Genomic DNA, 72,089 nt, shown 5'->3' on the forward strand with positions numbered 1-72,089 from the left:
ATAAAATCAAAAAGCTTATATTTACCATAACTTTGTATAATTTTAATTCTCTCCATAGATTTTAGATGGAACTAGTATTTACGACAAATGTGCGATCGTATTTTATTAACTATAATATATACATTTGTTTAATTATAATTTAATTTACAAAATTAGATTACATTATGAAAGATCAAATGTTCGGGACAGATTTTGTTAATTATTATCAAAATTTACATTGAAAATGTTAATTTTAATTAACATCTATTAAAAATAGAATCAATAAATAAACAATAAACTTTGAACGTGTCGTATTTATATCTAATATAATCTTTTTTTATATATAAAATTAAAAAAGAACGTTAAAATAAAAAAAGTTTATATATATATATAAATCAACACGTACGATTTGAAAGTAAAATCATTTCCCATAAATTATATTCGTATTTGTTTAATTAACTTGTCGTATACTTTCATGTTAAACTCATTACAAAAATATAATATAATAATATTTATTTATTTCCAGAATCGTATAATAATCTTATAACAATATTATTATTTTTAATATTAATTATTAATTTTATATATTATTAATCATATAAATGATTATTTTTAAAAAGAATATATCTATCATAGTTAAGCGCATAAGTAAGTGGTGTAAGATTTGAAAAAGGTACATTTTCATCGTATTTTATATTGAAACGATTTATTACAAGGATCTATCACAACCTCTTTCGCTTTCATAGTGTAAGCATAATTTTGCAGATCCTTTGAGCAATATGGAGGTGTCCTTATCTCGAGGACCTGGAAGTGCTTCCATTTATAAAGATATAACGTAGGTAGAGAGAGAGAGAGAGAGAGAGAGGGCACTCCATCGGTGAGGAAATCCGCTTATTTCTCACGACGCAGATTTTGCCGTTTGGAAAAGGTTCGGGGGCAGGGGTGGGAGGGGGAGGGGGAGGGGGGAAAGCTTTCTTAAGTGGTTATGGCCCTTTGGCTTTGTAGACCTTCGACTTTTGAAGATTCTAAGGAAAATCCTTGAGAAAATAAAGAGATGTATAACTATGTTTCATTTTATTATTATTGTTATTATTATTATTGTAATTATTATTATTTTTATTATTATTATTTCTCGAAAACGAATCTATAAATTTTTAGAAACAAAAAAAAGAAAAAAGAAAGAAAGTAAAATAATAAAAATTAATTTTATTCATTAATCGTGTCATTAATTCTGACGACGAGCAAATGTGCTAGAAATTAATCAACAAAATTTAATTTCTACCATTCAATTTTATTTTACATTTGTCTGTCATAAAAATCAGACATTACGAAAATTGTATTAATAATTTTGCAAATTTTTGTCGACTAATTTATGACGGTTTGGGTTTGAAAAGTGTTTGAGCTTTAACACAGGTTCAAAACTTTTCAACCCTTCTCGCGTTAGGTTCAAAACTTTTCAACCCTTCTCGCGTTAGGTTCAAAACTTTTCAAACCATCGTCGTTTATTACCGATACGACGCAACATTGCACGCGAATCTTATTTCTTTTTTTTTCTTTTCGTAAATGAATATAAATATTTAGTTTTTTTTTCATCAACACCTGAATTAATTTTTTATAAATAATGACACATCTCGTTCTTAATTTTTTTTCAAATGAAACGAATGAAAAATTAATCATAGTAACAGTAATTATACTATTCGTTTAGCCTCGAGGAATAATAATTTTGTTGAAAGAATTAGTGTTTCTTTGTACTTTTCTTGGAAAGATAAAAAATTAATGTAGAAAGAAAATTCAAGTCTAGGATACGATTAGGTAACACAGAGAGAGAGAGAGAGAGAGAGAGTGAGAATGGGGAGGGGAGGGGAGGGGTGGGTCTATTAGTTACTCTCTGTCTCGGAACGCAAAAGACCCTCCTCCTCCTCCTTTCCCCCTTCCCCCGCAACAACAACAACAACATTAAAATTACCACCGAAATTCAATTCCCAGTTGGAAACGTATCGCGATGAGCTTATGTGTTAGTCGTACCAGTACAATCATCACCGACAAAGACTTTCACGTAGAATCGCGTGGGCGGGCAGGCAGGGGCGGATATTTCGTGGTCGAAGAATATTTTTGTTTTTTTTTTTAATCATTCGATCTCGTATGAGAATAAATGTTAAATCAAATAGAAGAAAAAAAAAGAAAAGAAAAAAAAACAAACAACAGGAGTAAGATGTATAAAATAAATCATATAAATTTCGTCAAAAATTATTACAGGTTTCAATTTGATCAAGCAGAAGAAGAAGAAGAAGAAGAAGAAGAAGAAGAATGAACGAATCGGAAAAGGGTTTGAGAAATTGAATAACAAAAGTGAATAAGTAATAAATTAATATTGAATAATTATACCAGGAGGAATAAATAAAACGAACGGATGTTAGGATGATCTTTTTAAGAGGGGGATGAATGATGACACGTCCCTGGCTAAGACGCGGGTATACGTCGCGAGAAAGTGCATATATATACACATGCACGTGAACATAGAAAGGTAGAGAGTAACACGTACATTTCCTCTTTCATATACACACATATATACATACACATGTATACATATACACGTATACATATACGTGTATATATGTATATGTATAGTCGTATAGACGGTGGGAGCAACGAATAGCTTAGGTTGGTGGTTAGTTAGCGTGCAAGTACACGTATCAAAGGCACTCAGAATCCGAGCTTAACAAAGCCAGCTTTGGGTTTACCAACCGTGTCACGTAGTACGTGTATACCTTACCTGCTCACGCTTCGCAAAACCTAGAACCCAACCCCCTGCCCCTGTTCCTGCCCCTGTCCCAGCCCCCTTTCTCTCTTGTACCCCCCCCCCCGTGCCTATCCTTTAGGTAAAGGAACGCGAATACACACAGAGCAACCCGCGATCCCTCTAACTTTGCCCTTAATACGTCAACGGGGGAGGGATAAGTTTCGGTTGAGGCAATTAAAACTAATTATTCTCGTCCGTGTCGCGACCGTAATCGGACCTCTACCGATCACGCTTAATTATCTACGAGCCGTTTGAAATTTCATTGTTACTTCGACCGATAATAGAAAGCGATACGACGACAACTTCTCTTCTATTCTATTCTATTCTCTTCTCTTCTCTTCTGTTCTCTTCTCTTTACTTCTCTTCTCTTTCCTTTTTCGGTTGTCTCGAATAATATCAATTAAGTCTGAGAAAAGCAATTTACTTTCTCTTTCTCATACTCTTTCTTTCTTTCTTTCTTACTTTCTTACTTTCTTTCTTTTTCTGTTTCTCACTCTTTTTATTATATATTTGTTTTATATTATCTTGTATTATTTAATAGTATATATTTGTTTTATATTATTTTATATTAATTTTTGTTTATTTTAGATTACACGCGCGTGATTTTGTTTATTTTATATTATTATTATTTTACATTTATATATTTGTTTTATATTATCTTATATTATTTAATATTATATATTTGTTTTATATTATTTTATATTAATTTTTGTTTATTTATTTTAGATTACACGCACGTGATTTTGTTTATTTTATATTATTATTATTTTACATTTATATATTTGTTTTATATTATCTTATATTATTTAATATTATATTTGTTTTATATTATTTTATATTATTTTTTATTTAATTTAGATTACACACGTGATTTCATTTATTTTATATTATTATTATTTTACATTTATATATTTGTTTTATATTATTTTATATTAATTTTTGTTTATTTATTTTAGATTACACGCGCGTGATTTTATTTTATTTATTTATTATTTTACATTTATATATTTGTTTTATATTATTTTATATTAATTTTTGTTTATTTATTTTAGATTACACACGCGTGATTTTGTTTATTTTATATTATTATTATTTTACATTTATATATTTGTCTTATATTATCTTTATTATTTAATACTGTATTTGTTTTATATTATTTTATTTATTTATTTTAGATTATACACGTGATTTTATTTATTTTATATTATTTTTGTTTATTTATTTTAGATTACACGCACGTGATTTCATTTATTTTATATTATTATTATTTTACATTTATATATTTGTTTTATACTATCTTATATTATTTAATATTATATATTGTTTTATATTATTTTATATAATTTTTGTTTATTTATTTTAGATTGCACGCACGTGATTTTGTTTATTTTATATTATTATTATTTTACTTTATTTTATATTTTGTTTGTTTTATTTATATTGTTAATATTGTATTTTGTTTTATATTATTTTATTTAATTTTTGTTATTTTTAGATTACCACACGTGATTTTGTTTATTTTATCTATTTTATTTATATTATATATATTATTTTATACTATCTTATATTACACATTTTTTTTATTTTTATATTATATTATCCTTTAAATCCATCACAGGGTGATTAATAAAGACAAATATCATATTATATATATTTAAATATTATTATTTTATATATTACATTTATTTTATATTATTTTGTATTATATTATTACTATCTCTATTATATTATATTATATTTGATAAATTTGCTAACCTACAAAATGAGAACGGGTTCCATAATATCAGGAATTGTTTAACTCCTTTTATATAGAATTCCTTTATAAATTCAAATCCTCTCTCTCTCTCTCTCTCTCTCCCTACTTCTCCTAAAGTTCTGATATATCTCTATTAAGATCTAATCTGTCGTACAAAAATGACTGAATAACGGGTGTGCTTAAAAATAATATTTTTTCACGGACATTTATATAACTTTCGTGGTATGATAAACGAAAAAAAAGAAAAAAAAAACAAAAAGAAAAGGGAAAAAATAGAATTAAAAAAAAACAAAACAAAAAAGATAAACTAATACACGTCGTTCGTAGGCCGTTGAAAAGAACAACATAATAGCCAGACCGTTGAAGGGTGAACAAATTCGGTTCGAGTGGTAGTAGTAGTAGTAATACTAGTAATAGTAGTAATAGTGATGGTGATGGCTAGTGGTGTTGGTTGGTGCTATTGCTACTTAGCGATAGATAAGATCTTGAATTGCGTGTCGCAAGTTTTCGATGGATCAGGGATCACGCTTTCGAAAAGTTCGGAGCCAAATGTGCAACTAAGTATCCTATTTAGCTACCGTTCGATGCATCTAATGTAAAAAGTAGAAGTAGGGTGGGCTAAGATGAGAGGGGGGATGGGGGTAGGGGGTAGGGGGGGAAGGATCGAACGAACGATCGCATTTGAATGAAAGATTTAGCCGGACGGATTTTCATCATTCCCAAATCGTGCCATTGTGTCGTTTAAACTCGACCACCTGACCCGTCATTTTTATCTGAGGGTTAAAATTACCCCCCCCCTCCTTTAGTTATTCATTCATCCATCCTACTCGTCCTATCAAAAATTGTTTCATTCTTTTAGGAAAATTATTTGAATTTATCTTTGTTTTGTATTTTATATTTTATTTCTTTTTTGCGTTTATTATAATTAAAAGTATATAATAATATATATAATTAATATATAATAAATATATAATAGTATATAATTGATAAGTATTTTTTATTTTTTTTTTTATTTTTTTTGTTTTCGTTTGAAATTGTTTCATAATTTTCGCGATATTTATTAAAGACGGAAATTTTTGGACGCACAGTAACGCAAAGATTTATGCAACGCAACGCAACGCAAAGTAACGTAAAAGTAAATTGAACAGCTGCGAGGGTTGCTTTTTCCAAGCCACGGCGCCAATCTGCCCTTAGAGGATTTCAACGAGGATCTAAATGGACGCGGGACCACGCCCAAAAAATTAGCTCAAACGAATAAACGCGTCGTCGCGACTCCTTATTTTTTTTTTTTTTTTTTTATATATAACCGAAATAGTTTTGTCCAATTTTTCTCATCGAATCGGAATCGAACGAAATTGATTTTACGATCTAACATATGATTTTACGATCTAACGTATGATTTTTCATCGACAATTTTAATCTTACGATATCGATCGATCGATCGATGTGTACTAAAAATAAAAAAGGAATAAAAAAAAAACTAAGTATAATAGAGGGAAACGAAAGGAACATCCTAATCACCGTGACAATACTTTATCTGACCATCTCGAATGATGTTTTTGCACCCCAACGTACAGGAACGTTTCCTCCCTTCTCGTAATACGCGTCACCCCATTTATCGAATTATTTTGATTCTGCGATAATTCATCCCTAATACCATTTCGTGTCCCCGTGTGTCTTCTTCATCATCATCATCCTCGTCTCGGGTTAGACGAGAAACGAGAAGGAAGAATAAAAAGAATAAAAATATAATATAAAATACATCGATTTAAAGACCCTTATTTTATTTTCATGGAAATGTTGGAAAAAAGAAGAAAAGATCTTTCGTTGAATTTATGATCGAAGATTAGTAGGATTAGACGAGAACCACGACGAATGTTTAAGTCGATCAAATAATTTGTCAGAAATTTTCTTCAATTCGTTAATTAAATTCATAGGGAAGGAAGATATGTTTTTTTTGACGCCTTCCAACCCCATTGTACTCAACACCATATTAGAAAAAATATTCGTATTTTCTTTCGCAAGAAAAAATACATATATATATGTAATTGTTTTATTTAAATTATTATTATATATATATTTTAATTAATTTTATTATTAATAATTATTATAATTTATTTTTATTATTTTATTTAATTTATTATTATTATTATTTTTGTTTTATATTTTATTTTATTTTAATTATATATTTATTATTATTAATTTTATTTTTTTATTTAATTTATTATTTATAATATTATTATTATAATTTAATTTTAATTATGAATAATATATTTAATATTCGTATTTTATATACGATATAATATTTTTTAATATTCGTAAAAATACGTATATATAAATAATTGTTTTTATTTTAATTATTATTTTATTTTAATTAATTTTATTATTAATAATTATTATTATTATATTTTAATTTTAATTACGAATAATCTATTTTAATCAGAAATCAAACGATAATAACATTTGACAAAATAATACGAATTAGATAACCCAATCAATCAATCTTGAATAATAATTTACAAATATAATTAATAAATGTATAAACAATTGATAACAAAAACAAAAAAATCGATCAATTTTAATATAATAAAATATAAACGATGATAAAATCTGGTGAATGAGAAAAATAAATGGATTATTGGCATGCCAACCCCATAGCTCATTAGAAATGAAATGACTGTAACGATAAAGCTGTAGAAAAATGATTAAATTGATAATTCGTCGAAGGGCTTAAACGTGTTGTCCTCGCATTCATCGTTACAATGTTGAAATCCCCAGAAGCGTGAAGTAAAAGGATCGTTAATTCGAGGATCGCAGATTCGAATCCTTTGACCGTTACGAATTCTTCACACCCATGGTGTGCGTATTCACCGTTCGGACGATTTCGTTGTTGTAATTTTTGGAAACGCAGGAACGTGTCAAACTTGTTCAGGCAAACACCCTACACTCTGAGCGATAATCCGCGTACGAGGAGGATGAGGAGGTGGATGAGGAGGAAGGGAAGGAGGGAAGGGAGGGGATGGAGGCTCGTATTGTCAACGTGAAATTGAATTTTCGTCGATTAGATTTTCGGCGTTTACGGTTGGTTAAAGCGAACAGGAGAAGAACTCGGCAAATGTTAACACGGCCTGCTAGCTAGCCAGCTAGCTAGCTTGCTTGGACAGCTGTGTGGAAGAAAGAGAAATAACGAAACAAAATAATAATAATAATAATAATAACGTAGAGAGAGAGAGAGAGGAAGAAACAGACTGGCACCACCTCCAACTATACTTTTATACGATAAAACCAACCCCCCGATTCCGACATTATTATAATCTGGCCTCGGGCCTAATTTTAGCGGATCACGGAACCGTGTTTAATTCATTGTCCTTCGTATCTTTGAAAGCTCATTGCTCATAGGACTAACAAACCCTAATACTTATACGACTGGAATCGATAATTATATCTCGAATCAATCGATGTTAGCAAAATTTAATCGTATTGTATTATATATTATAAAGAAAATGATGTTAAATAACTCGGGATAAGATACGTTAAGAATCATTTTGATTTTATTAAAGATAATTAGAATAAAAAAAAAAGTAATATAATGGTAATCATTGTAGAGATACCAACGTACCTATTCCTCTTTCGAAGTGATTGAAATGCTTCCAAGAGATCTGTTCAAGCAGCTCGACGATTTGAATATTCCACAAGCTAATTTGAATCTGACAAAAGATATTATTCTGTTCTTACGACCCTTACGTTTCCCCTCTCTCTCTCTCTCTTTCTTCAACTTGTTCATTCGATCGTTCTCTCTCTCTCTCTTTCTATCCCTGTGTAGTCTTCTTTACGAGACCAAGTTCCTATCCCTCTTCCTATCCTTTTCAACGGGTTCCCAAGGGAGAGACAAAGTTTGTGCTCGTGCCAGGCGTCTTGGTTAATCACTATAATTGATATTCCGTTGATATCACCGCGGCGAGTAACGGAGTAACACGGTAACGAAGTAACACGATTAAAGGTAGTCTCTTATTGGTTCGCTCGCTCGTTCTCTTCAATCGAATTATATTATTATCGCGTACGAGCGTGAGATAAAGAGAGAGAGGGAAAGAGAGAAAGCTAGATAGATAGATAGATAGATGGATAGGTAGGTAGAATGAGTGGGAGGAAGGGTAAAGGTAGTTAGGTACATTTTACAAAATTTTGCTGAGTTTAAACCTTCCTAAATCTTTCAACGAACAACACAGAACGAAACGAATACATTGTAATCTCAGTGGGGAGGGGGGAGTGAAGTAGGGGGAGGTTAAATACATTTTAAAAAATTTCTTCCAAAATCTTTTAACGAACAAAAAAGAACGCAACGAGTACATTGCAATCTTGGTAGGGGGTTGAAGTAGGGGAGGTTAGATACATTTTAAAAGATTTTGATGAGTTCAAATCTTCCAAAATCTTTCAAGGAATACAACAGAACGAAAGGAGTACATTGAAATCTTGGTGGGGGGTGAATAGGGGGAGGTTAAATACATTTAAAAAAATTTTGACGAGTTCAAACCTTTCAAAATCTTTCAACGAATAAAACAGAACATTCATACAGTAGATACATTTTAGGAACCTTCCAAAATCTGAACAAAAAGTGTATATTGTAGTAACCTATTTCATAAATGTGAAAGACCGAAATTAGATAATGTCAAGATTCCTCCACATGATTGTTTGGTGTATGTCCTAATTATTATAATGTACAAGACTTAAATACAAACCTAAAATAAACCTAAAACAAACCTAAATACTCAATCTTTCATGCTACATAAAAGAACCGAGACGTGATCAAATGTTATTTATCAAAATACTTACGAATATAATGATTAAAAAATATTCAATTAAAATAATCAATTATAGAAATAACACCTGATTGTGTATTACAATGTTTCTAAAAACATCTTGTATGATATATACAATAATATATGACATATCCCATGTTATAATGAACGAACGAACCGTTGGCATTCGCGAGTCTTCTGGTTGGCAGCAACTCGTTTAGCAGGAACAATGACGTATGGGTAACTTCCTGTGAGCCTCCACCGACCGGAGAAATCAACGTTTGTGAGAGAGAGACAGATAGAGACAGAAACAAATAGAGAAAGAGAGAAAGAGAAGAGACTTTTGCCGAGGTAAAGTAAAATCTGGAAAACCGCATCACGCAAAGGCGGTTACAATACGCGCCGCTGATTTCCGACATTAATGACATATTTGCGACAATAATGTTCTGTGTAAACGAGTATATTATATAATGACGAAATGCTCGGTTGCAGAGAAACGGGGTGCGCAGGACGCTCACGCACACGTTCACCAACATATTTTTCTTTCTTTCTCTAACTTTTAGGTCTTCCAATCATTCCATCTCTGTTTCTCTTAGTTGACTATCAGCGTTTGCGCACAAGTAACGCGTGCAGAGTTACTTGTATATATCAGTGTATATATGTGTTTTATATATATATATGTGTGTGTATGTGTATGTGTGTTATTTGGTGTGTTTGTGTATGTGCGTGTCGGCGCGTACGTGGAAGGTATTCACGGTCGCAGGAAACAGCGCATCATGGTAATAACCGTCATCATACGTCGACCACTTAGAACCAGGGCTGCGCTCCTCGTGGAAAATTCGTCGTTTTGTCGCTGCTCGCAAATCTTTCGCAAATTTTTTTATTCTTTTTTTATTGTTGTTATCGTTATTATTATTATTAGTATTATTGGTATTATTATTATTATAATATTATTTTCAATAGAGTTTGGTTAAGAGTAGAGAAAAGTAAACAGGTCTATGGTTTGCAATATACAATCTTTTTTTTGTTCTAATTTTATCGTATATATAATATAATATAAATGAATGAATTTAATTAATGAGAAAGTAAGGAGAATACAATTAAAACGAATGATTTTAAATTCGTGATAAGGGTTGATCATTTTTTATCTGTTTTAATTTTGAAGTATCTTACATGGAAAGTTTGTGAAAAATCTTTTGAAATAATGAAAATAATGATAAGATATATTAATAATCATCGTAATTAAAAAGAACGGATTAAATATTTCTTCTTTATCAATTAAATAATCTAACATTAATTTACGTTACACTTTGAATTAATACTCGACATATATTTTGAATTTTTTTGTTTCTGTTACATTTGATCATTTACAATAGGTCGTAGATATTAGATCGCAATTAAAGTATCAAGTTTGTTAACGAACATCACATTCGTGACAGCGGCACGATATTAAACTGTCCACGACATCCTCAATTTTAAAATGACTTTCTAAAAAAAAAAAAAAAAAAAATCAAGAAAAATGTAAGAAAGGAAAAGGGTAAGGGTAAGGTGGGTGGATGTATGTGTGAGTGTATGTGTGTATGTGTGTGTGGTATTACTTACAAAGGTATATACAAGCATATTATGGTAAAGTTAGGAGAGTGTGTATGTGTGAATGAGAGAAAGAGAGAAAGAAGATACGGACGGATAGACAGAGGAATTACAGCTGCACGTTGAGTTCAGGAAACGGTGCATTCTATTGTGCTTTTGTCATAGCTAAACTGTCAGGCCAATTTTGTTCGCGGTCCGATTTGTACTATTGCGTGTACACGTACTACCTATATGCATAAATGCATATGTGTGTTAATATAAAAAAGCGTTTCAGGATAATTGACTGTTCGAAATATTCTCTTTTCTTCCTTTTCTTTTAGTTTTTTTTTTTAAATATATTTATTATTCGAATAAGTAAGTCAACAAAAGCAACATGTTACGAAGTAATTTGAAATCATAACACGAAGTATATAATATAAACTAATCTATAATATTATTTATAATAATAATTATTATAATATATGTATGTATAAGTTTGTTTTATAATATAACAAAGAACGAAGAAAGGGGTAAATATTTTCTATGAAATATTAATCATTCGATATACGATGAAAAGATGATCGTATGATACAAATTAAATGAATTATTCAATTCTTCAGATATCAAATATATATTCATTTTTATTCCTATTGTTTTCGTTAATTAATACATACTTTTATTTTAGTATTAAGTGAGTGTATTATAATATGTATAACTTTGTTTTATAATATAACAAAGAACGAAGAAAGGGGTAAATATTTTCTATGAAATATTTATCATTCGATATACGATGAAAAGATGATCGTATGATACAAATTAAATGAATTATTCAATTCTTCAGATATCAAATATATATTCATTTATTTATTCCTATTGTTCTCGTTAATTAATACATACTTTTATTTTAGTATTAAGTGAGTATTTATTATAATATGTATAACTTTGTTTTATAATATAACAAAGAACGAAGAAAGGGGTAAATATTTTCTATGAAATATTTATCATTCGATATACGATGAAAAGATGATCGTATGATACAAATTAAATGAATTGTTCAATTCTTCAGATATCAAATATATATTCATTTATTTATTCCTATTATTTTCGTTAATTAATACATACTTTTATTTTAGTATTAAGTGAGAGTGTTTTATTAGAGATTTTTGTTCTTGTTATTATTGATAGGTGTGGTTTTGTATGATATGTCGGTAAACAAAAAAAAATAAATAACAACTTTTGAACGGTCGTGAAAATTACGACTGAATCGTAGCCAAACATGCAACATAAATATATATATATATATATATAAAACGAGAGAAAGAGAGAACAAAAAGGTAGAGTAGGGAGGACCGAAGAGCAATTAAGTAATGATCCTCGGTAGAGAGCAATTGGTCGAGACTGAATGGTAAAACCACGCCCCGAATATCCGTCCTATGTCCGTTGATCGCATGATATCATCACACCGATTCTCATGCACTTTCGTTATCATTATCCTACTCGAATTCAATAATATATATTATAATAATAATAATAATTATTAATACAAAATAATATCTTGATAATATTTTAATCGAAATAGTCAAACATTTTTAATATCAATTATAATTCGTGATACTAATCATATATTATTTTATTGTGGTTAGGGTGGGTGTAAAGTTATACGCGCGTTCTTCTCACTTGTCTCGATGACTGCCAAAGAGGATAGGAATATAGAAAGAGGGAGGTGGTGGGTGGGTTGTTTGACTGGTAGATTCCAGCGTGCGGATGTCTTTCACCAGCCAGCCGGACCTTCCATGAAATCGCAGTCGCCGTGCATATACTTGGCGCAGACGCAGTAGAGAATTGATGAGAGAGGAAGAAGAAGAAGAGAGAGAGAGGAGAGAGAGGGAAGAGGAGAGGAAGGTGGGTTAGGTATTTCCACCCTCGTCGACTTGGGGTGGTAATGCCTCGACCGGGGTGTGAAAATCAGGAACGAGCTGCGGCGGCGGCAGATGAAGAGTAGGAGGAAGAGGTAGGGGGTTGGGGGAGGGGGCTGGTTCGGGAATAGGAGGATGAGAAGTTGAAACACCCCTGGGTCCAGCAGCAGCAAAGCGGGTAGGAACGAAGATAGAAAACGAGGGAGAGGAATCCATGGGTACGAGCGAGAGGGAAACATTGCCGCCATTTTACAGTGCCGCGGATCTGCATAACGATCAGAGACTGTCGTGTTTATCAAAGCTTTTCTCCGCCATCTGCATAATTTTCTGCCGCGCCAAGAGGGCGGCGGCGGCGGCGGTGGTGGCAGAGGTGGCAAAGAGGGTGGAGTGGGAGGCGAGTGGGTGGGTGGTTGATAGGGGGAGGAAGGGGGGTATCGAAGGGTGGCACAGACGTCGCCAACGACTACTACTACTATTACTACTACTACTACAACTATGAGGACTATGACGACGACGACGGACACCCTCCACTCGCGACTGCATTTTATGTGCACGACTTATGAAACTTTAACGCCCTTACGAATAAATTACGCGAGTAAGCGCCGAGCGCTGCAGCTTTCCGGACGCGTGATTGGACGATTTGCATTCGAAGTGAAACGAGTTTAATCGAATACCCACCACCTCTCTCTCTCTCTATCTATCTCTGTCTTTCTCTTTCTTACAACTACTATTTCACAACTAGGATCAACACCGACACCACCACCAACACCAACACCTTCTCTTATTCTTTCTTTGTAGGTTGGTTTTAATCGCGTTTGCCATTTATGAGTGCCTTCCGAGTTTCTCTATCCAAGAACAAACAGAGCTCGTTGATAATGTTATCTTTATTATTTACATCATCCCCTTTTTTCGTTCTTTTATTTTTTTTCTATTCAAGAATCAAATTTCTTCTTTAGATTAAATTCATATATTCTCATTAATACATATATATATAGATATCAATCCATTTATGACATATGTAGTTATATACTTATATATATAAATTGAGTTGGTACCACGCACGAATTCCCAGGCCAACCGTCGAGGAAGAAAAATATTTAGTGACAGCTTTCTGTACGTAGGGGAAGGGTGGTAGCCGTTATTAGTGCTCTTATTAGCTCAGCATATGGACCAGAAGGGCGAGTTCCGATAAAGATCACGACTCTCTTCTTTCCAAGTCCTATTCGTTGATCGTGTAGATATACTTTTACTCTACGACCGGTGAATGCAGTTTATAGTAACAGGTCTTATTTCAAGGGATTACAGATCTTTTTAATCTCCTTCAACGATCTTCCATACCATTTTACGATTCCACCGATATGAAACAAGATGCAAATATCCGTTCTGTTGCTCTTCGACCGCAATAGAATAATTCTCGTTTAATAAAAAAAGAAGAAGTGAAAGAAAGAGGTAGAGAAAGAGAGAGAGAGAGAGAGGAAAAAATATGGAACGCGAGGTCCATCGCATGTAACGCTATACCGCATCCCTTTGGTGTACACTTTCATGCAGATATCCCACTCGTGCGCGTATACATCCTAGGTACTTTTTATTCCGCTCGATGAAATATCACTCGGCGCAGATGTATGTATGTATATCGTTGCATCTCCATGCATTTGTATATTTTCTCTCTCGTTGGTTACTATAATGTTATGTAATATATCTAATATTACATATAATATATATTTTATATTTATTATATATATATATTTATCTTTTTTTAATTATTATATACAATTACATTATATTTATCGATTAATTTCTATACTATTATTCGATTGAAACACACAGATAATTCGATTATATCTATACTCGTTTCTAAGATCAAATTTAATTCCGTGACACGCGAAGTAATTCCACGTATGATTTGTCATTTAACTCGTACAATCGATGAACATTATTTTTTACCCTCTTCTTTTTTTTTCTCTCTTCGTTTCGATCATACATACATACATACGTATATGCACTATTTCCTATTATTTCCAATTCCTCATTTGTTCATTTCGATGAACGACAAACGACAACAACGGCTTGCGTAGGATGATAATCGGAGGACTGCTTTATAGATGTAATCGAAACGCATAAATCTTTCGTAACAGTTGATTAAACATTCCAAGATGATGACGAGCGATGACAAGTACATAGTAGTCGTGTACATATACATATACATATACACATATATACATGTATACCCCCAGGTAGTTCGATTAATTCGCGGTGTTTATCGGCGAGCGCACGGTCGATCGCTTTACCAAGCGTTGCCTCACCTGATTTGGAGACTTAATGAGCCCGTTGACACTTTGATGCAGAGTCGTAGCCGCGTGTCGGCGCGGAATTGCCAGCTCAATAATTCAGAACGCGGACCGTAATGGAACTTGTCCAGGGTAGGTAGAGTCGATCTATCATAGGAAATTGCAAGGGGTAAGGTGGGACGAGAATGGGGGTGGGGTGGGGTGGGGTGGGAATAGATAGGTGGGGGTGGCCCGGTAGAGCCCTTTTACCAACGCTCATAAGAAACATACATATTAGAAGAATAACATCAGGCTAACCCGTGTGTACGGGTTAGTAACGGGCATTTTCTCTTTCATCGTTTCGTTCCGAGAATTGATTAGTTTCCGGAAATAAATAAATGGCCTAAGAGAGTAGTAGATTGTATACGCATCGAAGTATAGTTACCTACCACCACCACCACCACTAAGAAGGGATGATCGTTCTCCTAACGATCGATATAACCAGCTAATATATAAATCGAAAATCGAACCATAAACCGTTCCAGATATATACTACTCTCTCTCTCTCTCCTCCCCCTGTTTCTTAGCTAGCTAGCTAGCTAGCTATGGTATCCTATTTATATTTACTTGAAATTTTCCGAGGTAGTTTGAGGATCGGCCGACGATGAAAGACGGCAGGCATTCCGTTTGTATAAATTTTTTCCCATCCCCCTTTCTTTCCATCCTCTTACTCTCTCTCTCTCTCACTCTCTCTCTCACTCTCATATCTCGCGAGCCTCCTCCGTTCGGGTAGGAACGAAGTCTCGAAATACTCTCCCCGTCAAAAGCAAAGCTCAGAGGCAATCATGAGCTTTCGAATGCAAAACAGCAGCTTTCGCCTAGCAGCACTCGGCACTTTTACATTTAAATGTAAACTCGCTGAGTGCGCGCCGCAGAGCATCGCCTCTCGCCATATCTTCTCTCTCTTTCTCTCTTTCTCTCTCACACACACACACATACACATATTCATACACATCCACGTACACACTCTCCTTCCAACCTTCGTTTCACCCTGGTAGCACCCCACCATCAACGACACCATCTCCCTTTCACCTATCTACCCGTTCCTCCTCCCCTTCCTTCCCACCCACCCTCCTCGCAACCGGCACCACTACCACCACCCTCTTCGTCTCTTTTCCGAGGACGTGGGCGATATGGCGGAGGCGCTTGGATTTAATATTTTACACCTCAAATGTTGGACGCGCGCGAGAAATGCAAAGCAGACAGGGAGAGTACAAGAGAGAGAGTGAGAGAAAGAGAGAGAGAGAGAGAAAGACAGAGAATGACACGGACACACAGAAGAGACACGCGTTAGAATCGAGCTGGTGCGAACGTTACTCTGCTATTTCTTTCTCTCTCTCTTCCTCTCCCTCTCCCTCTCTCTCTCTCTCTTTCTTTCTTCCTTTCTCTCTTTCTCCGGACAACTCGGATTGGATTTAAAACGCGCTAATTTGTCGAGCACGACGGCACGACCCACGCGAATCCGTCTACGCACCACCTTTATGCGTATATTTCCTTTTTCTCCTCTTCCAAAGAGAAACAGAAAGAGAGAGAGAGAGAGAGGGAGAGAAAAGGAAGGGGGGACGCGTGGACACGGTGGGCCACATCTAAATTTAAAATCTGCTTTGCATAATGCCCGACCCCATCCGTTGCTCGTCGACCCCGGGGACCGCCTAATTGCGGCCTCGTTCGAGTCTCATTCTCTCTCTTTATATCTCTCTCTCTCTATTTTCTCTTTCTCTCAACTCTTCGACACCTACGGCAGCCATTCTCTATCTCTATCTCTCTCACTCTCTTTTTGTGTCTTTTTTTTTCCTTTTTTCTCTTCGTTCATACACTTCCGGCCACTTTGACCGAACCGACCACGACGTAAAACGAACGAACTCTTGTTAGGTTGAAATTATTTCACTATTCCTAATGTAACCTATACTTTTTGTACGTACTCTTAACGTTGATAAAAATCAAACAAAAAGAAAAGGTCAAAATCAAAATCAAAATCCAAAAAAAAGAAGAAGAAGAAGGACAACAACAATAACAAAATGATAACGATCGTATTTTCTTCTTTCGATAGATCACCAGGGGTGGAGGGGGAAAGGGGGATTCTTAGTGAATTTTTCTTTTTGTTATCCCCTCCCAGTCCCTATTTTTCTCCTCTTTTTTTTTGCCCGATCGACAGGATCATTTTGTCGAATGGCAATGTTTGTCATGGTCCTTGTAACGTGCCCTTCTTTCTCTTCCTCTCTCTCTCACTCTCATTCAATCGTTCTCAATACCGTGTTTAATGTACTATTAAACGCAACCATTGTGTCGCATTGGGTCCATCGCGTTCACAAATTTACTTCCTTGCGTTGTTCTCATCCCTTGTCCTTGTAAAGGGCTATCATCCATCGTCCGTCCGTTTGCTCGATATTTTCCCTTTCATCGAACTACGATGGTGGAGAAGTAGGAGAAGGAGGAGGAGGAGGAGGAAGAGACATAGAATTTTCTCGGCACGTGCCGTTACCTATTTTACCAAGCAAAAAGAAATTCGAAAGTAAATGCTATTTCTTTCCCGTTTATTTGTATCCGTTCTCTTTCCTTCGTGTTTTTTTTTTTCTTTTTTCTTTTTTCTTTTTTTGCATTCCTTTTCCTTTTTTTTCCTTCTTTTCTTCTTTTCTTTCCCTAAGCTCCCCCTACCCCCTAGCCCCCCGTATCAGTCCCTGCTTTTTTTCTTCTTCTTCTTCTTCGATCATCGAATATCGCGTGGCTGACTTTTATTAGTCGATAGGGTGTGCCAAAAGAAAGAAAAAAATAAATCCCTACGCATCCTTGTATCGAAGGAAAGAAAGAAAGAGATAGGTATATCGTATTTTTGCGTTTGTCGCATTCATATGCTAACAACAATAAGAAGACGTTTTTCCATTCGTATAAGATTTTTTTGATCAAAATTTATCTCGACATGTCCTCGAGGATATAGTGGGATATACTTTTTCTAACATCGAGAAGAGAAGTTACGGTTAAATCTTTATTCAACGTATTATATTTATTCGATCGTATTTGTAAATTTCTTGGCTTTCTACGTTCGTTGAATAATAATCATCATCGAGAGAAAGAAAACCCTTCTAAGAGTATATTTGCGTTGTTACATAATACAATACATTCTTCTCCACTTCTACTTATCATTCGAAGAAATAAAATGATAAATGTAACGTAAAAGATAAAGAAGAAATTATAATAAATATTATATTTTTTTATTCGCGTATACCTATTTATAGTTTATTAACCGTTTTGGAAGTTATACTTCTTTTGGCGCGTTTCTATTTTTACGATGCGCGCGCACCGATCCAAAAATTGACAGCATGAAGTTTGTCGGTATTTACATTGCGCGGGAAAAACGATTTGAAATGAATTGCATGAAGTAAGTCGATATATCTCCCTTACATTTAGTGTGGATACTTTACAGTGGTGTGATTGATATTAAATAACTGTAAATATCTTCAAAAGTATCTTCAAAAACATTGATTATTTGTGAATATAAGTAGTAAATCTTTTTTGAGGTTAATTGAGATATGTATTATCATTTATTAGTTTTTTGAGGTTAAATGAAGTATGTATTATTATTTATTAGTTTTTATTAACTTACGATCTTACGTTTATGAAATATAAAAAGAAAAAAAAAAGGTAATTTACGGAAGTTCAAACGACTTTTTACGTTTCGTCACGCCTCAGGATTTTAGACACGCGCACAAAATTTAGAATAATAGAATTGCATGTATAAGCTTTACTATGACGATTTTGGAAGAGTACAGCACTCTTAACGTAGAGATCGTTACTGCCCAGTTTCCTGCGATATCCCCAACATTATATGACTCCGTTCCTGCGGGCAGGATTTGATATAGGGAATTCACAATGGTTCCACAATGACTGGGCCAACGTTACGAATTAGGCTCGGTTACGCGTTTATTGCCGATTCCGGTCCAGGCCAAGGCAGAGGCGTCCTATCGAAATTTACGCGATAGTTTGTCCCCCTTCATCCTGAATTAACGTGAATTACGTATACTATAGTTAGAATGACGACGCCAATGCGGAGATGCGAAGTATTAGCATTGGTTAGCTTTATGGGGCGTTCAGTTCCGCAGTTTCATCTCTCTTTCTCTCATCTATCCTTCCTCGTTTATCCGTTCTTCAATCTATCTATCTATATATGTATCTTCTATCTACCTATTTAATCTATTTATCTACCTACTTATACATATATATATATATCTTTATCTTCGTCTTCATCTTCGTCCCTTTTCCATCTCTTTTACTCTTTGATATATAGCAACCAAGAGAGATCAATAAAGTCTGCCTGTCGGGAAAAATAATGCCAAATTGACTGTCCGTTTTTCTTTAGGTAACAAATAAATGTTCGGAAAAAGGAGTAAAACGGAACGATCGACTATCGTTTCTGATTCTAGAGAGACCAGGAAGTTGAACGTTTGAATTTCGCGATACTTTCCACGAGAATATATATTACCTCGTTTAAAAAGTATCTATCGGGAAAAGGAGTTTTCGTCTTTTCGTAATCTAGATTATCTTTTCTCAAACTGATAAAGTTTTCTTCTTCTTCCAACGATATTTCTTATGTATTATACAATACATATATGTATCTCTATCTATTATTTTCATTTACTTTATTTTCTTTGATGGTCATCAGGCATCTGATGACTGACGCGTCTCTTTAATCGTACGACAACATGAGAGGGTTGAAATTAGGACACTATAATTATTAATCAATTTCACATTAATTGTTTTCTAGGCGTCTCGGGTTAAGTGGGATGTTGTGTTCTGGCTTCTGGCAAGCTCCTGGCAAGCGTAACCAGCTAAAGTGTCATACAAGAAGATTAATTACGTCGCAGTACCTTTTATGTATGTCACACCACCGACAGCCATTTTCTTTGATCGTTGCACGTATGTTCATACGTGTGATGACGAAGACGACGAAATCGTCAAGGAAAAACACAATGACGAGAAACGAACGTGTTAGGAATATGAAAAAGGTGTAGTTTCGAACGTAATTTTCGTTGTTATCTCCAATCTTCTTCTCCTTTTTTCTTTTTTTTTTTTTCTTTTCTTACAATTTATACGATACAATTAATAGAAAAGCAAATTGATTTCAACTCGAGTATAGGTAGATATTGTGAAAATAATAAATCAAAGAATTTGTTTTTTCTTTTTCTTTTTTCTTATACTTGAAATCATATATTTCTATTGAATATTTTAATTCTATTCGAATAATTAATTATTTTATGGTGTATAATAAAATTATTTTGATACATTTTTCTTAGTAAATTTCGTGAAATATTTAATTAATCTACGCAATAACGTAATTTTGTTGAAATACTTAATTAATAATGACATATATAAAACACTAAGTAAAATGATAGATCGAGTAAAAATCATAAAATGAGTATTTTATTTTTTTATCGATGTAACAAAAGTTCGATTCAAATAAACATATACCAGAAAGAGTCTTATGCGAATTATAAAATCATTTCTGTTCTCTCAGATCACATTCTCTTCGTTATATTGTTGGTTTTAATCGGTAAATGTATGAAAATATTTATTCGCTCATGATTTTATTCACACACACAGAGTCATACAATCTTATTCAACCGTTAATCATAATATTTGTTAACCACAAATCAACGATCAACGACAACGTTGATCTATGAATCACATGATTCGTTTTTTTTTAACATTATATCGAACATTTTCATTTTTAAACGCTCGTAACATCGAATACACACGCATACTACGAAACAATCGCATTTCATCCAAATTCCCATGCAATTTATATGCAATTGCAGAAAGTATTGACTAAAATATTAAATTTGAAAGTAATCATAATAACGTATTTATTAATTACATATTACGCATATATAGTCATTATTATATATATATAAAGTAAAAAAAGAAAATAATATATATCCATTAAAATATAAATATATATTTAATAATTAATAATAATAATGTAATATTAATAACATATTTATTAATTACAAATATACATTTTATATTTTAATTATTAATAAATACGTTCGAAAAAAATGATTACATTATAAATCATTAAAAAAGACTATATTTTGTTTCAAAACTTACTATAGTATAATATAACGTTAATATTGTAATCGTGTAAGACACTTTCTGCTCTCGTGCCCGAAAAGGTTAGACGGAAATAAAAAAAAGAGTCACGCGAGAATGAGATTTTGCTGAGTATGTATTCCGGCTTTCGATCCACGAAAAAGCCAAGTTAGTTTTATTTTACAATCCATCGATCCCTGGGACACGATGGGGGTTGGAGTATCGTAGCTTTTCGAGACCGAACTAAGAAGGAGAAGAGTCTACGGATGGTGGTGGTGGTGGTGATGGTGGTGGTGATGGTGATGGTTATGGTGGTGGTAGAATCCTTCAGGAGTCTCTTATAGAAAGGGGAAGTAGTACATAAGGGTCCTGAACCGTCGCCTGTCAACTAGTGTTTTAAAACTTTGTGACAGTCTACAAATTGACTCGCTCAGTTCTTTTTAAAAGCAGGACTAAGCTCGACCAATCAGAATGCATACCTTCACCCTTCCCATATATATATATATATATATATATATATAGATAGATACTCCATTGACTTTTTTCTTACGATAAATTTGAAAATCACTTTTATCCAATTCTTATACACATCAATAATAATAATAATCATAATATCTATGCATAATCAAAATAACAAAGCAAACGAAAGTACACGTGTTGGACATTAATCGAAATAAAAATCTTTTTCCCGTTGACTATTACTATTCTTATTATTTACAAATATATAAGAAAAGTTAACAAAATTTTGGCCCTTTTATTTTTTCTTATACGAGATACACACCCTAATACTTATATTCCTAAGTATTATATATGTGTATGTATACTGCGAAAGGTTGACAAAATTTTTGCCCTTTTTTTTTCTACGAGATACACGCGTATTCCCATCAGTTCCCTCACTTACTATGACTTCGAATATGCTTGCGTGAGATTTCAATCGGCTAAGTTTAAAAGTATTTCGACGTAAAGCGAGATCCATTTTTCATATTTCTCTATGCACAGCAATGTTCACTCACTCTCTCTCTCTCTCTCTTTTTCTTTCTTTCCCTCTTTCCCTTAAGGTCGAGGGACTGCTCCGTTTGATACACTCTATTAGTCACATCTTTCAACTGATTTATAGTTTTTCTCGTATTATTATACATTTTTTTTTGTGCTTTTCTACTCTTAAGAAGGATATCTATTTTGTGTAGGAGAAAACGAAATATAGATATAAAAAGAGAGAGAGAGAAATACGATAGTTCCATTGAACGAAAAGAAAAATATCATCGATGATTATTACGCGTTCTTAACTTTTAAAAAATTCTACAAGAAGTATCGTAAATTGCTAGGGAAAATAGAGAAATGGTAGTACGTTAGTTGTTTGCTAATAAAAATGTCTTGCTTATTGACCAAATATATTTCATTTCGAAATGTATTTTTATGTAAACGAAAGTAATATATATATATATATATGTATATATTACTCAAAGTATATTCATTAATATTATTAAACGAGTAATAAAGAAATATAATAAAATGATTAACGCGAGAAAAAATACAAATAAATTATATTAAATCGCTTGATTTTTGAAAATTTTAAGGGGGGGCACGTGTGTCCGGTGCTTTAAATAAAACCAATGGAAAAAAGAATTGATTTTTCAAATAAAAATAAAAGATAAAGTAACTTGTTTTCCTAATCGTTTCTAACAACGTAAAAAAGTGATTCTAATAATGTAAAAAAAGAAAAAGAAAAAACCAAACGCAGTCCGTTCCTTATTTTTCTCCAGGCATATCTCACGAGGTAACAAAAGTATTTGAATAGTTCGTTGTTGATGGAACAATGATTAATAATAAATAATTAGATTAGTTTCATGTCACGTTGGTCAAAGAATCGTAAGATGGTAAATCGTTAGATTGTTGAAACGTCGATGGTTGTTGGTTAACCATAAGACTCGTCGATACGTAGGACGGTGATTTAACTGGAACTTCGTTGGTAATAAGATTTTCGGATGTTTGTGGAACTTGATTTTCAATTTGTTTTGACCACTCTTTACGAGCACCTTCCACGATCATCCAGAAGTATATATTGAGTACTAACAATTAATGAATTTATTTATATACACGAATTTAAAATCGTATTAATTATATAATACAATGTGTGTATTATTTATTATAATTACTTACTCAGATAAGTGCAACACAATATTGCGTATAGTGTTGATTTTTTAAAAATTTCGTAACCTTCTTGCAACAATTGGATAGTCAGAGACGCGGTCTGATCTATTATGCTAATCATTTGCATATACAACCATGGTACGGCATACTTAGATTCTCTCTGTAAATATATACGCGGAAGAGTTTAGCAAGATCGTTAGCGGAGTTTAGACGAGGTCGTGAAGGTCGATACGTGCCAAAAATACTTTATCGAGTTATAAAGAAGTTACACTATGTATTTGATCGATCCTATACACGCGTCGTCATCCAAGGTTTCTCTTTATTGTTATTTTATTTTTTTTTTCCTAACACTACTACTCACCACGGTAGATCCGTAAGCAAGATACGCGCTTGTTATAAAAAACAACGAGCTGTATACGATTATAGTGGAACAAGCAATGGCGATTATTTCACCTGTGAACATTTATTTTTAATAATATATATATATAATAGTTATATAATCGTTCTGTGATCATATTTAATAATTATCACTCACATGGATCATCCAATTGAATATGTTTGAAAATAAATGTCCAACCTAAGCCAACGGGAGCCCAGGATTCGAGAGTTCTGAAGAAATCACCTTCGGGAACTTTTATTAATAGTTGACTCGTAAAAACATTTATTAGAAGTATCGAGAATGCCTAAAAAAGCAGAACAAAATGTTGCAATCTATTTATCTTTGTGTTGAATAACGTTCATTAACCGGTTGTGTAGATAAGGAATAAAACAACTGTATCACACGATTTTATAAATGTATCTAACATTTATTTTATTTCCATTGAAAAATTGATGATTTTTATAAAACATGAAGTATAATATTAACTTACCAATGTATAGGTGCTGATCATTCTCGACGCTATGGTTAATCCCATACAACACAACGAATTCCTCATGATAGAAATTATTTTTAGTTGTGATCGACGAAACGAACAATTAAATATCAAGCAACTCTTTTCATTAAACGCGTTTCACAGTTGATTTATCCTTTCGTTGTGTCGATCAGAAACGACACTTGCTCGATTGTTGGTGAAAAAAGAAAAAATGTAAACACACATGGTCTGAGGTAAACATATGTTATTAACTACAATACAACGATCGTTTACTGTCTATGTATGTCTATCGTATGCTCGCAAAACACTTGCATATGTCTCTCTTTCTTTCTCTCTTTTTTTTTTTTCACTGTCGTGACAATTACTTTTTTTTTGTTGAATATTTATATCTTCACGTCACTTCACTCATTTCTTTTTCCATGCACTTATTATAATTTTATTATTTATCTGAAGATTTAAAAAAAAATAAACTACTTGTTGATTTTCAAATATACCGATGAAAGACCAATAGAAGTGTTCCGCTAATATTTAAAGGCGCGAATGATCGAACGTGTCATTTTCTATTATTGTCTTATACTCTTAACTATTGAATTTACACTGATCGATCGTAATGTATTATATTAGCACAAACAACGTCGAAGGAGTTTGTTCCATTAGGCGATAACACCGCTACGCAATTGCGTAATTAATCGTGAATATACATAATTATGTTACGACGTTGCAAAGATCAAAATCGTGATAAAGGAAAAATTTGATTGGAGAAAATAAAATGCGATATGTTACGTTCGATAGTATCGAACTCGTAAATTTTCTCGCGCATGCGCAGTACCGTATCGTCGTTCCGATCGCAGTGTATTTGTCGGTAACACGTGACTACCAAACGCGTTAGACAGAAGAGGTTATGTAGCCTCGTGTTGTTTTTAACGTGCATTCTTATCTGTGTTTTAAGTGTAATTTAATGTGCGTTTATTCAATTGTCTACTTTTTTATTTTATAATATCGAACAATGACCGTACAAGAAATGGATATTTGTTTAAATATTTCGACAGAACCTGGAGTTGGTTTACCTTACAAAGTAAGTAATTTTTAATTAGATTAAAGTTATGCTCTTGCGTTGAGGTTTATTAAAGAAACAAAAATATCTATGTATTTAGAAAAAGAAGAAACCTAAAAACTTTGTTAAAAGATTGACGAAAGAATCGATAGGTAAAAAAGAAAGTAAAACGAGCAGTGAGTCGAAAAATATTTCGTCTAATCAAAGTGGAGGAATCAAAAGAGTTAAACAAAAAGCATTGGCAACTATAGTTGCCAAGAAATTACAACAAAGTAATAGTGTCAATAATTCTCAGAATACACCGAAATTATCTAATTCTCAGATTAAATTGAAAAATAAAAGCAATGCGCCTACAATTGCAACGAATAAATTAGATAAAGTACCTTCCGATACAAATACACAGAGTACAGATTCCGCTAAGATTGTAACGGAGACAAGTAATGCTTCTAACGAAGTCATATCGTTTGTTAAAGTTCCTAAAAAATCACTTAATAAAGCAGTCATCGTAAAGAAAAGAAATGTAAGCGATGCTAGTTCAAAAAAGTCTTTATCTGAAATATTTTCCAATCAGGTAACAAAAAAGAATATAGAATCAGATTTGTCAGATGTAACTTTAAATGTTAAAACAGATGACAATGATATTACTCAGACAACGCATGAGAAATCTACGATAGAACAGTTTCCTAAAAAATTTGATCGGATAAAGCAATCGAGAAAGTTAGACACAAATTTAAACAATAGGAAAAAGAAACAATTTAAAAGTATTACAGATCATAAAGGAGAGAAAAATGAATCATCTGATAAAACTTATCAGAGTTATAAGAAACAAACTGGGAAAAGCTCTTCTTTATTTAAAAATAATCCAGAAGTTCCAAATATTGGACAGAGACTTGTAAAACCGATTAGTGAAACAGTTTTCACAAAAATTAATTTTTCTGATCTCGACGTACATCCTTTTATGGTTAGTAGTAATATCGATAGAATAAAGTATTTCAATTTAATATTATAATTTCAAATATATATATTATCTTTTACTTTTATTAAGGTATCAAATTTAGAACAAAATATGAACATTACTAAAATGACTACTGTACAACAAATGGCGATACCTCAAATATTTTCTGGGAAAGATGTTTTAATCAGATCTCAAACTGGATCAGGAAAAACATTAGCATATGCTATACCAATTATTGAATGTTTGCATAAAATAAGACCCAAATTAACAAGGAGTAGTGGTTTAAGCGCATTAGTCGTTGTACCTACAAGAGAATTAGCTTTACAAACTTATGAGTGTTTTTTGAAATTAAGAAAAGTAAGTATTAGTATAAGTTCATTTTTCAAAGATAGAAGTATACCTTTTGTATTTATTTAAAAATGTTTATCTATATTGTTTATTCTATTATCACAGCCATTTACATGGATTGTGCCAGGTTATTTAGTTGGTGGAGAAAAAAGAAAAGCAGAAAAAGCTAGACTAAGGAAAGGTTGTAATATTTTAGTCGGTACTCCTGGTAGATTATTAGATCATATTAGACATACAGAAGCTTTAAAATTAGTTGATGTAAAACATTTTGTATTGGATGAAGCTGATAGAATGTTAGATGCCGGATACGAGAAAGATATTGCAGGGTAAAAAAAATATTATCTTATGAAATCATTTTATATTGATAATAAAATCCTTAGAAAATTTATATATATCTTCAAATTACATTTTTAGCATAGTCGACGCTCTTAAAGGAACAAATATTATATCAGATAATTCAAATTATAATCCTATGGAAATGTTAAGGCAAAATAATAGAAAAGTTTTCACAGATGAAGAAACAACTCTTCCAGAAGAGAATAATAAGAAAGAACAAAGTTCTAATGATAGTGAAACATCAAAGTCTAAAAATAATAACAATGATGATAAGGATAACGTAGAAGATTTAACTAGGCAAACATATCACTCGAACAGTGAAAGTGATTCCGAAGAAGATGATTTTCCTGTAAAGATAAAGAAAAAAAAAGAGAAAAAATCTTTTGTAAAACCTATCGAAGAAAAAGAGGAAAATTTAAAAGCATCTCAAGATCTCATGCAAACTTCGCCAAAAAGACAAACAATTCTGTTATCCGCAACATTAACTCAAGCAGTGGAAAAATTAGCTGGATTGGCTATGCATAATCCAGTCTTTGTGGATGCAGCGAAAGAAAATCTAGTAACATTTGGTGGAGATGAAGATCAGATTAACGAAGACTACGTAGTTCCTCAAAGCGTGCGTCAGAGTTACGTAGTAACTCCACCAAAACTGCGAATGGTCACTTTGAGCGCTTACATTGTCGATAGATGCAAGGTAAACAAAATATTTCATACAAATAATAATTTATATTAATAAGTTTTCATAAGCATAATTTTTTACAATATTCGTTTTATTATTTGATAGCAATCTGGACACAATAAAATGTTAATTTTCATGGCGACGCAAGACATGGTAGATTATTATACAGAAATTCTATCAGCTATATTAACTAAATCGACTGACGAGGAAGACGAAGAATCCGACCCTCTTGTAGATGTAGAATTTTTAAAATTACACGGTAGCATGAGTCAAAAGGAAAGGACAGAAGTTTTCAAAAACTTTAGACTAGCAAATAGCAGTGTTCTACTATGCACGGTAAGTTATACGTAATATTTTTCATTTTATTTTTTAATTTTTATTCAATATCAATTAAAAAAGAACAAACTCTATCGTTTAAATATATATATTTCTTATGTTAATGTCATACATATTAATACTTCAAAAGAAAAATAGAAACAACATTTATTTTGCAAGTCATAATTGATTTTTTTCGGTAGTACCAGTTTCAAAATTAAAAAAAGAGATAGAAAATGAAATTCATGCCTATTTATTATCTGTTTTAATTTGACGTAAACGTTGATCTTTGTCAATCGAATATCGAATCACCGAAAATCATTTGGATGATATTTAAAGTCGAACACGTTCCCAAGCATAGCGATTAGTTTCGCGTAGTACGTATTATGTATTAGTATAGAATGACGGTGCTTTCGCCACCGCAGGAGTTAATACAAAATATCAGTGAAAGAAAAAGGGAGATCCAGAGAAAGAAAGAAAGAAAGAAAGAAAGAAAGAAAGAGCGGAAGAAAAGCCGTGGAGATACCCGTCGGCACTCCCAGAGCTGTAAATTATCTCGCAGCTTATTCTTTCAGGACGGAATTTAATATCTTTGGACCCACGCTGTGTCCGCAGGTTAAAAATTATGTGTACACACACGAGGCCTTCGTAACGAGTATAATTATGATCGTTGCCTCGTTCTGTGTCAGTGATTTCTTTAACCGTTCTCTCCTGCTATATTAATCGGTAAATTCTCGTTTGCCAATAACGACCAAACAGAAATTCCATCGCGAAATCACAAGACGAATCTCTTAAAAAAAAACGTTTATAATGGGTTCGCATAGAAATTTGTATTCCTTTTAATTTTTCGAATACGTAATATATATAAATACATCGATTTATTACATTTGTCGATCAATTAATCTCGCTTTTAGTCGGGTTAGATCAATTTTGAATTAAGCAATGGATCAATTTTCTCTTATGTCCCATTACGATCTCTATCTATCTCGTGGTGAAAGTAATATTAGTGAACTTTACACTTTAATTTATATCACCGAGATGCGCTAACCGAGTTTACGAAGAACTTGGCGTATCTTATTAATTAAACGTACGACGAGTTAGGTTTGTACAATAAAGAAAGAAAGAAAAAAAAAAACAACAAAAAAAAATCTATACAAGATATCGTATGATCCGTCATTATAAAAATTCAACTTGGTCACGCAACACTACGACGACGTTTTCACACCGTGCGAAATTAACTCGCTTGAATCAGGCAATCATATCGTCGTCGTCGTCGTCGTCGTCGGACTTTCGTTATTATCTTTTTAGTTTCCTCGTTAAGGTTCTATAGCCGTCCAATTAAATGTCAAGAAATTTCTTCATTTTCCTTTTTGCTTTTTCAAACAACGTTTTTAGATTTTTAAGCTCGTTTCTTCACGTTATTATTATTATTATTATTATTAATACATACGTAGAATCATCGGTAATAAGATCTTCACGCGTCTAGGGAAAATAAAGACGCGAATTTTACATTAACCCCCTAGACGATGGTGGGGTACTTATGTTTGTTTTGTTCGACATTAAAAATTACGTGTCGGGGGAGTTGCGGCAGGACGAAATGCACCACGCGAGGTGGAGGACGGACGATCGAAACCCGCCCACGTTTTATGGCGTCACTTCAACCGGGGGATTTTATGACAGTATTATTAATTTCAACGTTGAAAAGCCCACGAGGGGGTTCCGCGGTTGGGAATGTTCCGCGGCTCTCAGCGGTGGTGAATCCGGATCTACCGAGAGTGATATATGATACGAGTGAGATGTTTTGAGTGGGTGATCTATTCTGGATATCCCTGGGCCGTGATCGTGCTTCGACTCCTAAACGATCGTTTATCTTAATCGCCATCATCGATCCGCTGTTATTATTCAGCACCGTTAATACCATTTGGTAGAATCGAAAACGGTGGCAAATAATAATATCTAACTTATTCGATCTCAATTGTAGGCGTCTTCTTTATTCTTAAGGACTTACGCGTTTGTTTTTTCTTATTCGAGATTGGATCGTCAAATTAATTCGTAACGAGTCACGACGTTAGATCTTTTATCTTATTTTGTGTTTTATTCGTTTTTTTTTTTTTATTGATAATGTATGATAATTAATATGTAAGAAAACACGTACGTACATACCCATGCGTGGTATATTAATGAGAATTAATTTGCGGTGTTAATAGGATAGACGAAGAAATATCAATCGAGGAAAGAAATTTATATTCAAATTTGAAATAAATTAATGAAAAATGATCAAAGGTAGAAATCGTTGTGTATATATATATACCTTTAGATATATGTTATTTATTTCTCTATCGATAGTCGGAATGTTTTTCTCGTACTACTTCACCCTGGCGCCTGGTCTCTACTGGGGTCGCTGTCGGAGGCAAGCGCCGAATTAATTCGATGCAAAGACAAACAAGAAATTTGTATCGTGCCGCGAGAGAGAATTTTCAAACTTCACGACGTCGTCGTAGTCCCTTTTCTCAACTATAAGTATCGGTTGGCTCTAGGTGGGCCAGGAGGAGAGTGGATTTAGTCTGTTGAGAACCCCGTCAACGAAGAACACTACATAGTTCTATTACGGTAAATCATCGAGCAACCGAACGGCCAAGAAATCAGGGCTGTGCTCAAACGTTCGCCGTTGGGGTTCCGCAGCGGGTGCTCCTCACATATTCACCTTCTTACAAAACGAGGAATACGCGGTCCTCCGGTTTGTAAAGTATTTGTACACGGCAGGTTGACTCCGTAGTCAACAACCTCTTTGCTTATACGTCAAAGAACGAGACGTATTTGACATTCGACAGACAGGAATTACGCGATTTATGACGTTGGGTAGATCACTTAGTATCATCAACTTTTACATGGAAGTTCTTTTTTAAACAACAACGACAACAACAGCAACAACAACCTGCCGCTGAGAATCAACGTTATCATTATATATACGTTTTATTAATTTTTCATTTCGCATCAGGACGTCGCAGCGCGAGGATTGGATTTGCCGAAGGTGGATTGCGTTGTACAATACACGGGACCACTTTCAGCCAGGGATTACGTGCATCGAATTGGTCGTACGGCACGTGCTGGTACTTCCGGATCGGCCATCATTTTCCTTACACCGCCGGAAGTCGAATTCGTGAGAATGCTCGAGTCCAAAAGAATCCGGATTAATCAGGTAGACATGGACAAGATACTGGGCAAGTTGATGGGACCATTGTCGAAGTATCGTTCAGTTCAGGAGGCTGCTATCGCTCTTCAGAGAGAATTCGAAGCTTTACTTTTGGAGGACAAGAAACTTCACGGGAAAGCGTGCAAAGGTAAGTCAAATTGATCATTTTTTTTTCATTCTTTTATTTTCTTTCTTAAACTCAGACACACACACACACACATATAGGGATAGGTGTTTCGTTAATCTAGCGAAAAGTATATAACCTTTGACTTAATAGAACTCGAAGGAAATTCTCGTAGGATAAACTGTAAAGTAGAAAACGTAACACGTGTTCGTAACACGTAACAACTCACACGGTAGTCCGTTTAACACGATTTCCTTTATCTCCCTGTTCGCGGAACACGAGCTAGTGAAGAGGATCTACGAAGGATGAGGGAACACCTACTCTGATTCAGTTGGATTGGAACGAAAGCGAGCTGACTTCAGGGTAGAGTAAACCAATTCCAGTGAGCACCCTATTCGCATATAAAGTAACTCTTATACGACTGCGCTATGGGGGGGTTCTTCACTCTCTGTTACCACTCTTCTCCACCAGCTCTGTCTCGGTCTCTTTTCTGCTTCTCTCCTGCCACTCAGATATTTACATAGTCTATAGACGAGGAGGGATGATCTTGTTTGCCATGCCATGCTTACTCTATTAGGGTTGTTACGAGAAAGAATTTACTGGCTGCAATAATAAATCCATTAAGATGCTACGATTCGAATTGGTTCGAAAAGGGGAACTAACTCAGGGTGTTCCCCACCGCTTCCACCCCAACCCCCACTCCTACCCTCACTCTCTATGTGCCGGGGCATCGTTTTTCCCGCGAAACGAAGATGTTTCCCTCATTTTACTTCTTCAGCCTTTCCTTTTCCCTCACCCCTACCCTTCGTTCCTTCTCTCTCTCTCTCTCCCTCTTTGCCTTTCCTTTTATATTCGCATCTCATCGATGATCGATTGAATCGTTCACGAGCCATGTTCGTTGTCGCGAATAATGTATATCTGCAAGGATAAAACTTACTTCTTTTCTATCTTCTATCCACCATTCAGTTATATATTTTTATCGATGAAACGTTACTTGCGAATATTATCCCTCGCCATTTTCGAATATTCGAAGAAGTAATATCAAGTGTCGTTGTCCGCATAAGACGAAGTTAATCGGCTCAACGAGATGAAGCTTTCGAAAGAAAATAACAGGAGGGGGAGGTGGCAAGGGGAATAGAAGAGGAGGAGGAAGAAGAAGAAGGGTCATAAATCTTTTTACTTTACTTTACGGAACCGTACCTTCGGAACTTGTTCGGCATCAAGCGTGGCTTTACACGAAGGTTAGCCACGGTTTTTGAGCGCTTAGCCATTTCGGATTTGAGTGACGGTACACAGCTAACCACTTGACCGTTCCTACGCATGTACCCCGGTGATTGATAGATTAATTGCTTACGTTACTCTCTCGACCCCTGCCGTTGTTGTTGTTGTACTTTTCGCGCCGTACTCTTCTTTGCTTCGATTGGAATAGTTGCAACGTTATCGGGTTGATAAAGTTACGATAATAGAAGTATACAATCATTGGCATTATTAATTATTTAATAAGATTTTTTTCAAAAAGAAAACTTTATCGTTGTTACACGTCATTTATATTTCTTTGTTGTAAATTGATATAAAGAAAATAAAAACAAAAAAAAAGAACACGGATATGTGTACTTACGTTCGCACGTAAGAAGTTATACGCGCGTTATTTTTGCGCGACTAACTAACTTCATTCTGTTAATTTCATATCGCTGTGCGCGCGCATCGTAAATACCGAGACTAACTTCATCCTGTTAATTTTGTGTCGCTCTGTGCGCGCGAATAGTAAAAATTCACACTCATCATTTTTTTCCAAACGCGCCGAAAGAAATATAACTTGAAAATATGAGAGATCGCATAGATGTTAGAAGGAATAATAGTAATAGAGATAAAGTGATAAAAAAAAATAAAGAATAGAAAAGTAGCATACGAAAGTAAAGAATAAATGACGTATAGTATAGCCATTTCCTGGCTTTTTACGCTACCTACCGAATTTATTTAATTCTTGACTAAGGCTGAGGTGAAGGACTCTATCTCTCTCTCTCTCTAGTACACGAGGGGGAAGTGGAAATCTCACTAATTCGTAACATTATCACCCCAATAGAGCCGAACGGCTCTCAATAGCGAGAACAACCCCCTTGTGTTCTCAACCCTCGCCACTAAGCTAAGGGATTCATCCATTCCGTCCCGCCTATATATATATATATATCACCCCCTTCCAATAGTGCCACTCAAGCTACACCCTCTTCGATATAACTCCTATTTCAAATTACTTACAAATGTTTTTTTTTTTATAAACTTCGTTGAATAATCATTTATTAGTTTTATTAATAATTACCATAATTAGTCCATATTTTTTTTTTTTTTTTAATATTATTTCCATAAAATCGAAAAAATTGATATACATAATTTAATCAATAATAATTAATATACATATATATTTTTATAATTCGATATTACAATTATCAATAATATAAATTGTATATCATTCGTTTATTATAATTGAATAACTTCAGACTTTAGTATATAAGTATAGGTTTGAGTGTTTTTGAGTTAGATCGAATTTGGTTTAGGTAGTTCATGTGCCTTTCAGAGGGGGTGGCCGACACAATCCAACCACTGAATGTGGCTTCCGCCAAAACCACTTACGCTTTGTGGCGAGAGACTCTTAACAATACGATACAGGATACAAATACAATAAGACGCAGTTACATCACTTAGGAACAATGCCACCACCCTGTGCACGGTGCTCGCTCTTACGTTCACCCCTCTCGTTCTTCTTCTTACATTCTTCCCACTCTTTCTTTTTCTCTCTCTCTCTCTTTCTCTCTCATTTTCTTCTGGGTTCCGTAGCAGCAGCAGCAGTAGCAGCAGCAGCATTGTAAGATTTATGCGCTAAATGGAGAAAAACATTTCTCCCTTTTCAACGTCGACTTCGAACCAAATGGAAAGATCTTTTCTACTTGGTTTTTACTGAAGAAGACAAGTCAAAGCAAAAAGCAGTAGGAAATCAGGGCGGAAAACGTCCAGGCATAAGGTCCCTTTCAACAAATTATTAAAATTCAAATCTTTATAATATCATAAATATAAATACGTTTATTATATTTTTTATTGTGTATACGATATGAAATTGATAAAAAAAAGTGATCATTTAAAGTATAATTTAACTAATTGAATGATATATTTGTGATATATAAATATATTATATACTTTAATTAAAATATAATAGCCAATTTAATTCGTGTGCCTAAATTCGATTGGTTTATTGCCAAATATTTCAATCTAAAATATAAAAAGTGAATATATTTTACGATTAATTAATATTCGAAATAATTTACGTAAGATTGTGCTTAGTTTTTTCTTATTATTATAAATAAAAAAAAAAAGATCGAAAGATCCAAGGTACTTCATGGTGAAAAGATTTTAGTACGGTACGACATAGTAACAGGGTACACTCGCACATGTCGAATTCTCTCAGGACCGGAGAACCCCAGAGTTTCTCACCCATGATACGGAAGCTAGAGATACGAGAAGAGAGGGAAGTGAGAGTGGGGGTTGGGGGTGGGGGGTGACTATTAGCTACAGCACTTGACTCGACCCCTGTTAATGCTTCGTAATAGCTCGCGAAGGGACACACGTATACCCCATAGAATCGTATACTTGGCCAGCCCCATCGTCTTAATGGAAGGACGATTAATACCAGTGTATTAGGTGTATGTATATGGTATAAGTAATCATTGCATCGAAATTCTACCACCAATCCCATATATACGTAATTTACGATCACCATTGGTTCGACAGTTTTAATGAAACGTATTTTTGTTTGTTAATTATTTTGATTCTCTCATAGAAAGTTTATTTTTATAATTTGTTTTGTTCTTTTCTAGATCTAATAATCTTAAAAACATATTTAAATGTTTAAATGTATATTAAAATATTATTTTGTTTTTTTGCTTCAGCATACGTTTCTTGGATGCGTTTCTATTCGTCGTATCCGCACGACATGCGAGAGATATTCAATCGAAAGGAATTACACTTGGGCCATTACGCTAAGAGTTTTGGCCTGAGCGATAGGCCACAACAAATCGGTGGAATCGGAAAGAAATTGTGCGAACAGGAAACCAAAGTTCAACCCAACAACAGACTTACCATCGATCGGTGAGTTATTATAGGAATATTCGTTAAAACTATATTTAATTTTACCTTTTTCCTTAAAACGATAGTAATCTAAGTTTAGACATTTGGTATTAAATTAATCCTTTCGTTTTCGAGTAATGCCACTGAAAAGTGTGCACATTGCGAGTCGGTAGTCTTCGGGGTTTTATTTCGCATTTACGTTTTTCACCGCCACCTTAGACGACTTGTTTATGATGTCCAGAATATATTACGTGCCTTCAAAATATATTTTCAGTAGAATTAATCAAATACGAGTGAATAAAACCGCGAGATATTTTAAAGATAAAGTATCGAATCGTTTTATGGTGCCGACTATAGTCGGCACCTATAACAAAAATGTTAAATAACCAGCCATCAACCGATGAATGAGTATCCAATCGATGTTAACGTCAAATTTCTTCTTTAATTCATTATAAATGTGAAGATTTAATCGTTAACAATCGCTGCTAACGGCATTCTAGAGAATGCGAGAATGTGGAGACGAGAATAGATAGAAATGGGTATTAATGACGGATTCACGCGTGGCTTAGCGTGATAACCGTGATATTCACGTAGTGAGCGAGAGGGAGAGGACCAGACAGAGAGCAAATATGTCGTCGTGTGCGACACGTAGAACGCGTACGCATAACGCGAGGACTCCTAGAGAGAGATTGCTCACGTCAAAACTGTCGCGTTCTGTCATTCGTCATATACGAAGAACGGACGGACGTGTTCTACGGTGGCTGCCAGACCATAAGCTGGTACTATACGCCTCTCTCATCGTGCTTGTCCTCGCTATTTCGTCTCCCAGCCCCCCTTCCTCACCCTCACCCTCACCCTCACCCACATCCTCACCCCCGCATCCCATATCTCCGTTACTCTCGAATCTACACACTCTATTTCTCTCTCTCTCTCTTTCTCTACAAGTGTATGCGTTTCTCGTATAACGTTCAACCGGCTTTTGCCCTTCTCCAGCAACAAGCATGCTTCACTATCTTGTTTGTTCACATCCTTGTTTCTCTTTCATTCACCTTCTCTATCTATCTGTCGTTCTATTGTTCATAATTATACAATACGGCTATTAAACAGACTGATGCGAGCCACCGTCATTTCCGGCGTCACTGTTTCTCTCCTACCATTTACGGAAACCACGGAATCCGCCTTTCCAACTTCATTCAGGTCTTTCATCAAAACGCTTAATAACGATTGTAAGATCTAATTTCTCCGTTTCTTCTTCACTTTTTTTTTCTTTCCTTTCTAGATTCTTTATTTGAATCATTAACAAATCCGATACACGGGTAACTTGATAATCAAAGTTTTTATCGTTGAAGAAGGATATTTAATGTGTTTTAATGTATTTTCAATGGGCGTGCTTTTGGTAAGCAAGCCAAGTACCCTTCAGCCAGTTAGAAAGAAAGAGAAAGAGAGACAGAGAGAGCGTTGTGTGTGTGAGTGAGTGAGTGAGTGAGTGAGTAAATGAGTGAGTGAGTGAGAGCCAAGTTTTAATGGGTGAAAGGCGGGCACCAACCCGACGGTCCAATGAATCGAGAGACCCCACGGTGTACGCCTCTGTGGCTACGATTACGCTCGTTTCTGCGCTCGCGCGCGCGCGCGCACCTCTCCCTTAAACTATAGAATAGAATAGAATAGACGATGTATGCGTTCTAATTCGCGTACGCTTGCTTTCACGTTCGTATTCGTAGTAGTTGTGTCGTAGTTGTAGTTGTAGTTGTAGTTGTAGTTGTAGTTGTAGTTGTAGTTGTAGTTGTAGTTGTAGTTGTAGTTGTCGTCGGCTTTAGATTGACCGTCTCCCATGACGCGAATCGATCCTAATAAAGAAGAACGAGTTCTGTTTCGTTTTCGTATCGGTTTTCTCCTCTTAAGTTCGTCGTCCGACAAGATGGGCGATGATCTTTTATATTTATATCGCGTACGTTGGTAATAGTATTATTATTATTATTATTATATAGTAATTTATATTGGGTCGAGAAAAAGATAAATGTGCGACAATTTAATTTTTTTTTTTTTTTTAGATACTATTAATCACATTTTTTTCCATATATCTTTTAATTTATATTTATTTTTCTCTTTTTTTTTTCTTTTCTTTTTTATTTATTAAAAATACGACATCGTACTAGTTAACGCAATGAGATCATTTATTAATTTATTATTGATACGTTTGAATATTCAGATTATTTTTTTTGTGTGTTAATTTGATTTATATTTTATAATCTTATTTTTACAAGTATCAATTACTATCGTGCAATTTAGTTTCATATTTAATTATCTCCCGTTCTGTATATTTAAAAAAAAAACAGGAACGAATAATGTAACTTTTTTTGGTCTCATATCATTGATGGATCTTCCACTTATGGAGAGTGACATTATAGTACTATTACATATATGATTTATGTTTACTACTCTTTGAAATACTTAAGAATTCACGGTTACGGTACGTCGAGTTCACAAAGAAATGGTGACAAACGCGAAATTCGGTACGGCAGTTGAGAAGAGAATCTTTTTTACTCGTTTTTATTACTTTTTTGTCAGACTATACCATATTTTCTTCCCCCACCACCGTACTCGTAACGCGTGTGAACGAAAAGAAAGGTTATGTTGTGTGTATCCTTGTACATTTTAAAGCGAGTCTGATTTTTTTCTTATCAATTTTCGATTACGTTCGCGCTGTCCACGCCCCACGTCGTCGTCGTTGTCGAATTAAAGAAAATTGTGGGTTAGCCAAAATAGAATGATTAAGGAATCGTTATTCTTGACTGTTTCAGACCTGATCGGAAGAGTCAAGGAAAACAAGATGGCGTCCACCGTAATACGGGAAGTTTGAAGAAAGTGAGGATGTTGAACGTGTCCGAATACGACAGTGGTTTACCAGTTCTCAAAAAACCGAAGAAAATTTAAATCTTAACAATTTTATTACACACCCACATACACACACATATAAATATATATTTCTTAGAATGTTAAAGAGAGTTTAAACATTTGTACAACGAAGATAATCATTTTGTTGTATGATATATCGAGTTAACGTAATATAAGTCATAAGAGACTCTCTTCCGACGGTTTTCGCATTAAGAGGAAATTCATTTAGACGATGTATCAAAAGCGGTGTGAGAAGGAGCCCTGTAGTAACATTGTAAATGAATCGCTCCCCGAGGCATTAATTACAAAAATAGAATCTATCAACGTGTTGTACCCTACTCGGCAATATGATTACAACTTTAAGAGACTTCTAGTACTTTAACTCTAACACACACGTAGGGTAGAGAATAACGTATAATCATAGGAGGACGAAAGTACGCGGCATGGAAGAATGGACGTTCTGAGAGAAGGACAGAAGAACGAAGAAGAAGAAGAAGAATATACAGTTTTACCAGATAGAGAGAGAGAGAAACAGAAGGCTGGTTGGTTGGTTCGAGCTACGAAAAGATGGCGGAAGAAGAGTAAGAAGAAGAAGAAGAAGAAGAAAAGGAGGATGAGGATGGAAGGGGGGGCCGGTTCGAGAGGGGAATATGATTAATACTCGGGCATTATTTTGAGATTTTTTGCAGGCCGATCCAGGGGCGCAAATTGCTTGCAAATAAAGGCGGCATCGGGTGCGGACTATCGCCGCCGGTAGGAAAAGAAAGATAGAAAGGGAAGAATGGAAGGAAGGAAGGAAGGAATACGAAGAAGTAGAAGAAGAAGAAGAAGAAGAAGAAAGGGCAGAAAGGTGATAGAGAAGAAGCAAAGTATGAAGAAGAAGAAGAAGAAGAAGAAGAGAGTATGAGGATGAGTAAAGAAACGAGAAAGAAAGAAAGAAAGAAATAAACAAAAAGATAAAGAGAGAGAAAGAGAAAGAGAGGAGAGGAGGGAGCTTAATTTAATTTAATTATGCCTTCTTTCTTCGCTACCAACGTGCTGGAAGATAGATGAGAAGGAGAGCCATGGAATCGTGGCCATCTTCTTCTTCTTCTTCTTCTTCTTCTTCTACTTCGAGGATGGCAAACGTCGAGTCGAGTCCGAGTCTCGGTCGTTCATGCTACGATTTTCGTTTGCGACGATTATTATTCGTCCCCATCCTTCGAACTACTTTCCTTCTTATTCGCGCGCATCAAATTAGCGGTCATTATCGTAGTTGGGTTCAAGTTCTTCTTCTTCTTCTTCTTCTTCCCTCTCCCCCATTGTTGGAACGAAATCTTTCTCACACACACACACATACACAAAGTCGTCATCACCTACCTTCATATATCTCTAACACACAGTTTATTCTATTTTTGTTGTCTTCCTTTTCCCTTTTCTACGTCTATCCGTAACTATCGAAACTTTGATTGGTTCAACTACCAAGATAGAATTCTGTCTTTCTGAAAAATTCTTAAACCCGTTAAGTTGTAAGCAGTGATCGATCGTCTCCCTGGATAAAGGTTACGTAAATCCATTTTATTTATTTATATCTACTCTTCTATTTCCGCGTAATTCGTATGAATATTATGTGTTGTGGAAACAGAAAGAGTTAAAATGAATAGAGGGATGGTGGAGTGGGGGGCAGGAGGGTAAGGGTAAGAAGAAAAAGAGAGAGAGAGAGGGGGGAAAAAAGATTAGAAAATCAATTTAATCGTACGAAGACGTTCTCTTCTTCTTCTTCTTCTTCGTCAGAACTTTGTCTTCTTCTTCTTCTTTCTCTTCTTATTCGTCGTCGTCTTCGTCGATGCATTTTCGAAACCCACCCAAGTGGTCATCTGCGCGGCACGGAGGCATTAGAGAAGCGAATAGTACGATATTTATTCGTAATGCGCATAGCAATTCGTCGTGGGTTCTCGGCATCGGTCATAGTCATCGCACGTTTGAAGCTTTCAACGTGCGCGCGTGCACGTTCCTAAGAGACAAGAAGGGTGTCTCATAGGTGGGGGAAGAAAAGAAGGGGGGAGGGAAAGGCAGCAAGGAATAGGAGAATAATAGGACGGGGGGGGACGGGGTTGAAGAAAGCATAATGAACCGTACGATTAGGATAATCCCGGTTTGACTCGTTCGAATCTTTTTCGCTTAAGTATTATATACTCTTCGTTTTCCTTCCTCGTGTTCGTTCGTTCGTTCGTTCGTTCGCTGAATAATCGTGGGATTTATTTTGCATGAAAAGGAAAATATCAAAATAATATTCGTTCAATCTCAGTTTTCTTTTTTTGTTACGGATTTAGGTTAAAATGTCTCACGAGAATCGTGCTCTCGGTGTTTATGGTTTTGGGCCAGAAATTTTGGATCACGAGTCTGGTTTAATTTGTTTTTAAATATTGATTGTTAAAAAAGAAGAAGAAGGAAAAGGGGGGAAAAAGAAGAATCGATATGTTTGAATAATTATCGAAAACAATATACCTTTTGAAGAAAATCATAGATCTTCGAAGGTCAGTAATATTCCCCTTCCCCCCTTTCCCGCCCTCCCCCTATTACGTTTATCCTACCACCGTTAATTTTGATACGATCGATCGAAAACGTATTGCGGAAACGTATTAAAAAATCCGGCTGATCGTTCGTACCTTTCGTAGAAGCAAAGAATAACAGCATGGAAACGTTTTATTGGCCTCGCGTGCGAAGAAGCCATAGTCCCTATCACACCCTTTCGCGCGTTTACTCTTTTACTTTTCTCATTTTACCACGGATATCTCGTTATTTTCACGTCTATATGTCACATTTACAAACGTGAACACATTTCAACGTTACATTTATATTAAACGGAATAAAAAACCCGGACACGTAAAGTTTGTTTAAAGTTCAAAACTTCTGTACAAAATTAGTTGACATTGACGTGTCAACTTTTGCAACGCGTGTGCGCGCGCGCGTGTGTTAATCTAAAACTGTAATACTAATCTAATCTAACGCGATCCACGTCAAGGACGTATTCGAAATCTTACAAAAATTGTCTCGTGATATTTTACTCGATTAATTAAAATTAATATACTCATGGGAGCCCTATAATTATGAAAGTTATCTAATTGTGTCTCTTGTTTCGAGATATTTAAAAGAATTAAATTTGAATATTAAATAAATTGTATATAATGTTGAACAAAACAAACAAACAAACAAACATACTGTTTAATAATTTATAAGTTCGACGTTGAACTCTTGTAAGATTATTCAATTAGAAACTTTAATTGTAATAAATAAATGTATTCAACACACACACACACACACACACAGAGGAGTAATACCCAACACTCAGGGCACCCTATTAAAATGAAAGAATTGTAAAAGAGGCAAGTAACACTTTTTTTTTTTTACTTTAAACTATCTTTCGAATTTTCTCGTGACTCTTACGATTCGTCATAGGTGCATACACATACATACACACACACATATACAGACACAGGTATTATACATATCGAGAGAAAGAGAGAGTGAGAGAAAAGGAGAAGAGAAGAGAAGAGAAGAGAGACCTGAAGAATCTTTCGACCTCAATTTTCGAGGCGTACGGCGCAGCCGGCGCAGCGGATCGATGCCGATTCGAGGCGTGAAATCCAAAGGCAACGAGCGAGATATTCACAGTAATGACTCGTAATAAGCGACGGAGCTTGCCGGCCAATGTAAACGATCGAAAAAGTCGTTAACTGGTCGGAAATCGGTAATCACCTGGAATAATCGGCTCCTCTTGTAAGTGCTTACGTTTTTATATACGTCCTGGTGTTAGAAAGAAATCGAGGCCGGTCGTGCATACCCCGTGAAGATGGATATGCATTAAAAAAAAAAGAAAGAAAAGAAAACAATATGAAAAATACGATAAAAAACGGAAGAGTTACGGGGGTGTTATGGCGAACGAAGAAAATGATAAAAAGATACTATATTATACATATGTATATATATGGTGTAGAGAACTTGTTTGTTTCGTCAAAACACCTGCATTAGTGTCAGATTATTTTCAATATTAATATTTTCTTACACTAGTCCACGTGTCGATCGTTTTAAAAACTTCTAATGTATTATATATATATAATTAATTTATTGTAAAACCAAGAAAAAAAAAATATGGTACAGTTGTTCTCGATATAATTTCTTTGGGGCCCTATATAGACCCTTTTTAATCTCCTTACTGTTTAATCACACACAATCACTTATAATATGTTAGAATGAACCTATAATTAAGACGAATGAAATGTAGTAGCCATTTTGTAAACGTTAAACGATGTTATTCGTCGATTCAAATTTCCCGCGTAAACGGGGTCCACAAATGTAACGACGAGGATACGTCGTCGTCTTTTTGAAAAAAAAGTTAGGTTAGACAAAATGTATATGATTTCTCGTGCATTAGCCCGTTAACGTGGTTCATCTTGATAAGTAACAAGCCTGTAAACTGCTTTCACCGATGCGACGCAGTTACTGAACTGAACTGGACTGTGTTGTGTTGTGTTATGTTGTGTTATGTTGTGTTGTGCGCACGATACGATTTTCTTGCGCTACCGACACTCAAACGCGAATGCTATGGATACAAACGATAATGGCGAATGGCCATATAACAACGGAGGTGAACGCGCGAGCGATTACTTAACGCTCATTATAATTAACACGCTAGATGCGTTAACTTTCCCAGGAGAAAAGCGAGAATAATGTGCCGTTCGTAATCGCCCCCCGTGTACACATTTAACGTTATCGTTTCCTCGATAGATTTATACCTTTGTTTCTTCTTATTCTTCCTCTTTTTATTTTTCTTTATCTCTAACATTTTCTTTTTCTTTTTATGTTTTTATGTCTTTATTTCTTTTTTTTTTTTTTCGTTGAATTTATTTCATACAAAGCGATAACAGATAATATCACTTTTATAATTTTCTAGTCCTTTACTCTTCGGTCGAGGGAATTTGAATTTCAAATTTTTCTTGTGCAAACAAGAAAATAATTAATAACAATAATAATAGTAATAATAAAAAAAGAAGAAGAAGAAGAAGAAGAAGCAGTTTATTCGAGATATCATAGAACGTATACAACAGTTGGAAATAGTTGATATTTGTTTCGAAATTATCATACACATTAGAAAACTTATTTTTGGGAGTTTGTTAAACTTTCATATTGAGATCGATTCGTTTCACAACATCGTATATTTTAAATATAAATTGTATTTTAGAATAATTGAATATTTTCTTTAAAGGTAATATTATGATAATTTTTTATATATATATAGGATAAAAAATTTTCTTATGGGGGGGCTAAATATCATTAGGTATAAATTTGTTCTCTTTCGTGATTTAACTTTCTTACTTCTTTTTATATTTTTTTTTTTTTTTTTCGTTTCGTAACTCATACAACACGATTCTACAATTTCATAGTCATTTACTTCACATCGGAAGTTAGAATACGAAACGAAATTTGTCGAGCAAATGAGCAAACGCGTAATATAAAAATGAAAAAGTATATATATCCTCCAAGCAAAACCATTAAAAATACTTAAAAACCATTAAGCGTATTTTCTAATCGCGATACGACTCCCCATTTTTTTTCTTTTGTTTCTTTTTTAGTTCTTTTTATTTCATGAGTCATACAACGCGATTTAATAAGTCCCTTGCTTCATATACCGGAAATTCGAATACGAAATTGGTCGGTGTCAAATCATTGAGAAATAATTTACAAAATAAAAAAAAATTCATTCAATTTAATTTCACGAAACGATGATGAATTGAGATTTCATTCAAACGAGAATTGTTTAAAAAACATTTTACAATAATATTAAAGAATTATCAAATCATTGAGAAATAATTTACAAAAAAAAAAAAATTCATTCAATTTAATTTCATGAAACGATGATAAATTGATTTCATTCAAACGAGAATTTTTTAAAAAACACACATTTTACAATAATATTAAAGAATTATTTTCAACATCGTTCGAACAATTTAATAATTCATTACTTATTGTTAACATTGGAATGACGAATCGTAATAGAAAAATATTTGGAGTATCACAAATAAAGGAAAGAAAATAAAAAAGAAAAGAAATTTCATCGAAACGAATCGTTAAAAAATTGTATTAAACATCCTAATGAATATTTGAACGAGTAATGGTATATATAACTGAACGTATACAGAAGATATTTCACGAAAGAGGACAATTTAATGAACGATCGTTGGTCGCGGGAGCGTGGAACTCGGTGAAAGCAACATAATCCGATTTCAAAGATTCCGGGTGTCTTCGGAAGTACCTGCAATATATAACACACACATATATACATATATACAAACACGTAGAAACATCTCGACAAACTTTCATACCACACAGTTTCGGTATTAACTCGTTCGTGTATCTAATACAAGCGCTTTGCGTTCCAGAACAATTAACCGATCGCAATTAAGACATCTAAATTAATTCGTTATGAAGAAGGTAGCAGCCAGACACGATGCAAGCCTAGTAGAGAATGCTAACAGCTAGCTCGGTAATTGCATGGGTTCTCACAAAAGCTACTTATATGAGTGTAAGTATGTGTAATAAGTATGATTGTGTATATATATGTGCGAATGAGGAATCCAGGATTCTCTTTAAATCTCTATTTATATATGTATCTACACATACTTGTAAATATATGTGTGTGTGTGTGTGTGTGTGGTGGATAATAGCCAACGATTACTTTATTTTACCATCTTCCAGAGTTTAAAGAACGTACGGACAATTTCACTTCCACGCGTTTAACGTGTATAATAGATATATGTGTGTTTGTGTGTGTGTGTGTGTGTGTGTGTAAGTATGTTTATTTTCCATCCGTAGTTTTTTTATGATTTTTCTTTTTCTCATAAAACGTCAAACATTCGTTTCTTTCTTCTCTACGAAGTTTGCATGAACAGTCGATTCGGATCTTTTTTTTTTTCTTTTCTTTTCTTTCTACTTGGCAAAACTTAGTGTGTGTGAGAGAGAGAGAGAGAGAGAGAATTACGATCGCGAGACATATCGGTGTGCCTCCCTTTTATCCATGATCATTATGCTAATGTCTACTACCGCGTTTGACTTCTCGTGATTGCGCGAAAAACGAAGGCCGTGTGCTTGATAATCACGCGATGCCGATTACACGGACTTGCGTACTTACTTACCGTAAGTATTTTTCTTTGTATGCTAAATCCTGTGTAAAATCTGATTATGATATGCATACGCATTATTTTTATAGAATGTAATATGTTTATAGAACTTAATTCCATTCGATTTTGATACAAATTTTATATAACGTAATATAATATTATATCATTAAGTAGGGGGGGGGGTGGTAGAAAGAATATTGATGATTATAAAAGAAAGAAATAAAGTGGGTAGAAAATTTTCATGTAACATTATCGGAGTACCCATTTACCTAACAATGAATTTGATTTTGAGAGAGATACAAAATATATACAAAATAATTAATAAATATTAATTCATTAGGTAGGGGAGGGGGTAGAATATTGACGATTATAAAAGAAAGCAAGAAAAAATAAAGCAAGTAGGAAATTTTTATTTAACACTATCAGAGTAACCATTTACCTAACAATGGATTCGATTTTTATACAAATTATATACAACATTAACAAAAATAAGTTTATTAGGAATAAGGGTAGAATATTGACGATAAAAAGATAGAAAGAAAAAACAAATAAAACAAGTAAAAAATTTTCATGTAACACTATTAGAGTACCCATTTACCTAACAATGGATTCGAATTTGATATAAATTATATACAAAATAATAAATATAAATTTATTAGGTAGAGGGGTAGAATATTGACGATTATAAAAGAAAGGAAAACAAATAAAACAAGTAGAATATTTTTATTTAACACTATCAGAGTACCCATTTACCTAACAATGGATTCGATTTTGATACAAATTATATACAAAATAATTAATGAATATAAATTCATTAGGTAGGGGAGGGGGTAGAATATTGACGATTATAAAAGAAACAAAGAAAAACAAATAAAACAAGTAAAAAATTTTCATGTAACACTATTAGAGTACCCATTTACCTAACAATGGATTCGATTTTGATACAAATTATATACTACATAATAAATATAAATTCATTAGATATAGGGGTAGAATATTGACGATTATAAAAGAAACAAAAAAAACAAATAAAGCAAGTAGAAAATTTTTATTTAACATTATTAGAGCACCAATCTACCTGGCAAAAGAGGTAGAACGGGTTCTGACGGTATAGCGTCGTACGGTAGGATGAATTTTATGTAACAATTTCGTTATTGTCCCAGTCCAGTCGGTTTCCTGACGCGATAACGGTGCTCACACCATGCTGCGCGCTGGTAATTGTCGTTTTTCACGTCCGTTTCCTCGTTTTAAACTATGCCAGCCGCGTACTTCCTCCGGCATTTCATAGCATTAACGAGTCCCCGGCATTTGTTTAACGACACTTCAAGGACTTAATTGACGAGCCTCGCGAACCAACACCACCACCACCACCACCACCACCCGGTTTTATCATCGACATTTTAACAACGGTGTAACCGATCGATGTAACAACGTTTCAAACTTTGTTGTTACGTTTTGAGGGGTTATACGCAGTTGCGAGGCTCGAAAAAGACGTATTTTCATGAATTTTTTCTAGAAACAGTTTTTATTTCTCAAACAAAAGTGATGGTAATTCAAATAGAGCCAACTTTTGAGAATACAATAGCGCGTCGATTATGTAAAAATATTAATCTGCACCGCTCCTGTAGATGATTTCCTGAACGTCCTCTAAAAAAAGACGTTTGGCGGTGATCTTCATTTTGGCGGTTTGGATTATTGAAATTAAAAAATATGGTGGATTCTTTTAAAGGATAGATTAATGCAGGTATTAAAACCAAGGAATAATGAAAATTTGGATTTTTGACAAAATGGCGTCTATTTGAAAAAAAGTTGTTGTTTTTGACTAAAATTTTCGCTCTAAATTGTTACAAAAAAATAGTAATAAATTTTTTCAAAATTATTCCTTATACTTAATACCTGAGGAATATATCTAAGAAGATTGTGTAAAAATTCGAAACCGATCGGTTAAGCCGTTTTTGAAAAATCGAGATCACCGACTTTGAAAATACCGTTTTGAGAAAAACGCGTTTAAAGTTTCAAGGAGACGTTTACGCATAGTTAAAAATTTTTGTTTGCAGCTTACATGTAGTGAAGAATATTTGTCGGATCGATTTGAAATTTTCAGAGAATATACTTAAATATATGTACATTCCGAAAATGAAAAAAAAAAAATCGATTTTTTAAAAATTCTAACTGCGTATAACCCCTTAACGACAATTTTCAAGATTTTATTTTTTAACGATATTCATCGCGGATAGCTTTTCATTATTTTTCTCTTTGCTTTACTTTTCTTTTCTTTTTATTTTATTAATAAATTCATTCTTTTGTTAATGTAGTTCATTGTAAGTTTGATATAACAAAAGGTTCGGAATTTCTGTCAAATATTTTTGTTCGTTTTATAGATTTGTTTTTTACTTTCCCCAACCTTTCTATTGCAACGAATTTTTCCGTAGACGTAAAATATTAAATAATTTCGTTCTGTTCTCAAAAAATTCGTAACACTATCGTTTCATAATAATTATAATAAAAACAAATAACGTGGAAAAAGTACAAAATACATTTGACGAGTGATGATAATCGACATACACACAAATCACTTTGAATAACTCAGAAATTAATCATTGAGAAATAATAGATACAATAAATAAAACACTAAAAGTATAGTTATAAATATAATAATAATAAAAAGTTCAATTATATAACAAACAAGAAGTCGTCGCGGTAGTAAAAGTTTAAATGAACGTTGAGATGAAATTTGTCCAAGTTGATAGCTGTTTATTCTCTCTATCTATCTCTCGCTCTCTTTTCCATTCCATTTTTTTTAACAAAAACTCATCAACGATAAAAAGAAAGAAAGAGAGAGAGAGAGAAAGTCGAATCGATCGATTCGACTAAACCGTCGATACATTTGGCAAATCTTTGACACCGATTTTGTTCTCTTCCCCCTTTTATTTACCGGATCAAAATTGTTGAAACGTGTGACAGGGGGAAAGTAAAGGGAAAAAATACAAATACAAAAACAAAAACAAAAATAAAAATTACAAACAAAAAAAAAAAGAATCGAGAGACAAGATAGAAATAAAAATAAAAAGAAAAAGAACCGAAGTACAGTTGGAGTGGGGGGTGGGGTGGGTAGAGGGAGGGAGGGAGGCAGGAGGGGTTGTTGGGGTGGAGCAGGAGGGAAGTGGGGCGGGGGGGGGAGGATTTGCCGCTCGAAAATTATTCCGATATGAAACTCATCGCGCGCGGCGTATCGCGTCAAAGGAGCCAATTTAAAAAAGCCCCTTCCAAGATTATCAGCGTCCGCGCGTCATTGCGGTGGGATTAAAACACAAAAAGAGTGAGAAGAGACAGCGAGAGAGAGAGAGAGAGAGAGAGAGGGAGAGAAGTGGAACGTCAAAAAGAGGAAGAAAAATGCATAGGATTGGTAAACTTTTCGGTAATCTGTCCCTTCACCCGCTTTGAATCTCTTTTAACCAATCATCTTCCTTGTCCCCCCCCCCTCTCTCCCTCTCACTCTTTCTTTCTGTTTCTTCTCTTTTATCTTCTCATTCTCTTTCTATCCTTCTTTCTTATTTTCTCTTACATTTTCTATCTTTCTGCTTTTTTTTTAATCCCCCCCACCCCCCTTTTTTTTGCTTTGTTTTACTCTTCTTTTATCTTTCTCTCTCTCTCTCTCTCTTTTTATTATCCTTCTCTCATTTTCATTCTCTTATTCTTTTTTCTTTTTCTTTTCTTTTCTTTTACCCTTCTTCTTTCTGTCTTTCCGTTTTCTTTTTTTTTTTTTTTGATTCTACCTTTTTTCTCTCTCTCTCTCTCTCTTCTTCGATTCTCTTTTCATTTTTATTCGTTTGAAACTTGGTAAAAGAAAGTTATCACTCCGAGAAAGAAAATGAGGAAGAAGGGAAGGGAATAGAAAAAAGGGTAGGAAAGGAAGGAAAGGAAAGGGGACGGGGGACAGGAAAAAGGGACGAAAAGAGAAAAAGTTTGCGATTGAAGGTGTTTTGGCTCGTTAAATTACATCATCGGTAGGAGGGCAACGGTAGTTGGGTAGATTTGAGATATCGTATTAGAGATTCTTAAAAAAAAAATGGAAGAAAGAAAAGAAAAAACAACAAACTTTTAAGATCCTTCCATGTTTTCCCTCCCCCATCCTGCCCCCCCCTAGCCCCCTTTATAATTATCTCTTGCATTATTTATCTCTTTATTAATTTATCTTATATTTTTAATATTAATTCGTTATTTCTCGATGAATATTCGTATACGATTAATAATTTTTATTTATTTGAAAAATTCGTATACAATTAATTAATCAGAATTTTGTGCAGATATTTTCAAGTACAGAAAAAGAAAAGAAAAAATTTTTTGCAAATGAGAAACGAGGAAACATTTTTCTAGTCGAAGATATTTAATATGATCGATTAAACTTTTATTCAAAATAAATCTAACAACGTTTTCTATTAAATAATTATTTATTGAAAACAACTTGATTCGAACACCGAAGTCGAAATTGAAGAAGAAGAAGAAGAAGAAGAAGAGATAAAAAAAAAAGAAAAAAAAGGAATAAATAGAACGTTGCTTTGAATGGGAAATCAAGCAAAACTCTACGGCGGTCTCCATTTTTTGTTTTTTGTTCTATGGGGTTTTCGTTAGGTGTACGATGGTCTTACTTAGACCGCACGTGACTTCGTGACTCTTCTCGTTTCTTCTTCTTCTTCTTCTTATTCTTCTTGTTTTTTTTTTTTATCCTTTTTCTTGTTTCAGAAGAAAACACGCGAGCACAGCACATGTCGACAGATGGTGAATCGAACGTCGCTTAGCATTGAACATACGTGTTCACACATACACACGTACACACATATATACACATAGAAAAAGATATATAAATCCAGTCTTATAGTTTTTTGCATCGAACATTCGAACGTTTATCTAGTTTTGCGAAATATCGACAATTTTTTTAAAATATAATACGTATAATATTATTTTATTTTATTTATTATACAGGATAAACTTATTATTAACATTGATTGTGAGTTAGGTAAACGTAATTGGAAAAATAAACGTGAAAATAAAAAATGATTATTACAGATTATTAATACAATATTTAATAGATGACATAAATTGATTAAATATATCAATACGACAAGAATTTATATTTAAAAAAAAACATTTTTATTAATAATATATATTTAAAATGATATTTATTAATTTAAATAATTAATTTAAATAATTAATTTATTTATTTCTATATATAATTAAATCATGATTCGAGAAATGCAATTAAATCATTATTGCAAATTAATTTCTATACAAAATTGTATTTTTTTCCACAAAAACAAATTCACTTATAAAATGGGGGTACCTTGTATCACGAAACCTCCCCCCCCCCGTATATATTTTTCAATTGATTTTGTTTTTTCGTTTTATTATACATATAAAAAGAAATTGTTTCGTATCGTTAATATCGAAAACACATTGTTGAGTAGATCGACGAGGCATTTGATTTAAGTTAGTTGAATCACCTTCTTCTAATCAAGGATTGATCAATGCGAATCGCATTAACGTCGCACTTAGGTTCACGATGCTCTCTCGTAGCTCTCTCGCATAATTACGAGAGACGAAAGGCGGAAGGCGTGGAAGGAGGGGGCTAGGGGGAGGGGGGTGAGAGCATAAATGCATGCAATTACGGATCTAATGATGGATGTTTAAACGATTTGCTCGTAGATAAAGTTCCCTTTGGTTTAATCTATGAACGTAAGTACGCCGTGAATTGCATTTGTTATTTTTAGACATCTTACATGACCGTTTCTAGATCGATTAATTTATCCCACAAGTTGTCGTGTACATTTGATAAATCGTATTGGAGGAGGACGATCATTTTCTTTTTTTTTTTTCACGAATGTCTTCACGGTGTCTTATCTTAAGGATATAAAATTATTTTTATGATAATTATTTCATAAACCTATCGCATATCTTACGATTAATTTATTAATAAGAAATCATTTTCTACGAAGCCTTAATTTATTTTCATTTTTAAAAATCAAATTGTACAGTCCACACGGATTGTTTTCGTTGGACGCATATATGCGCCCATATCATTCATTCGAAGGGTTGAACAGAATACAAAAATACAAATGATTTATATTATTATTTATAATATATTTTTATATTTATTACTAACGTGACAAATGAATTCATTTATTAGTGGTTTAACTAATTTAATAATTAAAATTTCACCAATTATTGTTAAATGCGAGAACGCGAGTACCTTAAAATCGATCAAAATTGAGGAATAATAGGGATCGACGAAGCGAAACAAGCTGATGAAAATTTCTTACGAAGAAATGAACGCTTCTTTCTTCCCCAGCCCCCCCCTTACCCCCTATCACATTCTCTCTCTCTCTCTCTCTCTCTCTCTCTATCTCTTTCTTTCTCTTTCTCTTTGTGGTCTTGTTTCGTGGCTCGTTTAACTTTCGTTGGATCTTTTCTCGCTTCCGCTTTCACCAACAATGCAACGGTGCGTTGTGTTCATAATTAACACCGTCCAAGGATTTACGTGGCACGATAGAACCGAGGGAAGAATGTTTTCTCTTTCCGTACGAGATATCACGTGTATATTTCTTTATAATTTCCGCTAACGTTATAAATTGTCATAGAGAACAACGATATAGATATATCGTTCATAGGAGAAAATAAAAAAAAAAATAATAATAATAGTAATTGAATTTTTTATCCGTTTATTTTTTTCCTTATTATTTATATTTATTACTTTCAATTTAAATTTTCTTTATGGAATACTAAGTGTACGTGATACGATTGTTTATTCAAAATCGAGATATTGGATACGTTTATTCGATAAATCAGATAATATATTAATAATTTATTGTTAGTTATAATATATTTTTTTTCTAATATAATCTAAGAAAACTATAGTTACCTTATTCGGTAACCATTTATCAAAAAATATTCGAAAATAACTTATAGGTTATATTATCGTTATTTAAAATTAATTAAAAACTATAAAAATTACGTTATCGGTTGCAAAAGGGTTTAAATTTTACTGATCTAAAGGAATCGTAGAAAAAAGTATCGTACAAATACGACACACCATATGATCATCTTATTCTTCGTCTTTCATACTAAACATGGTGATCATCATCATCATCGTCGTCGTCGTCGTCGTTGTCGTCAAAACAGTCAACTTGCCCCGGTCAAAGAAGAACAGGCTTCGATATAACGAGGGAATGGCGTGCCTTGCTCGTAATTGAGGCGAGCACCTACAATCCAATCGCTCTTAATCATTCGAATTCATCTTCCAAGCCACCACCACCACCGCCGCCATTAACGTTCACCGCCTCGTTCCACCGCGAAAACGTTCCCGGATCCTCTCTCTCTCTTTTTCTCTCTTTCTCTTTTTCTTTCTCTTTCACTCTCTCTTTCTATCCTTTTTCCCCTCCCCCTCGCACCTCCTTTCCTCTTTCTTCCATACTTCCGGTCAATGTCAAAGTAATACGAATCATTTTCGCGATCAAAAACTTTATTCGTGTAATATCCCTTTTTATTCTTCGATTTTATTCAATGGCGGATCGAAACAAGTGGCGACACCAAGCGGTAAACAAAAATTTTTGGCGGCCTCAAACTTAGGTTAGGACAAAAATCTTTCAATAAAATTTAATTAATATATGATATTATAATATATATGTAATATAATATAAATATATGATATATCAATATAATAATTTCAATAAAATAAAGTTATTAAATAAGAAAAAATGGAAAGTTATTAAAAATATTTTATACGATATAAAACATTAACTAGATCTATTTGAAATAACGTGAATTTTCCTCTCGAACACTAATGAAAATAAATTTGAAAGCCTTGGTGTAGGTACACAGATGAATCTTCGATTTGTTTTTTTTTCTTTTTTCTTTAAACCAATCACATCGTTCCTATTGAAACATCGTAACGGTCGCCATTAATTCGTATACGTAATGTAAGACGTACATACAACAGGTAGAGACAAATTGGTAGCAATTTTTATCAAATTACCGATGGCAATATTGGCTGCGGAAGGTAATCGTCCATGATTTTCGATTTTTACGCTTCTTGTATAACTCTTGAAATACGTATATACTACGTTATCGATATATTTGATTATCGTCATTCAAGAACGCTTTTCTCGTCTCCGTTATTTTTCTATCGTTTTATCTCATTCTTATTCTTTCTCTCTCTTTCTAATTATTGTTTTTTTTTTCTTATCGAACAATCATTTTCTACTTTTCATTCTCTTTCTATTTTTCTAATTGAGTCGTTTATTTTAAAACGTGCCTTAACGTGTAAGTTCGATTTTTAAATTTCATTATAATTTACAATTAATAATATATTCGAGTATATTTTTTCTATTTTTACGTTAATCATACGATATATCATTTATTACAATGAAAGAATATATACTTGTGTCTTTTTTAAGAATTATAAAAATAATTTCACGTATTTGAAAATTACGTTACGAGATTTTGAGGTTAGTTGATTGTGATTAAGAAACACGAGTTCGAAAGTTCGTTTAAAAAAAATCACGAAAGACAATTATACTTGAAAATAATAAATCGTATCCAAGAAAGGGAATAGAGAAGGAATAGAGTAATAGTAGTAGTAGTAGTAGTAGTAGTAATAGTAGGAGAAAATCGTGAGAAACGAAAATGGCGGAGATTACGCGAAATTATGCAAATGTAAGGCATTGTAAAAGGGGATTCCGTTTTTCGTTTTATTGGACCGTGGGCCGCACCGTGGTATCCTCGGTCGTATAACCGAAACAAAAGCTTACCTAACACTGAAACAAAAGGGTATAGAGAGAAGGGCGAGTAGAAATCTCTTGAGGGCACACATGCAACGAATTTAACTACTTCCCTCGGCATTACTCTTGCAGAATTTCTTTTATTCCCCCGTTTGTATCCATATCTCTTTCTCTCTCTCTCTCTCTCTAACGTTTTAACATTTTTACTTTTATAACCTCGTATCTGTATTTGTTGCAGACGATAGATTATCATATTACTTTGTGGATACGAAGGGAAAAAGGAAAGAAAATAAAAAAAAGAAGGGACACATTTTAATGTTAAAAAGTCGCACTTTCGAAACGCGAATAATAGTCGAACAGGGGTGGGATGGGGTGGTTGGGGAAGGGATTAAGGAAAATCAGCTATTCTTCTTTTTTATTTTCTATTTTTTCGTTCCCCTTTTCTTTCTTTCTTTCTTTTTTCCTTTCTTTCTGTTCCTTCTTCAAGGACATTCATTATTTTCTAGAAAGTCGTAAGAGAGGTTAGGTTAGGTATCAGGTCGGCTTTTAAAAGGTGACAAAATCCCCCATGGATGAGGAACGTCCTGTACGCGAGGGTGGCGAGCTAAGTTACAATTAATTAATCGACTGGGGCCCCTGTAATTCATGCGGTAAGTCAAACTTAATTAATTACCTTTCCTCTGTGGCTCGTGCCGGAGGTGAGAGGGCTCAAACCGGAAAGGAGGGAATTTCCGTCTTTACGAATCGTTCTCGTTTGCTTTTCGATCTATTCCTACCAATCAAAATCTTTATACCTTTTTTTTTGAATCACTATAGTTTCTTTTTTTTTGTATAAATAATATAATAATAATTGTAATAAAAAATATGATAATTAAAAAATATTATACCATTATTAAAATATAAATAATAATTATTATATTAGTCGTATAAATGAAATAGTATGTTAAGAAATAAGAAGTAAAAAAAAAAGAAAAGGTATAATTCTAACCTAAGTGTCAGATCTAATCTTCATTTTTACGATAACCTTGGGTAAGATCATTTATTAGTATTTTCGCATTGTCAGGATTACTTTCCACACAGAGCGTGGAAACATTTTATCATAGGAATTCTTACTAGGTATATAGAAAAGTGTATATTCCAAAAGCCATGAGTTTATTAGTTTAGCCCGGGAAGAAGATGTTCCATTTCTACGCCAATGCGATACAACGATATATACGCCATTCTCATCGTAGGAAGACCATTAATTACAGATCTCTCCACGTCATTGTAACGTCGCCAATAACTTTTCTATTATACTTCTAAAAGGGATTTAAGCCAACTCTAGTACTAGGAGTGACGCAACTTAAGGTGTATATAATCCTGGTCATCATTGTCGTTTTATCCCTTTGTACGATACTTTAAACATCGATAAAATCAATTATTTTTTTTTCTGATGTTCTCCTTTTATTTTTTATTTTATTTTTTAATGTCATTGACACGTAATATTAGATATTTATTTTTTATATAATTATAATAATTATTTAGTAATTATATAATAATATATACTATATTATATATAGTAATAGTTAATAGTGTTAATTTTTATCCAATAAATTATCACATACTTTCACATATATATTTCAATTTTCGTTAAACACGTTCCGTGCCACGTGTACCACCGGTGGTACACGCAGCCATATTTAATTAATGCGCTGAAATATCAAATGGCCTGAACGATAAGTCAGATACCAAAAGAAATGTTTTGGCACGTAACAATTAATCAACAGTTCCCAACATTTTTAAAACATTATTATATATATAACATTAACTTGAATTAAAAAATAAATATAGGAACAAATAAATCTAAAGGAGTAATGAAATTCAATGAATAAATGCGCATAGGTTTTCTATTGTATTTAGTAATTTTCAATCTTATGATATTTCTTGAGAATAAAAAAATAAAATTGATGTCGAGTGTGACTCGACAATAGGAATGCAAAGGGTTAATACCGTTGCTTCGGATTCTCCTACGTAAGTCTTGAAATAAAATAAAGAAAAATGAAAGAAGAAGAAGAAGAAGAAGAAGAAGAAGAAGAAGAAGGAGATGATGAATAAGAAAAAAAAATTTTTTCACTTGGCTCCCACCACATGGATGCACCCAGTCCGATAAGCTTCTTTCTTACTTTAATGAACGCCCTAATGATCGCGTACAATTGGCGAACCTGTCCGTTCGACATGACGGCGCTTCCACTTTATAATTAATCAATATTATCATCGACAATGAACCACGCCATAGTCTATTGTTACAGTTTAATACCGTCTTGGCCTTTTTCCTTTTTTTTTCTTTTCATTTTTTTTTTCGCTTTACTACGAAAGTACAATTATCCCCCTTTTTTTGTTTTTAATTACGTCATTTAACGATAGGAAGTTTAAAAATAAAAGAAAAAAAGAAGAAATAAATAAATTTATTAATTAACAATTAGGAAGATTTTTATATATTTCGAATAGGAATAAATTTACGTGTATATACAGGGTGTCCCATATAATTCTAGTCAAGATTTTTCAAGTACTTGCGATAACCTGACAAAAGAATACTTTGAACAAAAGTTGATCGGTTTTTGATTGATTATACATTGATTGTATCTCCAAAGATTGTATCAATTTAAAATATTTTTCGTTTACGCGAAAATTGTCGATCATTCTTTCTTTCTTTCTTTTTTTTTGGATAAAATTATGACAAAAAAATGAGTCATTATCGAAGAAGATTATTAATCCTTGGAAGTTGTGATAGTGTAGAGTCGTGTCCGTATCTTGTACCAGTTTGCCATTGTCCATACCCTTTTGCTTCATTATGGCGTTCCAGCTGGGTGCGAGACGAGATAGTCGGTCGCGTCAGGCAAAAAAAAAAGGAAAAGAAAAAAAAACAAAATAAGAGAAAGAGAGAGAGAGAAAGAAATAAGAAAAATCTCGGGGTCAGAGAAGCCAGAGCGGCTACCGTGAATGGACTGTCCCGATCCTGGCCGAGAGCTGCCGGGCATCAAAGGGCCTCAAAAGGGCCGCAAAAGATCTCGCCTGTCTGGAGCTCATTTGTTTTCACGGGGCCACGGAAAGATCGATTGGTCGGATGTCTTAACCTCTTTCTTCCTCCTCCACCTCCTTCCCTTACTCCTCCTCCTCCTTCTACTCTGGTCTCTTCTCTTCTATGGAATCGGCTAGTTTTCTATAAGAAAAATTCAATGGTATTAATTAGTTCGCGACGGTAATTGAGCTGTGACGGAAAAGCAAGATAGCAAGTAGAAAAGAAAATTTAGTCAATTAGTCAATATAACTAATTTTCTGATCATTTTTAATTCACCCCACCCATCTCCCCCCCACCGTTTTCTTTTCGAACTTGAGTAAAAGTAATTTTTACGTTTTGAGTTAGGAAAGAAAGAGGAACTTATTGAAACGTGTCTTTTTTTTTATAGAGTTTTTATTAATATTTATCGAGAGGAGGAGTTTTTTTTAGTATTATGCAATACTAAATATATTTATATATAATATAATATTAATAAGAAATGTTTGTGTGTATTCCTCTAGATAAATATATATTATATATATTCAAATCATTCTCAAATCCAATAAAAGTTCAATGTACCCTCTAGGATTTTCAAATACAATGTTTTCGTAAAACATAACCTCAAACGAATAAATTTTCTTTTAGTAAAGGTTATATAGTTTACTGTTTTGTATTTTATATGATTTAGATTTATAGCTTGTTATTTATATCGTATATATATTATAAATCCTTTATTATTTTTGATTTTAATCATATTATATACATATCTTATATAGATACGAAGATTTAAGAATCTTTTTATTCGTATTTCACTTTTGAACGTACATAACATATATATATATATTTCTTTCTGAAGATGGTAGGTATAGACCATGTTGCTAGATTGATTTCTCGCAGGATCGACTCACTCCTTTGGTTATAGAATGCAGTTAATACATTCGAAAGCATTAGATGCGATGGATTGGATAGGAAAAGGGAAGAGAGAAAGAGAGAGGGATGCCAGTCGGAATTGAATTGTCGAGTAACGCACGGTAGCTTCTTAGGAACGAAGTGAAATTATCGATGCGATTGCCACTGAAATATCTCTTCTTCTTCTTCTTCTTCTTCGAAGGGTTCCCCCGACAAAGGGTCGATCAACGATTCCCTTCTTCTATATATATATGTATCTTTCTCTTCCGTTCTGTTCGTTCTTTTTCGAAAGATAACTCTCAAGATGGCCACCTTTTTGTTTGCTCAGTAAGATTGCTTGCCCCTTCCTCGGAAATTGACCGAAGATTGCGGCCGACCAACGTTTGTTCTGCGGTAGGGGCCTTAACTTTGTCTTACCGCAAAAATATCATTGCTTTCTTACTACTTTTTTCTTTTTCCCCTCTTTTCTAACTTCTACTATTATTCTTATCTTCTTTTTCTTCTTATCTCTCTTTCTTTATTTCTGTAGTTTTATATTTGTTTATAAGTTAAAAGAAAATATTTTTCAAAGTATCCGAACAATGTGGTTACAGTTAACAATTTCTTCAATAATATATTATATGGTATCTATGGGTCTTATGGGCCCGATTGATGATATGCCCATGGAAATGTGAGGTTTTGATAAATTATTATTTATGAATACTGAATAGAGTTTCTTCTTCTTTTTCTGATAGTCAGATAAACGGACTTAAAACGTTTTTGCGAAAATATATTAGGTTCAATAGAAAATTCTGATGTAATTTTTAGGTTAGGTATAAAACCTTCGGATATCTTACTTCATGTTAATAAGTTTAATTAAGATTATTTATTTATTACTACTCATTCAAATCTAGTAAAAGTTCAATTTACTCTATAGGATTTTCAAATACAACTATTTCGTAAAACATAACCTCAAACGATTAAATTTTCTTTTAGTAAAGGTTATATAGTTTACTGTTTTTTATTTTATATGATTTAGATTTGTAGCTTGTTATTATTATCGTAAGATTACGTATGCGTAACATCAGGTTATAATAAACGTTCTTTTTTCTATTCCATCTAGTTTTCTCACATCGCAGTTTCCGGTTCTGTTCTTTGACTTCCTTGAGAACGATTCATTATCATTAAATGTTCTCGTATCAATTTGATTTTATTCGTTTATTGGATTCCCGTAAAAAAGATAATCAAATCTACTTTTAAGTGTTGACATTTGTTCGATTTATGTTAGTCTATCTCTCTTTCTTTCTTTCTCGTTCATGTTTCAAAAATGACGTCTAAGCTCATTATCAGGTTCCACGAGTTCTCAGTTCTCCCTCGAACACTCGTTCGTAGAATCTGATCGAAACTGATGGAGCGAGAACGAAGCTAACCGCCCACGGTATTATGTGTCAAAAAATTTCCTAAAAAAAAAAAGAAAACAGATAAACAAAAAAAGAAATCTTTCAAATAGAACGATCTTTAGTTCTTCGAAGAGCAATGACTTTTCTCCTTTATCTTTTGTAATTTACTCATGAGTAGGTACGTATAATCGTCTTGTAAGACATATATATGGGGTATCCAAGGTATCCCAGAGTTAACTCTGAAAAGTTTTGAGCTTTGCACGAGAAGGGTTGAATAGTTTTCAGCTTTATATTAGGAGAACTGTAAAGTTTAGAACCTACTGCAAGTAAGGTTGAAAAGTCTTGAGCTTTACACGGGAAGGGTTCAATAGTTTTGAGCTTAACGAGAGTAGGGTTGAAAAGTTCTGAGCCTATCGAGATTAGGGTTGATAAGTTTTGAGCTTTATATTAGGAGAACTGTAAAGTTTATAACCTCCTGCAAGTAAGGTTGAAAAGTCTTGAGCTTTACACGAGAAGGGTTGAATAGTTTTGAGCTTAACGAGAGTAGGGTTGAAAAGTTATGAGCCTATCGAGAGTAGGGTTGATAAGTTTTGAGCTTTATAGAAGTAGGATTGAAAAGTTCTGAGCCTACCGAGAGTAGGGTTGAAAAGTTTTGAGCTTTATAGAAGTAGGATCGAAAAGTTATGAGCCTATCGAGAGTAGGGTTGATAAGTTTTGAGCTTTATAGAAGTAGGATTGAAAAGTTCTGAGCCTACCGAGAGTGGGGTTGATAAGTTTTGAGCTTTATAGAAGTAGGATTGAAAAGTTTTGAGCCTATCTAGAGTAGGGTTGATAAGTTTTGAGCTTTATAGAAGTAGGATTGGAAAGTTTTGAGCCTATCTAGAGTAGGGTTGATAAGTTTTGAGCTTTATAGAAGTAGGATCGAAAAGTTATGAGCCTATCGAGAGTAGGGGTTGATAAGTTTTGAGCTTTATAGAAGTAGGATTGGAAAGTTTTGAGCCTATCTAGAGTAGGGTTGATAAGTTTTGAACTTTATAGAAGTAGGATCGAAAAGTTATGAGCCTATCGAGAGTAGGGTTGATAAGTTTTGAGCTTTATAGAAGTAGGATTGAAAAGTTCTGAGCCTACCGAGAGTGGGGTTGATAAGTTTTGAGCTTTATAGAAGTAGGATTGAAAAGTTTTGAGCCTATCTAGAGTAGGGTTGATAAGTTTTGAGCTTTATAGAAGTAGGATTGGAAAGTTTTGAGCCTATCTAGAGTAGGGTTGATAAGTTTTGAGCTTTATAGAAGTAGGATCGAAAAGTTATGAGCCTATCGAGAGTAGGGGTTGATAAGTTTTGAGCTTTAGAGAAGTAGGATCGAAAAGTTATGAGCCTATCGAGAGTAGGGGTTGATAAGTTTTGAGCTTTAGAGAAGTAGGATCGAAAAGTTCTGAGCCTACCGAGAGTAGGGTTGAAAAGTTTAGAACTTTATAGAAGTAGGATCGAAAAGTTTTGAGCCCATAAATATATACAATACTACGATATATAATACTGATACTTTTCACATTAAAATAAGTACTCCCAATCTAAAAAAGATTAATTAATAAATAAGATAATCACATTATTAAAGGATACAAAAATCTATACGAATATTTATCGTATGATTGAAAATGAGTTGAATATTCCATTACAATGTACGAACACGCGATACTTGATTAAAAAAAGAACGAATAAAACAATACACGATAATACATATACAAAAAGAAAAAAGAAAGTATAAAAAGAAAAGAAAAGAAAAGAAAAGAAATCAGGGAAAGGGATGATGATCGGAGGGAAGCATTAATTAGGAGCTAAGTACGAAAGATTATTAGACGAACAAATCGGCTCTCCTTACACGGAGCACTTTGATCGACGAGCCATAAGTTGGCCGGTGGCACCACGACAACCGGTCGAACGATCGATCGAACGAACGAACGATCGATCGATCGATCTATCGATCCTTCCATCCATCCGTCCGTCCTTTCCGTCCGTCCGTTCGATCGATCGATCGAATTACCTCTCAGCGTGCACGATCTTTTATCTTTCTTTCTCTTTCGAGCACCCATACAGCCCCCCCTATCCTCCCCCTATCCTCCCCCTACTCTTTTATTATCTCTCTCTCTCTCTCTCTCTCTTACTTACTTACTTACTTACTCTCTCGATACAACGAGATTCGTATCGACTTGATAGGGATCGATTGCAAAGTCAGAGAAGGAACCGAGAATGGGAGAATGGGGCGGGAGGGCGGACGGACGGACGGACGGGACTCCTCGGGAAGGACGATATTGAATTACCATAAAACGCCATGATTAACACAAGGTAAACGAATATAACGCCGCAAAGACCGCAGCCTGTTCTGTAGCAGTTAGTGTGCTTTCCCTTCTTAAGATTTCCTATATATATGTATATAGATATATATATCTATATATTTTTTTTAACCGTAATACGTTTTATCATTCGTTATATTTACTTTTAAATTTATATATATATGGTATTTTTTATGTGATTTATATTAATTATTTATTATTATAATTACAATTACAGTTGATTATTGTGTAAAGTATGAATACAATTACGGATAAACTGTATATAAACGTATAAATGGAAACCTTTATTAAGTTTTATCCTGTCATTCGTTATATGATTTTTATTTCATTTTCTTATAAAATTCATTGAACATTTATCATAAATATATTTTAAATCAAAATTAATGAATAATTATTGTATTGTTAAAGTGTATGAACAAAGTTAATCGTACGAAATTTGATTTATTTTATATTATTATTATTATTATTATTTATTATATAGGATGAACAAAAGTTTCTACAATGTATTAGGTTTATAAAATTCCGATAACCGGTTTATAAACGTCTAAGTAAGTAACTGTATACTTTTATACAGTTTTATCTGTCATTCGTTATATGATTTTTATTTAATTTTCTTATGGAATTCATTGATTATATTTTAAATCAAAATTATTGATTGATTATTGTATTGTTAAAGTGTATGAACAAAGTTAATCGTACGAAATTTGATTTATTTTATATTATTATTATTATTATTATTTATTATATAGGATGAACAAAAGTTTCTACAATGTATTAGGTTTGTAAAATTCCGATAAACGGTATATAAACGTCTAAGTAAGTAACTGTATACTTTTATACAGTTTTATCTGTCATTCGTTATATGATTTTTATTTAATTTTCTTATGGAATTCATTGATTATATTTTAAATCAAAATTATTGATTGATTATTGTATTGTTAAAGTGTATGAACAAAGTCAATCGTACGAAATTTGATTTATTTTATACTATTGTTATTATTATTTACTATATAGGGTGAACAAAAGTTTCTACAATGTATTGTATCAAAGGTTTGGTAAAATATTCGTATAAACGGTATATAAACGTCTTAAGTAAGTAAGTGCAAAGGTTTTTAAGGTTTTTAAGCGATGCCTTACATTGCACAAATGCGTGAGAATCGACACGCGTGCGTGTATTTGTCGATGGGCGATAGGATATAACATATGATACATATGGGAACGTTAGGCTCTGTGGTTTGAAGCCCGTAACGTGTGGCCAAGTCCATACGAAATGGAGAACATTCAAAGGGGAAGGTAAAGAAAAAAACAAAGAAAAAAGAAGAAGAAGAAGAAGAAGAAGGGAGAGATAGACGATGTCGTGTAAACTGATGTGAACAGAATGCTCAAACGGTGGATACACTTGCGTTACAATGTATAAGTAACGAATGCGTTACATGTATGCAAACATACAACAGTATTACTGTATACATATATATAAAAAAATCAACGTATGATTATTTGTATCTCTTTCTTTACGATTTCTTATCATTCGATAAACACATTTTTCTAAATTAATTTAACTAGAATAAAAGGTGGAATAAGTGGAGTAGGAGAATAAGAGGAGTAAGTGGGGGGGGGGGGGAAAGCTATACTTACAAATACTAAATTGTAACTCGGCATTAGAAGTTAATCGTGGTTTCGAAGTTGTAAAGTTACAATGACGTTACAATGGCTCTCGCCGGCTAAATTACTGTGGTTTTAAGTTCACAGTGTGTGGCCCAAGATCGTATGTACACAAGCTGGAAACCAAAGGGGTGTTGTTGTGCATCGATATCGTGTCTCCCTCATCGTTGTATTGCGCAAACTGTTGGTGTTTGTGTGTGTGTGTGTGAGAGAGAGAGAGAGAGCCGATTGGCCGATCGGTTACAAAGTCCTCTTGCGGCAAGACCGCATTCCGCTTTTAACCGGTCCCTTCCTTGGTCCGTCGGATCTATCTCATCGATGAATCCGTCGATCCGGCAATACACCATTTTTATGATCTTGCTGGCAAGGATCAGGCTTCAACGATATAGCAGTTGTGAGTATCGACCGTATCAAGAACACCGCCTTAACAGGACAACCGTTCTTCTATCCGTTCTTCTATCCGTTCTTCTATCCGTTCTTCTATCCGTTCGTTCATTCGTTCGTTCCGCGAAAGGAAAGCTAACAGGAAATTTAATAATACCACCACACATATGTATATTATACCACCATATTATGCACCACCTTGGAAAACTTAAGATCTCATATTTATATTAGGATGAAAATCAAATGTTCGTACGTTTTATTATGTTGAAACTGTATAATTAATTGTTTTTCTTGTCAAATTTATTTTGGAAATATTAATATAAAAAATAATGTAGGAATTTTGTTGATTCATCCTAATAAATTAATACAACGTTATCGTAACTTGTAGATCAATATTTCTTTGACTATTTCTTTCTTTCCTATTCGAAAGGGTTATTATTAATTTCAATTGATAAAAGTACAAATTGTGTTGAAACTTTAGTCATGAAACTGCACAATGAATTGTTTTTTCTTGTAAAATTTCTTTTTGAAAAATATTAATATAAAAAAATAAAATAATGCAGGAACTTTTGATTAATAAATAAATTAATATAACGTTAATTAATAATAAATTAATATAACGTTATCGTAATATAATATTAATAACTAATAAATATATAATAATTAATAATATTAATAACTAATAAATTAATATAACGTTATCGTAATACGTATAGATCAATATTTCTTTGACTATTTCTTTCTTTCCTATTCGAAAGGGTTATTATTAATTTCAATTGATAAAAGTACAAATTGTGTTGAAACTTTAGTCATGAAACTGTATAATGAATTCTTTTTCTTGTAAAATTTATTTTTAAAAAATATTAATATAAAAAAATAAATTAATGCACGAACTTTTGATTCATAAATAAATAATAAATTAATAATAAATTTATATTTAATAATAAATAATATTATATATTTAATAATAAATTTAATACATTTAATTAAAATTAATAATAAATTAATATAACGTTATCGTGTAATATAATATTAATAACTAATAAATATATAATAATTAATAATATTAATAACTAATAAATTAATATAAGATTATCGTAACGTATAGATCTCAATATTTCTTTGACTATTTCTTTCTTTCCTATTCGAAAGGGTTATTATTACTTACAATTGATAAAAATACAAATTCTACATCTACGCGTAGTACACGTATCGGGCGTGAATTGTCTATCGCCTACGATAATACTTCGGACAATTCAATAACGCATTTTCAGTGGTGGTGATGGTTATGGTAGTGGTGGTGGTATAACGATGATCATTCCGACGGTAAACGAAAAGAAAGAAAGAAAGAAAGAAAGAGAAAGAGAGAGGATAAGAACAGATGATAGAATCATGAAGAGGGATGATTCGCATCATGTTGCTAGCTGATATTACTTAAATTGCTGAGTTCTTTAAAACTGCTCCTTCACTCTCTTTCCCTCTCTCTCTCTCTCTCTTTCTCTTTCCTTCCTTCTCATAGTTGTTATTTCAATTAATGTTACTTACATTTTCTACGTAATGTGCCAGCGTGTATTTCTTCAACGGGTTGACTTCTATCCTCTCTACGTGATGATTGATAAAATGATACCAGTCAGCATGCCAGCACGTATTTACGTAGTCATAATACTTACAAACTGAAAATAGAAATAAATAACGTAACACGTACGATCAAATTTTCCCCTAATTCCAAACATTTTCTTTCCCTTTTCCATCCACCCCCTTCCCAACCACCACAACCTGGTTCCACCACCACCAATCCCCGATTGACCGTTCGATCGAACCATTTTGGTATCGTTGAACATTTTTTTCGATTATTCCTGAAACTTATACTTTTTATTTTCTTTTTTTTTTTTCGTTTACTTGTATTATCCTACAATACATATTTATCTATCTATGTATCTATCATTCTATCTATCTATCTATCTATCTCTTGTTAAGAATCGTTTCTACTAATGACGTAATCGCGCCGAACGAGAGAATTCCCTGGGTTCCTTTCCTCCCCCTTGCTTCCCCCCTTTATCACGATTCCTTACTTCCACCTTCTTCTTCTTCTTCTTCTTCTTCTTCCATCTCGTTTCTCAATCTCCGTAATCGTTTTAATCCGTTCGAGGAAGGCTCCCTCAGCAATCATATAAACTGGTATGGCTTTGAAGAAACTAAGAAAGAGAAAGAAAGAAAGAAAGAAAGAAAGACAAAAAAATAAAGGAAGAAATAGGTAGAGTATCATTCGTGTTGCGTTGTGTAGTATCGTTCGTTTCTTTCTAACCAACACGGTTATAATGTTTATAGTTCGTTGTCGTCGTTGTCGTTGTCGTTGTTATACGTCCTTGGCCTATCGGTGATCATTAGATGACTTATACATTGATGTTTAACCAACGTCTTTTTAATGTACGTGTAATAATGATCGATTCCGATTCGAATTCTCTCTCAGTGTTCTGTTATGTGGAATCTTAATCGTTTTACACAATTTCTCAGGGCATCTATCATCTCGAGTTTACGCTTCTGAATCTTTTTTTTCTTCTTTTTTTTTTTTTATTATTCTTTTTTATATTTTATTTATATTTATTATTTTATTTTATACGTAATTCTTTTTATATTATTTCATTTTTTTTTATATTTTATTTTATATGTAATTCTTTTTTATATTTTATTTATATTTATTATTTTATTTTATATGTAATTCTTTTTATATTATCTCATTTTATTTTTTATATATTTTATTTTATATGTAATTCTTTTTATATTTTATTTATATTTATTATTTTATTTTATATGTAATTCTTTTTTATATTTTATTTATATTTATTATTTTATTTTATATGTAATTCATTTTTATATTTATTTTATTTATTATTTTATTTTATACGTAATTCTTTTTATATTATTTCATTTTATTTTTTATATATTTTATTTTATATGTAATTCATTTTTATATTTTATTTATATTTATTATTTTATTTTATATGTAATTCTTTTTATATTTTATTTATATTATTATTTTTTTTTATGTAATTTTTTTTATATTTTATTTATATTTATTATTTTATTTTATATGTAATTCTTTTTATATTATTTCATTTTATTTTTATATATATATTATATTTTATTTTATATAATTTTCTTTTTCATATTCTTTATATTTTTCCGTTCCACCTTATATATAAATCTCGTTTTTTTAAATATATTTATTTAATTCTTTTGTCGTTGTCGTCATGTTAATATATTACTTTTGATTGTTTTCTAATCGATGTGGCAACGTTTTAAGGTGGCGAGAATAAAGTTTCTTATTCATAAAAATCAAAAGGGGGATGGAATGATCGTCGTGATGGTGGTGGTGGTGATGGTGATGGTGGTGTTACTACCAAGCTCGCGGCCCAAAATAAAACGTCTTTTCTCTCTCACACATAGAACGAGCTAATTTTTCATTCGTCCGGTTGATCGGTTTGACCGCCTCCTTCCTTTCATGCTACCACTTTCGTACGTATCGGACAAAGCATCCATCATAACCAGCGATGGCGGTGACTTCGAAATGCAGAAAAACTTAATTACCTTCATTAAACGAAGTTCCCTTCGCTAATCACGAAGCTATCGCTCGAATTCTCTCATTCTCATTCCTCCTTTATTTATTTTCCTTTTATTTCTTTATTTCTTACTCAGTTGTTGAACGTGCACGGAACCTCACGTTAGATTAATACCGTCCTATGTCCGTTCATTTGTTCGTTGGTATCGTTTGTTCATTCTCGTAGCCACACTACTACTACTACTACTACTACTATTACTATTATTATTATTATTATTACTACTATTACTACTACTACTACTAGCTAATGTGTCTCGATACGATACTCGACGTAAGTACATTATAGCTGCAAAATTATGAGGCGTTTCTCAATCGATGAACCGACTCGATATATATCTAGTTGGTACTACCTACTTGTTCATAGATCGACCGAGTCTAATTTCGAAATATTGCCGAGGCATTATCGAGAAAAGAACAAATAGTAAGTACCTATATCGTTTGTCTGAAAGAAATATGAGTTATATGCTATACATATACATATATATATACACTTATATTATATATTTATATTTCTATATATGTGTATATACACTCTATGAGATCTCATTGAAGCTTGTTTGTAAAATTACTTAAAAAGGACGGGTACGATCATTTTCTATAAGAAAAATAAATAATATATATAGAATGAAGAGTGATGAGAATCATGTATGTTTTAAATTACAAATATAAAACCATATAAATTTATAATATTTATAATATATATATATAATATTTATTAGAATTTTATTATTTTATTTATTTATTTTCATTATTTTATATTATTAACTTTTATTTATTATTAATTATATTATATATATATAATATATTAGATTGAATATTTTCTATAAAGATAATATCTAAACGGATATAATTTACCCTTATAATAATATATATACTATAGAAAACAGAATGAACAAAATATAGGAAAAATTTCATTAGGGTTTTTTTCAATAGTTTCTTTTAAGTACGATTTAACAACGCGATATCTTTCGCGTTCGTGCGAGCTCATGCAAAGCTTACAATATATATCTTTCTCTCTCTCTCTAACACATTCTTTTTCTCTTTCCCCGTCCTTCTCTTTCTCGGTTGGTAACGCACCGAGATATTATACAATGCCCCTGCCCCCCCTTAACCCCCCTCCTCCTGTTCCTACCCTCGAAGTGCTTAATGACTCGGCGGAGTGCCGCCAAAGGGGCACGCTTCGTGCCATTTTATTTTTACTTCCGCAGGCACCCTATAGCTCCCTGCTATTAATTGCCAACGTTCCGCACCAACTTTGCCGCGAATCCATCTCCCACCACGTGAAATCCTCCTCTTTACCCTTGCCCCCCTTTGCCCTGCTCTGCTCTGCCCTGCCCCCGCGGGGTTTCCGCGCTTAAACTCTTGCGACTGGCCGCGCTAATTTCTCGCTCGCGGCTTCCTTTTTTTTTTATTTCTTTATTTTCTTATTTTCATTCTTATTTATTCTTATTTGCCCTAAATTCACACACACACACACACAATCCCCTTTCTATCTTATTGAAGTTATACTTCTTTTGGCGCGTTGGGGAAAATGCAATGGGGAGTGATTTTGTTCCGAGCGACTGGAAAAACGACACCATGAAGTTTGTCGGTATTTACGACGCGCGGCAAAGCGATTTCAAGTATACGGCATGAAGTTGTCTTCTCTTCTTCTCCCCCCTTTTTTTCTCAAGCGGGTCACCCATCCAAATACTAATCGTACTCAGCGCTGCTTTACTTAAATGATCGAAGCGAGAACTAATACTATCACCGTACCATGGCATATATTATGATATTTTATTATTCTTTCTAATATATATAATATATCGATCGATTAAAAATATGTTTCTTTCCTTTTTTTTAAATAATAATAATAATAATAATAATAATAATAAATTTTTCTTTTTTAAGTTATTTTTTAGTTATTTTTGAGGTTATTGAGGTTATGTTCGTTTTGGTACGGCAAAGAAGTATAACTTCTTACGTGCGTACATAAGTACACACACCAGTTTTTTTTAAGTTATTTTTTTTCTTTGAAGTTATTTTTTGAAGTTATTTTTGAGGTTATTGAGGTTATGTTCGTTTTGGTACGGCAAAGAAGTATAACTTCTTACGTGCGTACATAAGTACACACATCAGTTTTTTTTTTATTTGGAATATTATTGTTGATACGACATCAATTTAAGAAGATTGAAGATATATTTTCTTACAATTAGTAGTAATTAAATGTAACAAGTGTGTTGTATCGTAACAATCTTATATTCGAACTAAATCACTTTCATACGCTTATCTAAACATGTTCATTTAACTCTTACTTTCGTAATATAGATAAAAATAAATTTCTATAAGTTACTAATATCTTATACGAAATATAATATTCATCTATCAAAGATAAATAATTGACTTGAACATTTACACTGTAAGATACGTATAATAAATTAGAAACATATCTATTAAAACCATTACGGATAATTATTTATTCTTTCCAGCTTATCTTATAAATTATCTTATCTTGTAAATAATATCTTCCAATAGAGAAGAGGTGTACGTCTTAATAGGGAAAAATTTAAATCAATATTGACGTTGATACACACACACACACACACACACACACACGAAAAGTTTAATACATATCCGAGATTGGATTTAATTGACAAGATATCAATTTGTAATTTCGCAATTAAATTGGATTGTGGTTACTCGCGTAGAAGGATAAGTAATAGAAGATAACATTTGCTTAAGATATATATATATATATAATATAAATGCATTCCCGGTTATAGTATCTACCTATCTACACGTCCCCGTGGTATCTCATGCGATACGACGGTAGGTAACTAGCTCGATGCAAATGCTGGGTACCCTTGAAGTCAGGCAGGTGTAGGAGAGGAACAGGACGATTAAGAAGGTGTCTATGGGAATTTATGCTCGTGTTAATTTACCAAGAGAGAGTTATGCTTCGTAGCTTCGATGCGGCACTGTGGTACTATAGTCGTTTGCTCTCGTTTAACAGTCGGCCAACAAAGCGAGGGATTATGCCAAGACGAGATAATAAGCCGAGTCTTCAAGTATATGCACATCTACATATATACACACGTGTATATATACATATATATACAATCATAGTTTGTGAGGTGTACCAACTTCACTTGTTCGTTACCCCTACTTCTTTTTGTTAATTTAAAATAATAGATATTTTTTCCAAATTATTATACATAAAATATATTTTAGGTTTTAATCAAACTTACAATATATAATATACAATTATACAATTATTACAATATATAATATACAATTATACAATTATTACAATATATAATATACAATTATACGATTATTACAATATATAATATAAAATTATACAATTATTACAATATATAATATACAATTATACAATTATTACAATATATAATATACAATTATATAATTATACAATTATAAGATATATACATAGAATATATTTTATATTTAATATTATTTATTAATCAAACTTATACAATATTCCATTTATTGTCGTCAATAATTAATAATAACCCCTCCTTCTTTTGGTTAATTTAAACTAATCAATATTTTCTCCAAATTTTTAAACATAGAAATTATATTTAAGTTTTAAGTCAAACTTCTACCATATTTCATTTATAATCGTAAATAATAAACAATCTAACAATCTATAATAAAAGAAATTTCGTTTCTCAATCCCAATGCAAGATATTGGATTTCACGTGTCGGATTAAAAAAAATGTTTCCCTTACAATTTGTCCCTTTAGATGTAACTACGTGTATATACGTATAGAAAAACAAAGGTGAAAGAGATTGAACGTTTTCAAGGACAGTGTATGGTCGTTGCGGGCCAATCCAGCACGGTAGCAGAATAGTAGATACGCAAGGAATACAAATTCCGTGCAATCACGTCGAATTACTCGACTGATTGGATCGTTTATGTTGATCCTTTGATCTGACTCTACCCCTAACCAACCCAACCCCCTCTTCTTCACCCCTCCCCCCAGTCAGATTTGCGATGGCCCTTGAGAATCGTGTAGGAATCCGTTAGGAGAGCTTATCATTGGCTAAATAAGGATTGGAATAAAATAAGGATCTTTGGTCCGTTCGCGGATCGGACTGCGGTCAGCTGAAAGGGGGGAAAGGAGGAGGTGGGGCAGGGGGAGAATCAGGCAACGAATTACCCGATATGATTGCTACTGAAAACATTCAAACCGACAAAGATCATCCCAAGTGCTCTCGACTACTCGGAAACTACTACTACTACTACTTGAACAAGATAGTCTTAATGTTACTTCAAAGAATCTTCTTTTTGTCTACTATTTTTGTATTCTTCTTTTACCTTACTAAATATATTATAACGTTGTAAACATTTTTACGAAGAGATTTCTTTCATATTTGCATGTGCATGTATCTGTGTAATCAACGAAAATAATATACGATCGAAGGAAAAAAAGATACAAAAAATAGATGATAGAGATGATGATAGTGATATGTTTAAAATCAAGCTAATTCGTTAAAAACGTTGTACATTTGTATAATCAGTGGTGGCATGTGAAGTATAATCGAGCCTTCTTA

At 33.2% G+C, this 72,089-nt stretch overlaps 2 protein-coding genes across 2 annotated transcripts; one reads left to right on the forward strand and one right to left on the reverse strand.

Moving 5' to 3' along the window:
- Positions 1–22,757: 22,757 nt before the first annotated feature.
- On the reverse strand, positions 22,758–24,586 carry LOC122517689. The gene is made up of 5 exons (XM_043636210.1): positions 24,248–24,586; positions 23,914–24,061; positions 23,740–23,831; positions 23,388–23,538; positions 22,758–23,296 (listed from the first exon to the last, which is right to left on the reverse strand). The coding sequence occupies exons 1-5, from the start codon at positions 24,311–24,313 to the stop codon at positions 23,073–23,075; spliced, it is 681 nt and encodes a 226-aa protein (XP_043492145.1). The 5' UTR covers positions 24,314–24,586; the 3' UTR covers positions 22,758–23,072.
- Positions 24,587–25,088: 502 nt separating this feature from the next.
- Positions 25,089–39,027, forward strand: LOC122517690 (probable ATP-dependent RNA helicase DDX31). Its single transcript, XM_043636211.1, has 9 exons — positions 25,089–25,325; positions 25,405–26,265; positions 26,350–26,616; positions 26,713–26,933; positions 27,022–27,637; positions 27,728–27,958; positions 30,936–31,278; positions 35,193–35,391; positions 38,172–39,027. Exons 1-9 carry the CDS (start codon positions 25,257–25,259, stop codon positions 38,302–38,304), a joined length of 2,940 nt encoding a protein of 979 aa, XP_043492146.1. The 5' UTR covers positions 25,089–25,256; the 3' UTR covers positions 38,305–39,027.
- The last annotated feature ends 33,062 nt before the right edge of the window (positions 39,028–72,089 follow it).

Source organism: Polistes fuscatus, unplaced genomic scaffold (assembly GCF_010416935.1).
Source record: "Polistes fuscatus isolate 324 unplaced genomic scaffold, CU_Pfus_HIC Scaffold21, whole genome shotgun sequence".
In the NCBI taxonomy this organism is placed as follows: Eukaryota; Metazoa; Arthropoda; class Insecta; order Hymenoptera; family Vespidae; genus Polistes; species Polistes fuscatus.

Bases quoted from the DNA above. Each gene is read 5' to 3' on its own strand.
- LOC122517689 (XM_043636210.1), bottom strand. From the start codon at position 24,313: ATGAGGAATTCGTTGTGTTGTATGGGATTAACCATAGCGTCGAGAATG. The intron at 24,062-24,247 runs GTAAGTTAATAT...CTGCTTTTTTAG, and splicing joins TGATCAGCACCTATACATTG to GCATTCTCGATACTTCTAAT. The intron at 23,539-23,739 runs GTGAGTAGTAGT...ATATATTTACAG, and splicing joins TTGCTTACGGATCTACCGTG to AGAGAATCTAAGTATGCCGT.
- LOC122517690 (XM_043636211.1), top strand. From the start codon at position 25,257: ATGACCGTACAAGAAATGGATATTTGTTTAAATATTTCGACAGAACCT. The intron at 25,326-25,404 runs GTAAGTAATTTT...CTATGTATTTAG, and splicing joins GAGTTGGTTTACCTTACAAA to AAAAAGAAGAAACCTAAAAA. The intron at 35,392-38,171 runs GTGAGTTATTAT...TGACTGTTTCAG, and splicing joins AACAGACTTACCATCGATCG to ACCTGATCGGAAGAGTCAAG.